We start from the raw sequence: 71,808 nt of genomic DNA on the forward strand, positions 1-71,808 counted from the left end.
ATAACTAAGGTGAAACGATAGTGCTTTTCGATAAAAAATGAGGAAAGTTAAATAATATCTACGTGTAAGAGTACTTTCAAGGTCCTTTAAAGATCCGCCCTATCACTGCATTTAGCAACGGGGTACATTTTGTGAAATGTGTTGGGCAAGCAATTGAGTGTTAATTTTTTCGTTATGTCAGACTCGCCTCGTTCAATGCATTGGCGTTGCTTTAGTCTGCTTGCCTACAACAAGTTGCGCAATTATTTTAATGTGGTTCTAGAGAGATGCGTTTTCGTATTTTCCGCGCATAACTCGTACAGAACACGCGGCGGGGCTAGTTGAGAAAAAAAGTAATTCATCGCTATACTTTGTTTGTTCTTAAGACGTGCACGCAGGAAGACAGGATGGGACAGACGCTGCCTCATCTGGAACGGAACTGCTTGTTCTTGTGAAATTACTGGTTCCAGAAAGAAAAAAAAAACTCGCAGGCCGTTTCCAATCTTTTTTCGTCAGTTTGTCATGATTACGATTTGCTGTTAACCTTTGGCGATTTTTTTTTCGTGCTGTATGCACACCCTCGGTAAATCACAGATTAGTTTTCAGCGTTACGTTTAGAAACTTGCCATCAAGTCAATCTATTTAAAGGAGAAAAAAAAAAGAAGCCCAAGCGCCCTACACAGCGAGCTACGCAGCCCCTGTACGTACGAGAAGTGGCTTTCCCGCACAGCTTGGAACATGATGGCGGACCTTCGCGCAACTCTGCTCCCTGCGGGAGCATATACAGGAACTCTATTTCGGGTCAGCGCCGAGCGACACAACCAATGAGCCACTGCTGCGGATGAAAGAGCTGCTCGGTCTCACAAGCCCCACCGGTGGCAGAACCTGACATCGCTTAACCTAAACCTGGCATCGTGGCGCATCGCTTAACCGTCGTACCTCTACGCTGGTATGAGGGCTCCCAGCGATCTACGAGTATAAATGTCAAGTAAATAATGACCAATTCCACATGTATGGGCATTAACCCACCAACGCTATGGCGTCATACCCTTAAGGTGAAGCTTAATTGTCCCCTCCTGTTTTATCACCAATTTCGACTGCTTGATCCTGAAAGTAGAGATTCTAACCGTAACCGAAACCGAAGTGAAAACCAAAGTGCTAGCTCACCTAATTCGCACTTGGCAAGCCCACGCTAAATCATACATCATTTTTTTCTTCATTCTTACATCTCGACGTGATTGAGCTGTCTACCAAGAGTGAAAAAATTGCTGAGCCTTTCCTCGTAGCCTCTTAGTCTCCCTTCTTCAGTTCTCTCCTCTTCTCAAGCCCATGATGTTGTGAAGCCGACCGCGGCAGACGCGTTTCCATGAAGGCGAAACGCAAAAGGCCATCCGACTGATCTGCGATGTCGGTGGACATTAAAGATCCCCAGGTGGGCGAAGTTATTCCGGAGACAGCCACTACGGCAGGCTTTTGAAGCGAAAAGCTTCACTAGGCTCGTCAACACCGCGCTTCGCGTTAGCCACACTACAGATCTGCCACAGCTGCGCATGCGCGAAACCGAATGAAGTCACGCGGAGCGCAGGTGGCTGCTGCTGCCGCAGCCGTAGTCGCCGCCACGCGCTGACTCCGTCGCCTGACCTTTCGCCGCCGCCGCGCGCTACTGTGCATGTGCGCCACCGCTTCTCCTCCTCGCCACCGTTTGATCTTTGGCCGCAGCCGTGCGCAGTGCGCATTTGAAAGGAGGGGTATATAAGGCGCGCTTGCCCATAGAACAGGCGCAGACACTCGCCATGGAAGGAGAAGCAGAAGCAACAGTTGGACGGCGCAGAAACACCGATCCAGAAGTGGTAGCTTCGGAGTTGGCTGAAAAGCATCGAGAGCTTTTCGTTTCGAGATATCCAGGCTTAACCTTAGCTAAGCCACAGCCAATTTTTTTTCTCCTCTTTTCCTCCCACCTTCCTTCCTTCACTTACTCGGTAGAGATGTCTACTGAGAAATGAGTTACTGCTCCCTTAATTTCCTCAAAACCAATTTTTTGCCCCCATTTTATCGCGCGAAAAAACATGCGTCGCATGAAGGCTATATCGCCCTAAAAAAAATGATAGCAAATAACCTGCACTAAGCAAGGGCTCACCGCACCTAATGCATATTCCTGCGTATCATGGTTCACCTGCAGATGTCGTTGGCTATGCTAAGCTCTGACAAAAGGTAAAACTTGCGAATGTCACAGGGTGGCTAACTTGACAAACTTTCGGCATTATTTCCTTTATTGAAATTCTACTTCGTAATTACAAAACTGCGTTAGTCTATGTCAGAGTACCGTTCTCTAAGTCTTTTTTTTATTTTTGCATGGCTGTCCACGCACATACACAGTGCCATTCGGCACCCTTGACATAGAGCGAGTAGAATGAGTTGGCAGGTTGTCTCCGCCACGATGGCTATGTTCGGCGGTTCAATAGGAAAGCAATAAAATTGATACACAAGAGGGTTCCAGAGGCTCTATTTGAAGAACAAAGAGCACCATTCTTAAGAACAAGACATGTGTTAGCCACATTTCAGTGTTTTTGTCCAACACTCGAATAATTGTTTTTTTTTTATTTTCTGTGATATTTGCTTTGTTTTCGCTTGGTTGTGCTTATCGCGGTTTTGTTTCGCCTGGGCTGTATTTTTATTCTGTAAGCGTGCCATTAAAACTTCTCGTATAAAACCCCGAAATGTATGTTTTTTGACGACGATGTCTAGGAGAAGTGCTTCGCTCTAGAAAGACGGCAGGGAAGATGAAATTCATGACAGCACAAAATAAACCACGGGTGACAGGGTGGCCTCAGATCGGTAACCACGTTTTGAATAAGCTTTCTTGTCGAAAAGTTGAACAGCTAGCGACCTGAGGCATCCCTGCCACCGCTTGTTTAATGTATGCTCTCAGTAGACACGTACCCGAATAATATCAAACTCGATGGAGACTGCGACACAGTTAAATATATTAACAATTCAATGCATAAGAAAAGCGAAAAATTGCGAGGACACTTTGGCAACTAAAGTCTTGAGAGGCGAAAGCTGAGAACACTATGCCGTGACGACTTCCGGTGGATGTGGCGTCGCGCCGTTCCCTTGGCTATATCGATACCCAAATTATGCATCTTTCGATAATCTTAAATGTTCATTACGCTTAACTACACATTTTCCACCTAATTTGACACAAATATGACGTTTTTCCGACCATTCTGTAACAATTTTCACTATGCCGTGACAACTTAAGGTGGATGGGACGTCACACCGCTGCCGTGGCTATATCGACGTCCACGCTATTTCAACGCAGTTTCGACATTTTTGCCTATAATTAACTAATTAACCTATAGTCATCAAACATGGCTTCTAGGTTCATTTTCTCTTCCTCTATCTGAGGGAATCATTTGTTTTCTTCTATCTTTTTTAGTACCCGAGTTAAACGCGTGTGACACGCTTTGTTAACGGACGACAGTATGAGCCAGTTAAAGGCTCTCGCCTTAATCGATAAGCTTATCTGCAACCTAGAGGCAAGAATGCATTGCACCGATCTTAGTGAGGCGCTTCTTTGAGCGACGTGCCGCCCGCCGGCTTACTGGCAGCACACCGCTCGCCAGATGTTGCTAAGCCTAGCCAGCTCCGCACTGAAGCTCCAGCGGACGTCTCTTAGTAACTGGGCAATACCTATCATAACATCTCTAAACCAGTTACGATACACTGTAAATACATTAATCGCTCATTAGAGCTAAGGCACATTTAGTTGCGGCAACGCCTTCGGCTGCGAAGCCAGCGACGCACGCCTCTAAGCTCCGGGTAGGTGGGCTTTACCGCAGAACATCAATGTTGCGTGGAAGAAGAATACGGGACATCGAAGGCTATTCTCAAGCACGCACACCGCGACCACCTCATCACGTGGCTTCACAGCGCAAGCGTTGCCAGGAAGTGTGCGCGAAAAGTTTCTGAAGCGCGATTTTCAAGGGCGCGGTGCGCAATACGGTACACAGGCGAAATTACACACATGACGGAAGCCAGCGGACACCGCAACCAAGGAGCATAGGAGCATAGACGAACGTACAGTTCGATATAATGTAAAACCTTCCTATAATAACACAGGATTTTCTAGGGAATAATCTTTGTATTTGATATAGCCATTTATTCGAAATTTTGGTATATACGGGCTCGGCTGTCTGCAGCTCCAACAATGCAAGCCTTAGTCAATGACGCCTTAGTTTTTGGGTTGGAGCATGAGGCCTGTTTCTCCGACCTTCGTGTGCAGCAGTTCTCTATACTTTCATTATCTATGCTGTAATCTGTCTATGCTGTCATTACCAGCCATTATCTATGCTGTAATCAACGGCCTTCCCAAGTGAGTCGGATAATTCAAGGTTCCCACCAGAATTCAGCTATAAAGACAGCTTTTCTTTTGACACGAAGCTAACTGTATACGACCGGGCGAAAAATTGAAAATAAACTAAACGAAAAAGACCCTGTGCTTTTCCGCAAAAAAGCTCTGGAAAAACCATGTTTTAATCATGTGAACAAGGAACTAAATTTCATACGTTCCACAGAACAACTCACGGATCACTACTACAAAACCGTCAATTTCAACACGCTCGTAAATGTGAGTTTTTGCGACATCAAGGGTCACAGGCGGCCTTTAAGCAAGCCGTACCGAGGCCGCCACGGTAAGCGGCACCAGAGGGTGGTGGAGAACAGACGTGGAGGATAGCTGCTATGTTTTTGTTTGTTTGTTTGTTTGTTTGTTTGTTTGTTTGTTTGTTTGTTTGTTTGTTTGTTTGTTTGTTTGTTTGTTTTGTTTTGTTTAACCCCCCAGCCGCATTAACATCGCCCCGAGCGAGGCCCTGCTCAGTCCCACCTGAAGAGGGCAGGGTCCCGCTTGCGGAGGTATCCGGGACATACGACTGCAGGGCCCACTTACACGGCTTGATGGGTGGCGTCTGTGGGCATACCGGGGGATGGTAACGTGTGGTTCGGGAGTTCCAGGGCGGACGGGGGCGGCAAATCGCACCTCCACCAAATATAACAGTGGTTTTTGTTTGTTTGTTTTTTGTGACGCTGAGGTCGCCAAAAGCTGCGGTGAAGCAGTGGTGGTCCGCCGTCCATCAGGCTGAGCGGGGTCTCGCTCAGAGCGATGGGAATACGGCTGGGCTAATGCCATTATTCTTCTTCACAGTTTGTTTGTTTGTTTGTTTGTTTGTTTCTTGGTTTGTTTGTTATTATATTGCAACAGCAGGCTATTGGCACGCTATTGGCAATGTTCTTCTTTCATGCGATGAAGCATTCCGTCAGGAAGCGAATACATTCGTGTAATTTAGAGATGATGAGATCGACGTCAGTAGCGAGCTCTCAGTGGCGTTCAGCAAGGCCCTGACCGAGGAGTGTTCCTTGTCTCTCGCCCAATCGGGAAATGATTGCAGGCCGAAAACGTAAACGCCCAGGGCATGAATCATGGCGGTTTCCACCAGGGAGCACAGCATGTTCATCATCAGTCCCGGCTTTGCCTGCACGATGGAAGAGAAAGAGAATCAATAAAAACGTCAGGGCCTCGAATCGCAGAAAGCGCGGCCTCATATTGCACGCGGCACTTTCTTTTAAATGCAGCGGATGAAACTAAAATGCTTACAGCAGAAACGTTGTAATGTATATGAATTGCAGCTTTTAGACTGAGCGCAGTAAGGACATCCGAACGTTATAGCGGGACTTTATGCGCAATTAATCGCAACTTTTAACTTATTATTTTTGAAAAGCCTGCGCACAAGAGTGTCACGACGTACGGCTTGGCGCTTCTGACGGCGCACTTCGTTAAGTATACCTTCGAGGTTTTTCTCGCACATCTAGCTTTGCATAGCCGTCTCCGTCCATGTCACGTTTCCCAACGGCTGACCAGCGTTCTAACCAGTACCGACTCTGCCGACCGGCTCAACATATCCGTGGTAAAGTTTTCTAGCGTTTTGAATGCTATGCTATACGTTTCTTCTAGTCCCTGACCGGTCGGTGGCTCAGAAGTGCATGAGACAGGCGCTGTCTTTCAACGGAAGTTTATTGTCTCGAAAAAGGAAATGCACACAAACAGGAATACAGGAAAATGAAACAAAGGCTCCTGCTTTGCCCTCTTCTCCATTGTCTTCGTTGTTTATCACTATAATGTATAGTTCAATCCAACTAGCCCAACTTTCCGCTATTCTGTTGTTTCCGGCAAAGGAAAACTCAAGGAAGCAAGAAGCTCGGGATGTTCGGGATACCTTCAAGAAACTCTTCAAATTTTGATACAATTGCCAGTGCATGTGTATTTTTATGTGCAGCAGCAACTAACAATTTAAGCCTGCAGCACATGCGCACAGAAAGAAAACACTACTTTAGGAAGGAGGAAGCACCATTAGCAGTTCTTCCGCCCTGGCTTGCCTCTCCACCTTTTCCTCATTAAAATTCCTTTCTCTCTCTTTCTCTGGCTTACTATGCTGTAGGCGTCACCGACTCACATAACAAATAAAAAAACTCAAGGCACATAAAGCAATGTTTTCATCACTCCGGCATGTGCTATTCTGAGGTGAGAGTCACGGTCCTTAAGTACGAATAATACGTACTTCAGGCAATCGTGCTCTCCAAAACAATATCAGCTACAGTGCTGTTTAGCATGATGCCTGTGGCAGCTTCTGCAACACGTACGTACTTACGTAAAAGACGCAGATGAACGGTCCTAAGGCCGGCGAAAAGCTAATCGCAAGCTAAGTGCGGTTGTCAGGACACGTGCATGTTTAATCGATTGGTCGGTCGGTCGGTCGGTCGGTCGATCGGTCGGTCGGCTGTTGAGTTAAGGAGTAGGTTGGGTTAGTCTTATATCCGCTAACGAAATTTGCAGTCTCCGAAATCGCACCGTGCTACTTGATCCATTGGCGCCGCTGGCGCGGCCGCGGGGCCTTACTATAATTCATCTCACAAGTTGTTTCCAGCCCATGGAAGACACCAAATATTTCTTCGAATATTTCAGAAGTGCTGTGTCTACTTTTCAAACATTCAGTGCAGTAATTGAAAAGGTAGCTCAGGATGGTGTTTTGAAAGCATAGCGAGCGTTTCATTATCTCATTCACTGATTGAATTAGCAGGGAAAGTCAGCGCAAACGCAGCACTGCGGAGACCTGCTGCGAGGTGATTCACCGCCATTCATAACATGGCGTCCGCCGAGTCGGCTGAATACCGTGCACGATGCAGCTGGACACCGGTGCTGTTTCCTTACCAGGGATGGAGCCACCAGGGGATGGAGCCAGGGGTGAACACGTTTTGCAGCACACGGCGTTTCAATTGGCTCACATCGCTGCAGCCTTCCCAGCGCTGCAAACTACTTATGAGATGGAGATGATGACGGGCGAGGGGTAGAGGGCACACGTTTGGCGTTCCTATTGACTAATCGTTTCGCGGCCGATCCTGCTTTGCACTGGGGTTTTCAGCGATATCTCGTCCGAGGTGGTGGATTTCTCTGTCTCGACACCAGTTGCTGAGGTGTGAGCGTGCCATTACGCCGATGATGTCGACCATTGCCACTCTCCAGCACTGCCTTGGCGCTGACTCCGACTTCACGATGACTTGGCTGGGCAAATTTCGTCGTGAGGCGTCACCTATGCGCTCGGGCTCGAGTGGTGCCCTTGTGGGGAACTTGCACGACTGGTCTGACAGGGAAACAGATGTTTTACATTCAGTTCTCATTCACCTACTCAAATACCCTTGATGAGGTAAACTGAACTCCTTCCCTTTTTGTGACAGTACCGTGATAACAACCGTAAAATTAGGCGAACCTTTTTTTGTTCCTTTGCCTCCAACAAGCCGGCAACGGCGTGCCAGTCCGACGGGGTAAGCAAATATATGGCGGCATCTTAACTTGCCGGAAATCGTCGATCAATTTGTGATTTCGCGCGACACGTTTTTCTTCCCATAAAAGCACTACGATCACCGCTATCTTCCGCGGCAACCAGTGCTCCTTGCTGGCCAACAACACCCGATCGCTTAACGAGACAACCTGGTGAAGGTAATTGGGTGCTGCTCGTGTTACGGGGAGAGAGCTCACCATGTCGGGTATGCGCAGCTTTCCGAGGTCGTACACGATGGCGTTGGGCGGCGTGGCCGCGGGAAGCATGAAGGAGAAGGAGCAGCCGATGGTCACCGGGATGGCGAAGTACAGTGGGTGCACACCCCTTGCGATTGCCTGCGCCCAAGGAAGCGCCGCGCTGTTTTTAGCAGCAGGACGCGTACGCTTGCACAAAGCACTGTGTCCGGGGCGAGTAGACATGCCGCTCGTTTCGCAATATTGGTCATGCGTAATTATCCAGTCTACAATAAGATTTTAATTTTCCTTCGTAACCAAAGCTTCTCCTCCTGAGTTGACAAGGAAGTTTTTTTTTTCTTTAATATTAGCGAAAGGAATATAAAGACAAAATAGATGACAGAGGCGGCAAGTATAGCCTTGAAATACTTGTTTGAGTAACCTTCTCGCGCAATTTCGGAAACTTCCCAGTCTTCCATCCCCAGGGCTGCTCGAAAACTGGCATAATGAGGTGCCCAGTACTGGGCTCGTGTTTCATTATTTGACAGCAGGAGGACGCTGGAAGCACCGCCGAAGAAATATTATATTAAAAAAGAGACGGAGACGCTATGACGGAGAGCCACGAATCCTGTCGAAGAGTAATAATGTCCGGCTTGTAATAATGTAAGTAATAATGTCCAAGCGCTCAATGCCATACATATACCTAAAAGCCTAGCAGGTGTTGAGCACATTTTGGCTTGAATTCGCCGTTTGAACCAGCTCCCAGGGTACTTTACTTGCCATCATCAACATGCGAACGTGCTAGATGTAAATTCTTCACACGCATCATGATTACCGTAGGCTGCGACTGCAACGGCATATCGTGAGCAAGTAACACGATCAATCACACCCTGCCACTCTGTGCCAAAACTCACGGTGGGATCATTTCATTTGTGTACAAGGCAAAATGGGTAAGACTACTATGGGAACCAAGCGTATTCTACCGGTATGCACGTTTGTTTCCAAATGACTGCCCACACTTAGTGTCCCGGAACTGAGCAGAGATTTTATAACACTGTAAAAACACTGTGTTTTGTAACACTGCAAAGAAACTGCAAAGTTACGCGCTGCACTCGCTCATTTTAACAACGCTAAAGACAGGTCCACCTCTATGCGCCCCGAGCACATGATCGCTATTGCGTGATTGGTTACCCTATACTCACCGTTCGGCAGACGACCGGCAGAAGAATGGAACTGACCGCAGCGTTGCTGGTCACTTCCGTCAGCATGGATGCGGCGAAACAAAGAAGCAGCACGGTGAGCACTTCTGGAAGAACCTCGAGGCCCTTGAGACGCTCGACCAGAAGCGCCGACAGGCCGGATTGCTAAAAGCATGAAAGTGCGTGACACCACTGGCCAATGCAATGACCTCATAAGCATGCATAGCGCTATAGTGTAACGTGTGCAAATGCTTCATGAATGAGGTCTAGGTTAGGTTTTTGAGGTTTAACTTCCCAGAGAGATTCAGGCTATGAGGGACGCAGTAATGAAGGGCTCCGGACAATTTCGGGCACTTGGGGTTCTTTAACGTGCACTGACACCGCACAGTACGTGGGCCTCTAGCATTTCGCCTCCATCGAAATTCGACCGCCGCGGCCGGGATGGCACCCGCGTCTTTCGGGTCAGCAGCCGAGCGCCGTAACCACTGAGCCACCGCGGCGGCTCTTCACGAATGAGAAAAGGTGATAATACGCGAATAGAGAATGCATCACTCTGACATGGCGGCGCTCCTGAAAAAAACTAAAAAAAATACATAGGTACCTAATCTTGCGTTTTTGACAGGTTGCAGTTCTTGAAAGTTTTCACATGAGTGCACATATTCGGATAAGACCTGAGCCTTTTAATATCGAAAGAACAGTCCTGTAAAATATTTGCCACTAGTCCCGCGTGCAACACCAGCAGCCCGGGAAGCCTATAAAATTTGCACGGGAATAACATTAGCTACAAAAGTAGCTCGCTTATTAGCGAATGACATCAACTCCTGCTTCACAAACCAGCAAAGATCACCCGATAACCCGACCTCTTCTACGGCGCAGATTGTTAAACGGGCACTGCGCAACTTTAAAACACGGCAAACTCACGCAGTCGCTACATCATGCTGTAAAAACCAAGGCTAAATATTGCACCCCCACGCTTATCAGGGAGCAGAATCACGCTTTAAAGCGTTGTCATTTCAGAGTCGTGCATCATCAAGCTAGTACGCAAGTCAGCTGCCGCCAGCATAGGAACAGCGACCACCCGGCTGTTGCAATTTCTTCCTTTGCCTAAATAAAAGTTTTTCTCTCTCTTTCTCTCTCTCTCTCTCTCTCTTTCTTCAGTCTTCTAAATAAAACGAAGGCCCATGCAATCTCCCCAATTAAAATTTCTCGCTGGCCGCCTCTTTCCTCCTTTCATTACCCCCCGGTGCTTTTGAACTAGATTCATAGTCTTAAGTTTAAACGGAGGCAATGCGATCACTTTTTTTCTGGAAATGTTACCCTAAAAAGCCGCAGGAGAAGTGTTCACTCTTCTAAGGGGACCAAATGCAGTAACTTTAAAGATTAATGCATCGGTATATTGGGTTTAGCGCCCCAAAAGCAACACATATGCAATGAGGGACGTCGTAGTAGAGGGACACGGATTAATTTCCACCACCTGGGGTTCTTTTACATGCACCGACATCGATTTCGGGCCATCAACGTCGTCGAGCTCAGCAGTCGAACGGAAAAGCCACCACGGCGGATTATTGGGGATGCTGAGGCTGCTGAGCGTTGATGTGCTGCACCAGAACATGGACGCGGTGACTAGAGCTTCATCAGAGCGGCTGTTCGGGCAAGTTGACATGTCATATGCTAAGGGCTAAAAGTTTTGAGCTTCGTTTGTCTCTTTATTGATTCTGCATGGCGTCACGCGTTCTTCCGCGTGATGAACACTTTCCCGGGCCTTCTTCACATGATGAAAAATTTAGCATCGCTGAAAAAGTAGTAATCGTTGATTAAATGTATAAACCAATAAAATATTGACAGTTGTGTCTTCCATGCTGCGAAAAAAGAACAAGAGATAATAGGGACTGCTGTTTTGGTACCGAGAATAAGGCGGCCTAACACGTACCGTGTGGTGGTGGTGGAAACATTTATTGCCAAGAAATGCATAAGGGGCAAACCCTGCCCACCCCCACCTTACGTTGCACGAGGCAACCCTTAGGGGGCTGCCCTTGCAGGGCTATCCGCTTCAAGGCGTCGGTAGTTATCCGGCGCTGGTCAGCAGCTGTGGAACTGGCCAGGAGAGTCTCCCAGTATGACTCCGCCGTGGTTGGGGATGGAGTGTGTGTGGGAAGGTATGTGAGGAGAATATGAATAAAGTCTCCTGGTTTCCCGCAGAGCTTACAGGAGGAGAGGAATTGATCGGGGTAGCGGGCATGAAGAAGAATAGGGCAGGGAGCAGTACGGGTCTGGAATCGACGCCAGTGGGAGGCCTGGGTTAGGGAGGGAGCCGGCGGAGCGTAAACGCGCCGGGTATTTCGGTAGTGAGTAAGGATATCTCTGAAGGTAAGCAGACGCTCCTGGGATGGCGGAGGGGGTCCAACCCCAGTCCGGAAAGTGAGACCCAGGGCGAGGGAGTGGAACTCCTCGTTACCCGGGGGGCCTGCGTGTGCGGGGGTCCAGATAAAGGGGCGGGTGGGGTGCGAGAAGCGTAGAAGCGGAGCCGCGGTGTGGGATATCAGGCCTTTAGAGAAATTGGATTGGGCGGATTTTGAATCGAAGAGAATTTTGGTGGCCGTGTTCCGACGCTGTCTTTCGGTATGTTCAGAACCCTCCATATCTGACAGGGCATAATTCACAAATCAAATACAATGTACCATGATTAAGGAACCTTGGAAGGTGCGCATTCACCCCGCCGTGTACGAACCATGCAAGCTTCTCCCGCAGCCATGCCTCCCCCGATGAGGATCATCACTCCCCACTGGGCCCGGTCGCTGGCCTCACGCCACGTGATGATGGGTCCGCTCTTCCAGGGGTGCTTCGGGTCCCGCGGTATGGCGAACAGCAGCAGCGTCACCATCATTGCAGGCGCGGAAGCTTTGATGGCGCTGCGAATTTAAAAGCGAGGTTCCAATTTTCGCGCCTCCAAGGTAGTTTTGTACCAACAAGCATTGCTCGCACGTTCTCTTCGTTATTTGTGTAATAGAACTTTACAGTAGCAAAAAGTAATACGAATACTGCAGGCGTCGCTACTATCGTGGTTAAATTCCCAGAAACTTTTTGAAATTTATTTTCGTTAGTGATATAATAATATTTCAAAAGCACTATTCCGAAGGGATAGACGGGCAAGACCTTGGGATGCTGTGGGTTTGCGATTTTCGTGGGTGGATGCCTAGCGAAATAAATAAATAAAAACAAATCAAATAAATAACCGCGACTCGGATTCAAACCCGCGGCGGCGCGAACATATCAGCTTCGCAGGTCATTGCGAGAGAGAACTAGGCTATTGCCGCAGCCGAACACGCCTCATGTTATACTGTAGCACACTTTCGCGCAGTGCATTGCACATCATCTTCTTTAACAACTAATGCCGCTGTGAAACTAATATTCGCGCTTCGAGCTGTGTGGCGATAGTTACAGAGAGATGCGCGCTGCATGAGTTTGCGTGGACGACGTTGCGGCAGAAACACGGCACTGGAGCAGTACGCGATGGCGTTGACATTATTGCTGCAGAAACACGGCAATGGAGCACAGGCCACCGGCGTTCATTTGGGGAACTTGGCATTGACGGTGAAAAAGTTGATGATGCGCATAAATGGCTCCCTGGGTCATCCTCTCCGTGCCCTTCTTGTGGTAGACTCCCCCGGTGTTCCTCTCCCGTGTGTTTTCCTTTTGCCTTTACTCCGTACAGGTGAATACCAACCTTTACCACCCGATTCTTGGCCGATCCCCCAGAGTGGGTATGTGCCATTCTGTCGTAGGCTACAACAACAACAACAACAACAACAACAACAATAGACAACTCATTCGCGCTTTCAGGTTCTTCGCGGTGGTGTCCACCTGAAGAAAATTGCACTTTCGGACAATATTTCTTGCTTCAAAATAATTAAACCGTCTGCCAGTTTTTTTTCTCAGCCACTTGGGATACTACCGCATCTCCATAGACTATTCTGCAATTTGATACCATCCACTCATGGCACCGTCATGTATAAAGTTTCAGGGAACATCTAGAGAGCCACAAGGCCTAAATAAAAGGTATGTGTTCATCTTGTGCCGTTCAGTTCTATTTGGAGGTGGGGGGCTGCTCAGCCAGCCGTATTTGTACTCTTACTTCTTGTATCGATCTCTCGCCTTGCATGCGGCACCGGACATCCCGATGAGCTTAGTCCAGATACGAGGTGCTTTCTCGATGTACTCACTCCTCTGTGCTCTCGTAGTCAGTGAGTTTTTTTTTTTTCATTTCTAGGCAGAAATTCGCTACGAGAAGAGACATGTGCTAGGCAAAGCATTTGTGCTATAAGCAGAAAGCACTTATTGCAAGAAAGCTCCAGAGGTACATAGCTGTCCGCTTGATTTACATCAAGAGTCCGACGAAATTCTGTATGAACGAAGATCTGCAGTCCCTGACCAAGCTACGAAATTGGGCTATGAAACGTTAGCCCTACCGTCCTCGAGTTGCTCACTGAGCGCGATTCTTCCTTTTCATTGTTCCTGTTATGCACTGCTGCCTCTAGAGCTTGGTTTACTTTCGTATGTTCATCCATTCGGAATGCTTGCACTTTATTGGTCGTTTTGCTCGTGTTTCCAAGCATAGATGCCGTTATGACATGTTATTTAGCATTCCATTTTATCCACAGCATACTTCAAAACGCTATCACATCATTTCGTTGCTCCATGCTTTGTCAACAGTCAAGGAAGCAATCACGTGTAATTGAATGCATGGCAGAAGTTAAGATTTACGTAGCATTTAATGTGTGGCCTATGACTGACAAATATTTCTTAAGCGAGTACCAGTGGCTCTTTTATCTTTGCGACCGTACGGAAGGTTTGCGTAAGACGTTCGCTGCAAAACTTTACATTTACCTTACAGTGTATTGTGTTTAGAACACGATTAGTACTACGGCTTTGAGAGGGCAAGTACTTCGTTGCAGATGTACTATTTTTGTATTGCTGCTCATACGCACCACTGAAACTCTACTGCTTCGAAGCAGAGAAAAGAAGCAATGCATAAAAATAAAATTAGGTGGGAAAAGTAGGCTTTACTTTCCGAAGGGAAGAAGATCGACCCATCCGGGAAGCAGCAGCGGCTCCATGGTGACCCAGAGCAAAATCATTAGCACCATCAGGAACATCACGCATACCTCTGGGAAGCTGACACCACAGGGTAGAAAAAGAAAGAGAAAGCCGAATTCAATTATTGTTCGGCACAGACCTACCATGGTGACATGTGATTAACTAGCACATACGTATGTGGCGTGGCCGTACAGTTGTCCATACGTACAGGTGCCCACAAGTTTCCAGAACATCAAAACTACAACGAAGCTTAATTTCTGAGCCTTTCAAACATGCTGCCACAAAATAAAGAGCGTGCTTTCCACTTTCTTGGGCCACCTACAGGATTCCCCCCTAAACGCTTGACTGCGCTTTTAGGTAGGTAGCCGTAAAAATTAGGTTTGTCATGATTCCTAAGTTGCGAAAACTTTTCTGGTCCCCTATGCCCATACATTACAGGCATTTAGGTCTAAACTATTGGTGAATTATTGGGACTTAAGGAAGAGCAAACCTGAGGAGATGCAGTCACAGATAGCGTTCCACGCACTGATTATGATTTATTCAAACATTTCCTCCAGCTGAAACGCGTTGTATTTCGCTCGCACCACTCTACATGTGCTGGTATGAAGGCTTCAGTACGGAGGGGCTACAGTACTGCGTCCTTTTACACATTTCTAGCGAAAGATTTTACGCCTGTAAGTGAAGTCGATAAACTTCGCTGTAAGTTTAGGGACACCAGTAAGTGTAGTAAGCGAGGATAGCCTACAAAATCAACATAATTTGTAGTACCACTACGCGAAGTGCTACAGATGTATTGAACTTCAGACTTGGAAGACTGAACTTGAGCCGGAAACTCCTCCGCTTTCGTACTCATCCCATTCGAGGCTTCAACGACGATAGCCACTGAAACCAAAGAAGGAGTCATAATAGCTGCGCTGTAAAACACCAGCGACTAATAAATTCTATCGGCAGTCCGGTTTGTGCAGTTTACGCGTCCGGGCCTCTTCTTTTTCTTTTCTACACGCTTCTGTAGTGTTGATCACTGATTTTGGCACAGCTTATTTAGAGATTGAAATATCAGTCATCAATAAGAAATGACTACAGAACACCAAAGTGTAGAGGCAACGTCGGTCGCGAGCTTTCTGTCCTTGTTCAGCGCGGTCACGCCGTATGTGTGCACTACGGAATGGTATATAACACTATCGCAGTAAGATTTTGTATATGTCCGGTCCGGATCCAATGAGTTTTCGCTGTCCAGTCGGAGCCCCACCCATCACTCCACCTATTTCTTCCGTTCACTGCCTATGGCAGATTCCAATCGGCAGACCGGAGTAAGCTTTCTTGCTCCGTGATGCTAAAAGGCATATATTTAAGCAGTGCGCAAAACCAGGACAAAGCGGGAGACTGGAGGCAACACTAAAGGGCGTGTTTCAATGGGCGGTTTGGATTCAGATGCTGAGTTCCGATTACGCCGTTACAGTGCAGTTCTTAGACTCCCCTATATACACCCTGCTCCTTTGCAGATTCGGAGAGCTGCTCCGGAATTTGCCATGTACCTCGTCTCCCGCTTTCCTCCTGGCACTCTTATGGTAACCACTGCTGCCAAAAGATGTGCTCTAATGGAAGCCGCTGCGCTCAGCCATGTGTAAGAGGACACCATGTGTCCTACTGGATGCCGGAACAGTACTGGAGGCATGGAAACGAACGGGGCGACGCGGAAACAAAGGTGTTCTTTTGGCGTATTTCTTTGGGTGATACGGAGTAGCTCTCCGAAATCACGAAGGAGCAAGGTGTCTTGGGAGTCTAGAAACCATACCGTGGCGGTCCAATCAAAACTCAAGACCTAAATCCAAATTGCCGAACTAAACGCGCTGTTCGGTTTCGCGGAGCAAGAAAATTTACTCCGGATCACCGACTGGGCGGCCCCATCTTGCGCCACATGGCAGGTCCTCGATAAAAAAAAAAGCGTACGCCATTAAGCAACCGACGGCACACAGTAGTTCCGCTTTCAAAACCGGATGCCGCCTGTCTTATTTCCAAGTTTACGTCCAGTTCGAAAGCGAAACACTGTGCCCAGCCATCCAAGCATGAATTTAGGACTTCCGCATGGCATTCCGCGTGGCGACCAAGGCCTTCCACACAGGCCGAGACTGGGAGGCCCATATACAAAGCATTGCCTCGATATAACAGGACGCACGGAGTCTCGTAACAGTGCCGCTGGTCACTTCCATGAAGCTCTAAGCCACGTAATCTCGGTTTGCGCCACGTATGAGCGAGAAAGACGAGCGTTGACCGATTCTTTGGCGGATTCCGGAAGCAGGCCCATTTTGGGACGCACAGCCTTGGGAACCTCCCCAAGCAGCCCAGACGATTTCCTGCCTCGTAAGCAGCGCAGAACACGACACATGACTGTGACGAGGCGCATTGTTTATGTGTTTGCTTTGCATACATTCGCGCCTCTCTTCTTTCATAATCAACTACAAAAACCTTTTTTCTTTCTCACTTTCTCTCCCCTGGGCAGAGCTGCAGGCCAGAGAATAAGAGAAGCTCTTTGCCTTAAATTGTCCGCCTTGTTCTGAACAGCTAAAGTTGGATTTAAAAAGAAAATGTTTATTTTAAAGGCAATGCTAGCTGGCTTTCTTTAAGCCTTCAATATTTTAAAACTTGGAGCACGAAACTAAATATACGTGGCCAGAAAAGTGCTGAGATGCTTGCGCCCGAGATCTAAACATGCCGTTGATGACAAATGCAGATCGATACGCGCTTGCATTATCACTGGGTGCCCGTAGGTCAGTGCGTATGATACCTAATCGGTCCAAGTTCACTGTAGCGCCTTGCGATCTCCTCCCGGACTTTCTCCTGGGCCGCTGTTCGGCTTGGGTTTCGCCTAGAATTTAAAACAAAAAAAAAACCTAAGAGGGAGTGCTCATCACGAGCACAGATAAACTAAGGTTGTAGCAGCAAACCGCTGCGGTTAAACAAAGAAACACAAAAGACTGGACAGTATTTTTTTCTCAACAAGTATGCAAAATGCACGCCAGTTCTTTATGGGACAAATGAGACATATGCAGCTTGTGGCATGAAAGAACGCTTTGAAGCAGACGGACATCTTGCATTGACCATGCTATCACGTAAGCTGGGCAATCATTTCTTTGTGAAACTCATTGAAACAGGAAGATTGTACGCTCTGCCTTGTGACATATCGGGTTTTCCTTTAAGGCGCCTCCACTATGCCTTTATGAATTGGAAAGTATCAAACTTGCATACCATTAATCAAAACCAGGTCCAGGACTCTTAGGCGCAAATTTTAACTGCGAGGAAACTGTGGAATTTTGTAAGGTACTGTTAGGGATACTGAGGGTTCCGACGCGTACCAATATCTTCCTTTCAAAATTTGTCAGTCGCTCGCATCGCACAGTTAAGGCTGCCATAGAAAATCCATGCGGAACGTTTTTGACGGCAGCAGGAACGTTAACAGCAAATAAATTTAATCCTGCCAAGGGAACATGTGCGGATATATGGGTTGTTATAGTGGGATCTTACGATATATGAAAAAGTTGCGTTCATAAAGAACTTTCGAAAATCCGATTGTCCAGAATTTCATGGTCTGTGAACTTTAAGGCGTGCAAGCTGTAAGGTAGTGAAATCGAAGCATCTACTTACAGAGCTCTGAGAGAGGACAGCAGAAGATAGGCCCATGCGACAAGGACGCACAGAATCATTGTTGGTATGTTATAGAGCATCCACGATGCGAAAGAAACTTCGGTGGAACTTGGGAACATCCTGCGAAAAATTTACGTCATTAGGCGAAGAAAATAACACTGCCGACAGAATGAAAGATGTCAAATCTCGCCTCAAATTTTATCACAGTACGTGCATTGCTAATACTCTACTGGCACGTGATTGCTTCTTTGTTTTCAATCAGTTCTCCATTATTAATTGAAATCGGCGCTGTCACCACTTCGAAAAACATGACAGTGGAGCATTCTCATGTCGCTTTCTCTCCTATAGAGTTGCGCCTTCATAATCAATAAAAATCGTGCTGAGTGCATACGCCAGCTTTCCTGGTTATTATGCTGTCGAACTTGGCATATGATTTCCCGTTTGATACAGAAATACGTACTCATCGATTAGGTCCTTGAGGACCAAGTTGGGACCAGTGCCGATAGGTGACCCCGTGCTGCCGATGTTGGCAGCATAGGCCACGGATAGCAGCATTGTAGTCAGCAGTGCTTTCTGGTGACTCAGCTGGGAGCTGTACGGCAAAGACGAACAAGTAGAAAACAAACAGGTCGAGATTTTCATGCTTGTAGTGATCTCCTCCGGGTAACTTGTAATTATTGATTATGATACTTCGTCCTTGAACATGCTTCTCAATTCTTTGTTTTGATTTGGTTTCGCAGAAATAGGATCGTTATGAAACAAAACGCATTAGGCAAGCGTTGCATTGGCGATATTATACGTGTGACTACTTTACAAACACGAAGTGGACAGAAAACAACTGTAAGTAGTGAATTTGCGCCTTCATGAATGGCCGAATAAAATGCCGAAACTCCAGTGGACCGGCGCGATATCGTTAAAGGGTCCCTCCAGCGGCCTGATGTTCTCTTGCGTATGCACTTCGCATGCACGGACATTTTAAGGCGAAAGCCTTTAATGTCTCATGCTGTCGTTAGCAATCCGTGTCCGCAGCCGTGTCTGCGTCCGTGTCGGCAGCCGTATCGACAGATGTGTCCGCGTTTTGACGGGTGTCTACCGAGATATGTGAGACAGTTACTGCGTAAATTTTCTTTCCTCAAATACAATTTTCAGTTTCTTCATTACGGCCCATCTTTCTTCTTTCACTGCCACTTCCTCCCTTCCTGTACGGTGCGGTTAAGGTGCCCGCCGAGATGACTGAGAATTACTGCGCCGTTTCCTTTCCTCAAAAAGCGTTGCGTTCAAAGGGCAAGGCATCGCGCCGAACGGATGGTGGCGTTCCGTGGACTCCCTGGCCGCGCTACAACACGCTGTCGCTTTCCACTCTTAAGGGCGAAGCTTAAGCGCCATTAATTAGCAGTCAATTAGTGATGAGTGATTAATGAGTATTTAGTCATTAATTAGTAGTTTGTCATTACCTCATCATCAATCATGTGTGACGTCATCCAGTGGTGACGTCACCAGTGTCACATAGGCAAAGTGGTGCGGAAAACGATTTCGCCTCTACGCACTTTAGACAGTCAAAGTGCCCCCTGAATTTTTTTCTTTCTTTAAACATCACATTACGCTTATCCTATCCAAAAGAGTACAATACTACATAATTAGAGATCCCTCACGCACAAGTAATTCGTCTCTGACGCCCGGGTTATACTTATTTGCCGATATACACGTAAATGGCCATTCTCTACTTTACATTCATAGATGGAAGCCCTCACACTACTCCTGGCGCAATGGTGCAGCGGTTAAGCGACGCGCCGCTACCCTGCAGATGGCTGTTTCAAATACAGCCACCGGGGAGGCTTAATTGTGAGATCCAAATTGCTCTTCACGAGCAACCTCTCACGGCCAATCATTAATTTATCTGCCACAGTCTATGGCGGGCAGGTTGCGATGATGTCACGAAGCCACGTGATCCGGGTGACAGGCGGGCCATTATCTTTTTCGCTCGCATTAATTGTAAAACATTTTATTCGCCGGGAAGAGCTTGGCAAGAAGTCGCGTTAAGTGGTCGAGAGTACATAGCCCTCCACGACTTTGTCAGCCCATTCCACCGCCAAAACTTGCGTTCTGGGGTCAGAGCTAGCCAGCAAGGTCTCCTACCGCTCGAGAGAAGGAGCTGTAACTAGATCACCCGGAGGTGGCTCTATTTTGCAGTCCCACAGGATGCGATCATAGGTGGCTCGTTGGCCACAGTGTTTGCAGTTTGGGTTGTAAAGATCTGGATAAATGTGCGCGAGGAGTGATGGGTGCGTATCGATCTCGTCTGTAGACGACGCCACGTAACCTCTTGTTCTTTACTAAGTCTTTTGTCTGGAGGGGGGAAAATTCTCCTCTCTAGTTTAAAATTATTGGTGAGATCATGATATGCGATCATGGAGTCCTTCGGGAAATTCAGGGAGCCAGACTCAACGCCACCGCCGCCGACGACGACGAAGATGGCGGATTTTCTGCAGGACGGGAGGGAGCCTTAATGACAACGCGTTAAAATGTGAAGATGTCAGAAATGGTTCCGTCTGCGGTAGTAAAAACTACGCCAACTGTCGTCCAGACAAGCAGCAATAAAAATGAGGTGTCAATGTCCAGCTAGATGTCTGCTCCACAAGTGCGCAATATAACGAACGCAATGGCTACATATCTCAAGTCTGAAACTAGGTTAGCACGAACAAATTACAGAGCACGCATGTGGCAACGACGCGGTTTGGTCGGTGCTATATTTTTTTTTAATTTTTGCAACTTAATCTTCTTGTGCAGTTTTGAAAATCGTTCTTCAAATTAGGGACGCTTCTCTTGTGTCGCAAGAACTTCTTTAGGCCTTCGTGGCAAAAATCTGCTTCAGCAGCTTGGGAAGAAGCAGATGCAGGTAGCAGTGATGTTCGTCGTGGATCGTCGTTTGTGGCAATGGAAATGATACACGAGATTTAATAAATCAGTGTACAAAATGCGACCTCTTCTACTTAGGGACGCATCTAGTTGTGGCTGCTACTGCAGAGTTCTGCAAAATAAGTGGCTCCCAGATTTTCTTTGGCTTTTATTACTAAACTTGCATAACATAAATACGCCCAATTTCTGTACAATCAGAGTCAAACTTCACACTTTGGAAGCGAGTCAATAAAGAACGTGAATTTCCTTTTGATCAGCAGTTGGCAGTACTAAGACGTAAATGGAAAACACTCAGATAAGTTTTCATTCACACTATCAACAGAGGTAGCGAAATAATGCTAGGTAAAATACGTACACAATTATTTTCGCAAGCTTTTAGCAAAAATGTTTCGTCTTATGTTGCAAGAGGAGCGCGAATATGCCACTGACCTTGACAGTTTAAGCCGTGGTCTAGTAATACCATCCTTGGCACTGTTGAGGCAAGCGGCAACGTTACCTAAAACGGGCACGCAATGCATGAATTCTCGATGACGCAGGGCACTGTAATCTCAAAAATCCTTAAAACTACATTGTTGCCATGGCTTCAGGTACCCCTACTATTGCTCATACGGCTAATTTAAAGGGCTTCGGCAACGCTGTAACGTTCGTAGTCAGTAAGCACCGATGAAGAACACAGACATTATGCTCGCGTCAGGCCAGGCGACATAAATTTCTAAAGCTTTAGGGCACATGAAAGCTATTCTGTGCCCACTTCACTGCCATGAATTCAGAATACAATTTTGCCACACAGAGATCTCTCAAAGGTATTTTCCGGTCTTGTAAAGCTTGAAATACAAACTGCCACAGTTAAAATAATTCCTTCCTTAAGTATTCTTCTGCTACTGGGAGCGTTTCTATGATTTGAGCTAATGAGTACTGAAAAGGAAAGACCGCATTCACTACCGAAAGCAGTCCTAATTAAACGAAACAGCACTGCTTTGTCAAATGAAAGTTTTACCGAAAACCTAGCAATACACAGCCACATACAAACCTAGCTATAAGAAAGAGTATTATGCGCAAAAATTATATATATTCATAGCACTGTACAGCAACTGTGTTACTTGCCTTAATTGCCCTGCTACCAGTGTCGTGGTCCAGTCTAATATGGCGCCCTTTCCAGAAGCCACAAAGAAAGTGTTCACTTTTTCAGAGGGTGCTCGTACCTTCCTCGTCGTCCTCATAGGAACACGAAGTCGTCTGCACAAGGTCGACGACTGCAATGACGATTGGAGCCATAATCGAAGTTGACGCCGTGTTTGGGATCCACACAGAGAGTGCCATTGTCACCAGCATGAATCCCAGTAGAAGTCTGAAAATATGACGCGGAAGCGAGAGGTATTTGCGGATATAGTCTGCCAGCAGTGATTTTTTTTTCATATTCCTACAAACTTACTGGCAGACAGAAATCTACAAACTGAACATGAATTAGCCTATATGGGAGTAAAAAAAAATGTAGGGTTTTAACGCAGCTGAACCGAGTAGGCGCACGAAAGCATGCGCTCAGCCTGGTTGTCGACGATGTACCGTCTTTGTCAAAAGAAACCAGGCTGCATGGTTTGCTTCTAGCTTGTATAGTGGAGCCCTTGTGGCTATCCTAAAGATCAAAAGGTGCTCGAAGGTCAGAAGACCCCCAGTCCTTACCTTTAACGACCATTTCAGCTTCAGGTAAGCTGTAAAGGCTCCACTGCACGAAGAAGAGCTAAACCATGCAGCCTGGTTAATTTTGACAAAGACTGTACAATGCACAGCGCGAGAGTATGTTGCAGTTTAACACGAGTCTCGATAGGCTGCGGCGATAGCTTAGTGCCCTCGTGCAGTGGCCAGCAAAGCTGAGCTCTTCGCGTCGCCTGCACAGCCATCAGAGTCCTCCATAAAGTCAAAAATAAAATTGCAATAAAGAAAAGTGACCGGCAAGGAGACACGATCTCGCCAATGTTATTCACTGCCTGTTTACAGGAGATAATTAGGGGCGTGAAATGGGAATAGTTGGGGTTTAAGAGTTAATGGAGAATACCTAACTAATGCGCTATCATGGATGGCAATTTGCCAATATCCCTCAAGAGAAAAGTATACAACAGCTGTATCTTACCGATACTCACTTAAGGGGCAGAAACGTGGAGGCTAACAAAGAGGGCTCAGCTTACGTTACGGACAATGCAGAGAGCTATGGAAAGAAAAATTATAGGTGTAACGTTAAGAGATCGGAAGCGGGCGGAGTGGGGGAGGGAACAAACGCGAGTTAATGACACCATAGTCGAAATCAAGAGGAAGAAATGGGCTTCGGCAGGGCATGTAATGCGAAGGCAGGATAACCACTGGTCCTTAAGGGTAACGGAGTGGATTCCAAGAGAAGGCAAACGTAGCAGGGGGCGGCAGAAAGTTAGATGGGCGGATGAGATTAAGAAATTTGCCGGGATACAATGGCTCCAGTTGGCAAAGGACAGGGTTATTTGGAGAGACATAGGAAAGGCCTTTGCGCTGCAGTGGGCGTAGTCGGGCTTATGGTGATGATGACAGTAGTGATGACCTTGCTCTTAAATCAGAGTGCGCTAGAGGACATCTTACTCCCATTTTGTTCTCATATAGGATCATCCCCGTTTGGAGTGTACTGCAGCCAACAGCGCTAATAGAATATTGTTTTACTGAAATGTTAGTGAAAGAATCTGATCCTTCAAATAGAATTTTTTCTTTCACTGAACAAACTGTTTGTGGTTGTGTTCTCGTACTAGAACATATAGACAGTGCGTTCCTCTCACACAGTGGATGCAACATCCTCCAGCGATCTAGTCATTCTACGAAAATTGCGTCCGTCCTTTTTCCACCATGGTGATACTGGAACGTCTGCGTGTGTGGGTGCATATTCTTCTTCATGGCGTAATATTTTATTTCTTTGTCACAGATCGATAAGCGCGTGCGGATTTCGTAATAAGAGCGTGTTCATAGTGAACAATACGCTATACTTGTACAAGAGAAGTACTAGCTTACTACTTCTGCCAGCCAGGGTAAGAACGCATTGTGTTACTGCAGTTACCAAAAACTGGTATCAGTCTCAGTCCAGTTCTATATTTTCGCCTGTAAAATGTTTTTTTTTTATATATATATCTATAGCGGTCATTACCCCTTGCAGTGTTCCCTGGGGCAACGTGTGGAATCGAATCTGAAAATCCAGCTACGTAAAAATTGCGATAAAGGCGAAGTTAGCTACAATAAGAGCAGTGACCGGCATGAAACGTCTGATGTGAGTGTAAAGCAAAGAAGGCAGCTGTTGCATTTACCTCAGGTTGCTTGTTCCTATTGCGAGCAGTGATTTCAACGCTATCCTTTTATGAAGATTGCTCGTCTCTACGGCTCCGGCCATGATGAGGGAACACAGCATGACCATGCCGATCTCCTGCGAAAATGCGACCCATTTTCACCGAAGTGCAATTTCATTATGCTGCTATCCAGTTGTCTCATTGCATGCTCTCAACTGTGCCCGGAACAAAAGAAACAAAAGGGTATTGTAAAAGAGAAAGCACAGCAGCGAAGACAGCCCACAAGAGACGGAAGGGCGCGGGCATGAAAGTGTGTGAACAGATCACCTTTGGTGGGTGCTGCAGGGAAGCATGCGCTAGAGTCCCACTCTTGCTAACAAGCAAGCTGCTTCGTTGGTGATACTATACAGGCACCTGTTAGAAACGGCTGTTAGATCGCTTTTATTTCCGAACCTTTGTTTGCTTTTCACAACAAAGCCAGAGGCAAAAACAGGGAAGTCACCAATCATTAAACTCTTTCATATGAGCAAAAACACATAATTTCGTAATAAGTTGTCCAGCGGCTGACGATACGTTTTTCTTAAAGGAAAGCGGCTGCCTTTTCTGCCGGTTCTGTTGCTGCAGATTTCATCCCGAAATGTGACTTTCGCCACGGCATGTGGCGAAAGTCACATTTCCGGGCAAACATGGCATGATAGAAACATGCAAAAGGACCGACATCATTGAATAATAATAATAACAAATTGTTTTATTTCATCTTTTCAGTACAGATGATAATTTGATAATATCCCAATAGAAACTAAGAAAGAGAAGTGGTCTATGGACAGGACACGTGATTTAACAAATCATCCGTGGTTTTTAGCGGCTATTTCTTACAAATACAAAGCGGAAACTACGGTAGGGAAGCGTAGTCGAAAGCGACAGAGAATATGACACAGTGCAAGTTTGGAAAATTCAGTCATGTTTCATACCGTAAACAAAAATTCTCTCAATTAGACCCTAAATATTTTATTTTAGGCCCTTTTTCCCGACAATATCTGCACAAGTGAGACAATTTCGATTATTAAAATTCCCTGGGACTCTAACAATTCCCTTTTCGCCAAATTTTTACCCTTCAAAGTGCCTGAAAAAAAGGAAACATCCCCGAATGGAACGTCATTGAGTAAATTTGCAGCGACAGATTTGATACAGTACATACGGGGCTGGAAAAAATTGCTACGTATCAAAAGACTTTTTTTTTCTGTAGTGCTTCAAAATTCGACGTGCAGTGCCGACGGTGATGAAGCCAGGCAAACACCCTCAGTGGTTTGTGCGGGCGGTGACAAAAAAAAAAAGTACACACTCACATACGTGGACAGCATTGGCAGTAAAGACGAGACTCACGTTGAGGTAGAAAGCGGCAACTTTCTGCGAGTTGAGGATGCCGAACAGGGGGAACAGGAAGACGGGCATGAGGGCCGTGGCCGCCAGCGGAATGGCCTCTGCCGACCAGTAGAAGGCCATCCAGAGGAGGATGTAGGCGCACCAGCCAGCCTGCGTTTCCGAATACCGCAGATGAGGAACAACGCTGGAAAAGTGTTCTCAGAACAGTCCGGCTGCCGCATCCAGTGTAATCTTTACATCAGACAATGTACGGCCTTTCTTACGGAATATCCGGCCCACTTAGCTACAGACGCGAATAAAGTACGGAACGTGCCCTGGGACCTCCGCAACGCTGTTTCTATCTACAAAACCCTCGAGACAAGAAAAAGGTTGCTTGTTTCTTCCTGCTACCTCGGCCCCGCAACATCGCCACAGGAGCCTGTTAGAGTGGAAACGTTTTTTGCATAACATTTTTTTACAAAAGCTGCTCAAAATCTGGGCCTCAGAGGATTATTACCACCTGTTAGCACGACTGGGAATCAACCTCATCTGCTTTCTTGATGAGCACGCATGCCGCACCTCCTTCAAGGAAGAAAATTTGTTGAAGGCACTACTATATCTCTTAAGTGTGTGAAGGCGAAAGCCATTGAGTGATTGTAAAACATTTTATTCGCCGGAAAAAGCTTGGAAAGAGGTCGCGTTAAGTGGTCGAGAGTTCGCAGCCCTCGACGACTTTGTCAGCCCACTCCACCGCCAAAACTTGCGGTCTGGGGTTAGAGCTAGCCAGCACGGTCTCCCACCGCTCGAGAGAAGGAGCGGTGACTAGACCATCCGGAGGTGGCTCTATTTTGCAGTCCCACAGGATGTGATCGTAGGTGGCTCGTTGGCCAGAGTGTTTACAGTTTCGGTTGTAAAGATATGGATAAATGTGCGCGAGGAGTATTGGGGTGCGTATCGATCTCGTCTGTAGACGACGCCACGTAACCTCTTGTTCTTTAGTCCGGCTTTTGTCTGGAGAGGGGAAAATTCTCCTCTCTAGTTTAAAATGAATTGTGAGATCATGATATGTGACCATGGAGTCCTTCTTGAAATTCAGGGAGCCAGACTCATCCACTGCCCGGTCGACGAAAACTCGGGCTTTATTCTGGGGCGCCTCGATCCCCGGATTCCCCGAATGGGCTGGGACCAATATCAATTCGGAATAATTTGATGAGAATTTGGTTGCGTTAAGGATTCTAAGGGAGGTGTTTGTAATTCGCCGTTTTGCGAAATTATTGATACCCATTTTGGAATCGCTGAGGATGATGCTCTCTTGGGTGTGTCCTAGAGCGAGGGCTATAGCCGCCTCTTCTGCCGTTTCAGAGGATTTCGTTTTGATTGTTGCCGAGACGACGTGGTCACCATTCTCGTTCACAGCCACAATTGCAAAGGCATTGGTATGTTTGTATTCTGCCACATCTACATGAAGTGTTCCAGCGCACTGTCCGTATTTATTATGTAAGGCTTTGGCTCGTGCTTGTCTTCTACCATTTGCGACTCATTGCACTGATCTGAATTTGCCGCGCTTGAATTCGTTTTACGACAGAGGAGAAGAGCGTGGCGAGAGGAAGCGGTGACGTCATGTTGCGCATGCGCAGCGCGTCTGCAGTTGTTGCTTGACGGCGGATCACACTGCTTCGACGTCCTTTCGTCTGATGTGACGTCATCATCCACTTTTCCTTGTTTTTGAGCAATTTTTACCCAAATTATAGCTCTTTCGGTGATCTTAAGTACTAATTACGCTTAATTATATATTTTTAAATGTAATTCGACACAGATCCGGCGTTTTTTCGCCCATTCTGTGATAATTCTCACTATGCTCTGACGACTTACGGTGGATGCGATGTCATACCGTTTCCGTCGCTATATCGACGTCGGCGCTATATTTTTATTTATTTATTTATTTATTTATTTATTTATTTATTTATTTATTTATTTATTTATTTATTTATTTATTTATTTATTTTTTACCTGCATCGCCCCGCAGGACATTACAGCAGGGGGGCACAGACTTCATTATAGGTATCAAACAATTATTGCAGTGCTTGGAAAAATGCATCATTAGATGTGATACATACAATGCTCGATGGCAAACTGTTCCAGTCCCGAACAGTTCTAACAAAAAAAAAGAAAAACGCAAGACGTCACCCTTGCAAGAAAATTCCCTGACCTTCAAGCAGTGGTCCAGTCGCTTTGAGATATAATGAGGTGCCTGGATATATTTTTCGCGGTTTATGCCAGTTTTCGAATAATAAATATCATGAAAAAATTTCAGTCTGATGTACCTTCTACGGTCCTTCAACTCTTGCCAGTTAAGTTTTCGTTTGCTTTCCGTCATACTAATTTGCCGATTATAATTACCAAGAACAAATCTAACAGCCCTATTCTGAATTTTCTCTAATTTGCCTACGACGCATTATCGACGCATTTCGTTGTTTTCCTTGTTTTTTTCGCTACAATTGGCTATAATTAATTAACTAATTACTGCAAAGTAATCAAACTTGACGTCAGGGTTACATTTTGTCCCATTTATCTGAGGCTGCCATTCGTTTTCTCCTTTCTCCTATCCTGATTAGTTGCCGCGTTATTCATGGAAGATGGCGCTACACCGGACGCGACCTTGGCCGCAAGAATGAGCCATAAAAGGCTTTCGCCTTAATAATGTATGGCTTCGACCATCGGGGACTACAGGTCCGACTTACCTGGGGACAGAAAATAGATTATTACTGGCAGCAGCGACACAACCTTAGACAACTGATTTTGTAGACTTTTTTTTTCTTCTTGAAGAAAGGTTACAGAAGCAAATTACGATTTGCGGTTGCTTATTGCGCGAAACACCAAACAGAAAACGCAAACATACCTTCCCCTGGACATACATTGCCACTGGGAGCAGCAACAAAGGCACACCGATGATGTACAGCAGTCGCCAGGATTTTCCTAGTACTCTGGTGCTTAGAGACATTTTGGCGCAGAGCTTCTCTGAAACGAATAAATGCGTATTCTTCACTTAGTAAAGCAAATAATGTTCATAGAAGACTCAGTGCCAAGGTCGTAAAGTATTACAATTTAGTCATAGCTAAAAATTACGAGGAACTTTAGCGGCTAAAGTGGCGAAAGGCGAAAGCCTGAGTGCTGCATTCTGCTACGCGATTGTTCACTGCACATTTTGTTGGTCCATTAATTAACTGCCAATTAATGACGCTTAAGCTTCGCCTTTAGGAGTGGAACGCGACAGCGTGTTGTAGCGCTGCCACGGAGTCCAAGGAACGCCGCCACCAGTTCGGCGCGATGCGTTGCCATTTGAACGCAACGCTTTTTGAGGAAAGGAAATGGGACTGTAATTCTCTGTCATCTCGGTGGACACCTGAGCCGCACCGTACAGGAAGGAAGGAAGTGTGAGTGAAAGAAGAAAGAGGGGCCGTAATGAAGAAAATGAAAATTGTATTTGAGGAAAGGAAATTACGCATTAACTGTCTCACGTATCTCAGTAGACACTAGTCGAAAATTGTATTTGAGGAAAGGAAGTTGCGCAGTACCTGTCTCACATGTTTCAGTAGACACCCGTCAAAATTAGCGCGCGGTGACGTCACGACAATTTGGACCAATCTGAAACGCGTACAAATTCGCTTTACTAGTTGGTAAATTGGTTTTTGAGGAAATGAAATGTATCTGTCTCTCATATCTCGATGGACACCTAAACCTCGCCGTAACGGGAAGGGAGGAAGATGGGAGTCAACGAAGACACCGTATTCACTAGACTCACCTTTGTTCATTCCAAACCATCGAGCTGGCATGGCGCAGTGGTAGCGTGCTCGACTCGCACTCCGGAGACCGGGGTTCGATTCCCAAGCTCGGCCAATTTCTTAATCGGTTTTATTTATTTATGTGGTTTGACTAGAAAGGTTAATTCGACTAATTGGTTGAGTAAGCAATTAACTAAACTCAGTCAAACTTTCTTGGAGCATCACTATACGCTCCCTTTAATTGGTTGCATGGTTAGTAGCCAAAGTACAATTGGCCCCGTTTGAAATTCGGGCACTGTGACGTCACGACCGTTTCGACCAACTGAAAAGCGTGACATTTCTGTCGACAGCTCCTGCTTACAACGATGAGGCATTAAAGGCTTTCGCCTGAAAATGTGCGTGATCGCTGTTTACGAGGGTAATGAAGGAGCACATTATAAGAGCCACTTCTGTTCCTGATGGTTCCAGCGCAGACAGCACAGCAGATGGTAAATAGGGTGCCTTCTTTTTCTCTGTTTTCATCGGCTCTGAGGTCATTTCATGTCTAAAAAGCGAACATAATTGAAAAACATTAGTGCTTATCACGAAATGGATATAGCACCTGATAAAGATCGTGGTCATAGAAAGGACACGAACTGTCGCAGTCGGGATGCTGCTGGAATCCAGCATTCGCTACTTGATTTCAATACATCACTTAAAGCAGAGTGGCCTGTAACTTGTTTTTTACACCTTCGCTGGTACGTTTTTTTTTTTTCCTTAAAGAGCCCTATCTGTCCTCTCATCGAGTTCATGGCTCGCGGCAGCCAATTAAGTGGGGACCAAGACCGAGTTAGATTTGTTTCATGTTCACCAGATGAGCGTCCTAAGTCATCAAGCGACACATATTCGTACGTTGTAGGACTATGACTTGCGACCAGTGCCGGGATGGATGCGATAAACGTACGTACGCAGAGTGCTCTCAGTTTCCACGACACTGAGTGAAGCCCGTTCTAACTGCCTTCGTCGTAGCTTGACTTGAACACGTGCGTCGGTCTTACACGCACGGTCTGAGGCCAAGGTGATGGAAAATTTCAGGTTACCGGAGCAACGTAAGAAGGAAGACAACCTCGTGTTATCATTTCTGTGCAAGTCGGCGCAATAATAGGGTTTTTATGGACGGCAGTAAAGCGCGGTAGCTTATTCTGCGGAGAAAAGTAAATATGAAGATAAAGCAAGCTCTCCTCTGGCAGGAAAATGTGTGGAGCAAGGCTTTGTTTGAGCAGTGGTTGATATTTCGCCGTTCCCTTAGCTCAGACTAGCGATATCGCTACCCACATACAAATGAAGCCTTGAATTGTTGCATCATTGTAATGGTTTTGGGGTTACGCACTGTTCTACAACATTTAGTAGCCTGTGTCGGCGTCCCGGAACTACTTGTGTTCTGTCTAATGACAGAACATCAAACACTATGAGAATACTCTCGCGAGCTTCATGCATGGTCGGCTCCCTTAGTTCCCATGACCGAGGTTTGGAATTATTCATTAACTTATTCATTCAGCGTTCAACAGCGGCGCCGACACTACTTCTCTAATTTGAAAAAAAAAGAAAGAAGCTCCGGACTGTTTTATAAAGCTAGCTATTGTGCGAGGTGTCAAACAGAAAAAATATAGAATTTCAGTTTTTCATTTTCGCCGTTAATTTTGCACTCAGATATATTTAACTGCCTGCCAGCACGGCAAGGGACTCTTAGACTAGTCTCCATAAAAACTCTATTTTCACAGCATGCCTTTCCACTCACTGGACAGAACGCAACATTAAACTGTTAGCTGCTGCATACATGTGCCTCAGCGCACCACAATTCGTTACCAAAAGCAAAAAAAAAGAAGAGGTGCTGCTCGGTCGCGAATGATGACTTTTGAATAATTTGAAATGTCGTTCATATATATTGTTACATTAGGCTGTGCACGCACTGATATGCGCATAAGGAAGGAAGAAGAAGAAGCTCGTGAGTTTTTGGAGAAGACGACGCCATTATTTAGAGGACAACAACAACAACAACGACGACGGTCGAGCAGCGTCGGCTGGTGCCTGCAGAAAACGCCTGTTGTTTGAAAGCCCTGTCTTCCGTGTCCGCGCTCTGCAATCCCAAGCGGAACTACCCCGTAACACCTTGGTGGAGGCGCTTTTCGATCCCCCTGGCCACAGCTCCTCGTATTTCCGCGCCAGAAACCTGGATTTGCGCAGTGGACGCCATCTCCCCGAGCTCACCCCACCGACTGCCTCAGTAAGCATGGTATCCCAGGACGCATCTTCCGCTACGGAAACTCCAGCTGCCACCATGGTCTTGACCAAAATCCGCCATCCGCCTATTTTTAACGACGAAGACAAGACGGATGTTGAAGATTGGCTCGATGAATCAGAAAGGTGCAGCAAGAATAACCGGTGGGTTATTCTTGGGTTATGGTGGGTTATGGTTTCTGAAATAAATTTCAAATCCCAAAACCTGTCAAGTTCACTGCCGCTTTGGATGATTTTCGCTTGCCATGTGAAGACAATCGGAGTTTATTTGCCATCTCTGGGATCCTCTCATCTAATGGCAGTATTAGCATTCCGTGAGCTTATATCTACAAAATCCGATCTCGGGTAGAGTTCAGAATGAACATGCTGCGAAACCTTCGGGAAAGGGTCGCTTATAGATCGGGGCTTATATGCTGGTGCCTTTGCTCCTTTTAGGCTTGACTACGCGAAGCTTGAAACTCTTCACTCATCTGAAAACCGCGATTCGTAGCTGCACGAAGTGCGCTAAGGGGAGAAATTGCAGTAAGCGCAGGAAAAGAAACACTAAAGTGCACTAGACACAAACTCAAAAAGTGAAAGATGACTTCCGATGGGACTGTTGCTCAAATAACGATGAACACAGCTAAGTTCATAAGCTTCAAGATGAACAAGCAGTAATTCTAATTCAGCAACGTGTACAACAGGTTTAAGCAAACCTGCAGAGTCTGGAGAAAACTCCATGACTGAGATTTTATCGCCTCCCTGACAGAACGACTAGTACGAAAACAATACGACCTAGAAAAAAAATGCGAGTGTAGTATAAACGTAATCGTGATGAACGAAACCTGTGAATATAGCTGATGAGTCTAGTTTTGACACACAACGCGCATCTTCAGATTTCTGCTCATATTTAAGGAAGCACGGCAGAAATTTGGCATGTATCCATAATACTAATCTACCAAATATACCGCGTAGAGAAACACGCAGAGCAGGACGCGTACTCAAGCGAAGGAACTCACACGAATGACGCTGGAGAACCAACTGATTTTTTTTTACTTGATCAAACAATCTGGCAGACCAGGGCTTAGATAGATCGGGGTTTAGATGCTGGTTTCTCTACCCGGTTCCATGCACTATGCCCAACAAGCTACGTTTCGACAATTCTACCAAACATATTAACGAAAATTGCATAACAAAAACCAAACCTTGATATGCTTATAACTTCTTACCTTTCCAGGACACTTCCGATGGTGCCGGAGACAGCTGGCCGGAGGAATTTTCTTTTTTCATTGTTACTGTGATGCTCGCTCAGGACCGCGCGGTTCAACGAACTATAAGGGTCATTAACCACGAGCTAATGAAAATTGTCGTCCGCGTACCTCGACCGCGACGTAGCTTTCTGTTGGCGCCTCTCCACTATACCTTGCCCTGATGTGTGAGACGATGCTCCGGATCGCGCCGGATCCTTCCGAATCTTATCTTTTAGCTCACTTTTGAATTTGCTTTCTTTGTTCGTGACTGCCGGCCTGGCAAGCGCTGCACAATCTCCGAGGGAGGCAAAAGTGACACAAGAAAACGTGTCGCCGCGGGGAGGGCGAGGCGTGCGTCACCTAGGACTGCAATAATCCCTGGGGTGCTGTTACACGAACGCGCCCCAGCGCATGTGGCAATACCCGACGGTAGGAGCCCCGACACGATAGGCCAAAAAGAGGCGGAGTGAGCTCGCGAGTTGCGAAAGATAACGGCGCTGCAAGTGAAGCACATGACCACGAGTGCCCAAGGGAAGTGGCCCCTTCGGACTCGTTAAGACCTAGAAGCCGCCGGGAACTCCGTCCTGCCAACCGTTCGTCGACGCAGCCCACGGGAAACGGTTCGATCGTACAGCGGATTGGAGAGCCCTGACGTCGGTACTCATGTTCCATCACTGGTAGCACAAGGGCAGCAGGTCCATGTGTCATTATTAATGCTAACGGGTGCCCGTGAACCCTCATTTCATGACACGGCAGAACGACGTCATTATTCTGTCAACGTTCTTCAATACTTACGCAAAAATGCGGGGCAATAGCAGCATATGAGAGTCAATACAAAAGTGGCACATACTACAGGGCCGGAACGGCACGACACTGGCTGATATGAAATAAACAACGTACATACTCCCGTTGCCGCATTTACGTGTGTAAGCACATGACTGCACAGATGTCAAATCTAGATAGAGGCCGCCGCAGTCGCTCAGTGATTATATCGTTCGGCTGCTGACCCGAAAGACGCGGGTTCGATCCCGACCACGGCGGTCGAATTTTGATGGAGGCGAAATTCTAGGTGCCCGTGTACTGTGCGATGTCAGTGCCCGTTAAAGAACCCCAGGTGGTCGAAATTTCAGGAGCCCTTCACTACGGCGTCCCTCATAGTATGAGTCGCTTTGTGACGTTTAACACCCATAAACCAACCATGTAAATTGTCGTGACACAGCACTTACCGTAGAGGCATCAGCGACCACGCTGCACCATCGTCATATGACTGCTGCCGTTAAGTTAATTGCAGACAGCGTTCCTGGCCACCTGTACTGCGTTGCAAGTCGCTGTGGTGGCTCATTGGTTATGATGTACAGCTACTGACCACGAGTCCACAGGTTCAACCCGGCCACAAAGCATGAATTTCCTTGGAGGTAGAAAGCGAAAGCGCCCATATGCTAAGTTTCCGGTGCACATTATAAATCCCCAAGCCTCATAGCTGCCCGCTGCCGTTGACAAGTAAAAAAAAATCGGCAGAGAAGACTACTTACGCGTGGGATAGTCTAGGATAGGAAAACTTTTAATGTCCAACAGAAAGAGGGTAGCCAGAGGGCTACCCGCCTAGACGACGGCCGAAAGGTCTTGACTCTCGGCGGCGGCTTCGGCCAGTCGGACGAGTTGTAACTGAGTCGCCGGGTCGGAGCTCAGTAGTAAGGTCTCCCATTGATATTTTGTGTTTATACCTCGTCCCTCCCGGGTAGCATGAGGACATTCCCATAGTATGTGGTCGAAGGTGGCCCTAAGTTCGCAGTTTGCGCATTTTTCTGAAAATTGCCCTGGGTACATAAGACTCCAGAGGGCCGGGTTTGGAAAGGTGTAAGTTTATAACCGGCGCCAGTTGATGGCTTGGTATCTGGACAAGGATCTATCCGCTGGAGGAAGTCTAGCTCGTTGCAAACGATAGTGTTGTGTAATATCTCTGTAGGTCACCATGCGATCCCTGTCTGTAAAGACCACCTCGCTCTGGTCCGCCCGGAAAGAAAAGCCTCGGGCGAACTCGTGGGCCGTCGTGGGAATGCGAAAGTCTTTCTCTCCCTGGGTGCACTGACACCCACCTATACACACACGTTATGACACCACCTGGAAGACTGTACGATAAACCGGCTAGAATTTCTTTGGAGGAGACGGTTCCCGAAGATTGGAAACACGCCGAAGTAATAATGATACCTAAACCTGGTAAAAAGCTACAAATTGAAAACCTCAGGCCCATATCACTCACGTCGTGCCTTGGCAAACTTTACGAACGGGTGGTAACTTTAAGACTGCAAAATTACATGGAAGACAACGACTGTGTACCACATACCATGTTCGGCTTCAGAGCGAAGCTCTCGACGCAGGACGTTCTCCTCCAAATACAAGAAGATGTCCTGCGAAACGTACCTCGGACGGGAGAAAATGTCATAATGGCCCTGGACATCAAAGGGGCATTCGATAACGTCAGCCACGAAGCGATCCTTACGGGCCTAGACAAGCTGGATTGCGGGCGCAGAATCCACGGCTTCGTCAAAGCCTTCCTGTCCGACAGAACTGCCACCATCGGCATAGGAGACCTTCGATCGGACAAAATTCGCACTCCAAATAAGGGAACACCCCAAGGGTCAGTTATCTCCCCCTTACTTTTCAACATAGCTATGATAGGCCTAGCTCGAAAACTAGAGAACATCGAAGGCATCAGGCATGCAATGTATGCTGACGATATAACAGTCTGGACAAACACGGGTTGTCTCGGAGAGAAGGAAGAAAGGCTACAGCAAGCGGCCTCTTGTGTAGAGCAATACCTCGCAGAAAGAGGACTCGCATGCTCGACCGAGAAATCGGAACTGCTGAGAGTCTGGAGAGGCAAGCAAAACCGGACCGTCCCAACCAACGAGGACCTAAAACTCAACGTCTACCTTGACGGGACACCCATACCCGAAAAGACAACAATAAGAATTTTAGGCATGTGGGTTCAATCCAACCAGCGCAGTACTCACACTTTTACCCTGCTCAAAGCAACAACACTACAAGTCTCACGCATGATCACCCGCATCACCAACAGGCGACATGGCATGCGTGAAGAGGACACACTCAAACTAGTCAGAAGCCTTGTAGTCAGTAGAATCACGTACAGCCTACCCTACCAGTGCCTCAACAAAAACGAAATACAACAAGCGGATGCCCTGCTACGCAAAGCGTATAAGACAGCGCTCCGACTTCCGCGCAACACGTCAACCGAAAAACTCATGGCCCTGGGATTACATAACACCTTTGAGGAGCTACGAGAGGCGCAGCTTGAGTCGCAAAAACTCAGGCTGTTGCAGACAACGACTGGAAGAGCGCTCCTGCAGAGGCTCGGATACCGCGAGCAGATGCGAGAAATGACGAGGACGGCAACGATCCCCGACGAGCTTCGCAAGACCCTCAAGGTAGCGCCAATACCAAAAAACATGGATCCCAACCTCCATCGAGGCAGAAGAGAAGCGAGGGCCGACTTCATCGAAAGAACATACGCTCCTCAAGCCACGACCGTGTATGCAGACGCGTCTTGGAGAGGAGGAGACACCAAAATCGCTGTGGCGGCGGTGGTCGATTCGTCTTTACGCGAAATGACCAGCGCGTCTCTCCGAGGCTGCACAGCTGCAGAGTCCGAGGAAGTAGCGTTGCTCTAGCGGTTGCGGAGGGCTATAGAACCGGGCGGTCGCTAACAATACTCACCGACTCTCAAACAGCCTGCCGAAATTACATGAATGGCAGGATAGGTCGTCACGCGCTCCGTATACTCCTCGCAGCGAGCGACAGAATTAAAAACCAGGAAGAACAAAGCGACAAGATCCCACACAAAATTGTGTGGGTACCGGGGCACACGGGGGTGGCAGGGAACCAAGAGGCCGACAGGATAGCTCGAGGATACATTACTTTCCGAGCATCCGATGAGCCCGCGGAACTCGCGCCAGCACCCAGGGATTACTCGGCCATACTACAAAACTACAGAGGCAGAAGATTGCGGTATCCCCCACCGCACAAATCTCTCAGCAGAGAGGAAGCTGTCACTTGGAGACAATTACAAACAGGCTCTTTCCCAAACCTACATATACTAAACAAAATGCACCCTACCATATACGCGGACAAATGTCCCTGGTGCGACGGAAAACCTACTCTCTATCACATCACATGGGCCTGCCAAAAGATAGACGTGGTCCCAAAAATACAAAACCCGAGTGCGGAGCAGTGGGAGACTCTGCTGTCCAGCGACCGCTGTGAAGACCAAGAAGGTCTGGTACAGCGAGCTCAACGGGCGGCAGTGGCCAGCGGAGCCCTGGACTGAGGGCAACCGACCACTGATTAGAGGCGGACGACTTCGACAGAGAAGACTCCTGGGGGTAAAATCAAGGAGAAAACGTCTCTGAAGATGCTCCCAAACCGCAGGAAAAAGGACTAGAGTAAAATAAAGTTTTTCCTTCCTTCCTTTGGAGGAGAAATTCTTGAGGCCCGTGAACTGTGCGATGTCGAAATTATGCTTGCAGCAATTTACCTCACAAGCCGGAAGTGACGTAAACACCCAGCTGCAAGGTATGTCACACCACGTATTGCCAAACTCTATTAATAAGAATTGCTCGACGGCACGGATGAGGTTCCTGTTCGCCCAAGAAGGAAATGAGTGCAGCGTAGGATGCTGCACCGCATTAGGCAACCAGCGATGGAGTTCGCCGTGCCTTGCGCAGCGCCGTAACGAAATGCCTAGTTAGAGGGGCAATCATTCGTTAGGCGGACCCGTAGGGCTTCTCTGTGTCACCTGCCTGCGGTTATGAGGATGACATTCTGCGCTCTGTCGAAGCCACATGTTGTGGGCGTCAGGTGGTCGAAATTTCCGGAGCCCTCCACTACGGCGTCTCTCATAGCCTTAGTCGCTTTGGGACGTTAAACCCCATAAACCAAACCACAAACCAAACCGAAATGTAAATGTAAATTTGGTTTTGAGGAAAGGAAATGGCGCAGTATCTGTCTCACTTATCTCGGTGGACACCTGAACCGCGCCGTAAGGGAAGGGAGGGAGGTAGGAGTGAAAAAAGAAAGAGAGAAAGAGGTGCCGTAGTGGAGGTCTCCGGAATACTTTCGACCACCCGGGGATCCTTAACGTGCCCTGACATCGCAGAGCACACCGGCGCATCTTGCGGTTCGCCTCCATCGAAACGCGGCCGATGCGGTCGGGTTCGAACCCGGATACTCCGGCTCGGTAGGCGAGCGCCTTACCATTGAGCCACCGCGGCGGGTACTACAAACTGCTGGATCGCAATTTTAATATGAAAATTGGTTTTTGAGGAAAGGAAACGGCCCAGCAACTGTCTCACATCTCTGTGGACACCTCAGCCGCGTCTTAAGGGAAAGGATAAAGAGTCTAGGAAGGCATGCAATTGAAGGTGCACATGTCATCGGTTCCAATCCCTGTGTAGCCTCCAACATACTAGTACGTGTAAGATATACAGGGTGAAACCTCCAACATACTAGCACGTGTAAGGTATACATATGCAGCGAGAAATGGTATGACACCAGCCGGAACGCTTTAGGGCAAAGGGTAGCGTCACAGTTTGTTACGAATGTAGCCGGGGATACTGGCGCCACATGGAGGTCGGTGAGTATTGTAGCGAAAGCTACATTGGCCACGAACTTGCGATTTCGCTGTGGCGGTGCTCCGAGGAGGCACAGAGACCGACCTTGAGCCGTTTCCTGGCAACAGCCGCAGCTGGCGGACGCCGCGCGCTCGCCGCGCCATCTGGCATGACGTCACATCGCATGCCTCGCCGCGGAGACGCCGCCGCCGTTTGGTATGACGTCACACCGCTTGCCTCGTCGTTGCGCTCGCCTCCGCTCGCTTCGTCAGCTGTGTCGCATGTCTGATAACACGTCGGAGGATTGAAAAGGAGAGCTCGCGTGTGCCGCAGCCACAGCTGAGGCGGCAGCATGGCAGAGTATCTCAAGCGGAAAAGGGCGGCGGATGCTGCCAACGAAACGCAAATTATTACGGAGACCTCCACTACGGCACCTCTTTCTCTCTTCCTTCTTTCACTCCTACTTTCCTCCCTTCCCTTACGGCGCAGTTCAGGTGTCCGCCCATATATGTGAGACAGATACTGCGCCATTTCCTTTCCTCAAAAACCAATTTACCAATTTGCTGCCAACGTCTCCACGTCGATATCGGCCACTGGTTCGGTTGCTTTTCGCTCTGTATAACTCGGCTCAGCCTAGCTGAGCCACAGCCATTTATATAGACGAACGACATGTATTGGATTATCTGAAGTAGCGGTGCTCAACTTGCTCTGTGCGTCATACGGCCGCTTGATGACGTCACCCTGTTTTTCTTGCCACCGCTGGGAATTTCTGTACGCAATTTCGCTAGCAGCCTCCGCTGTCAAACGGGGGGCTGACGAATGCCGGCGTGGCAAAAGGACGAGCAGGGAAGACGACTGTTTTAGGCGCTCCGAGAGCCAGTATTAAGTAACGGTTGTTTTCTGCCACTGTTTTCCATTTTTGTCATCCGCCTCATCTGAAGGCCGGTAGCAGCTGCGGCGGCGACAATCCTCTGAGCTCGTAAGGAGGGACGAAAAAATAAGTAGAGAACGAAACTTGAATGGAATCGCTACGTTCAAGGGCTACTCTGAGGTTTATTTGAAAATCACATATTCGAATGGAACTTTTACTGTGCATTTTTCATCACCGTTTTGACCATTCCACCAAAGTTTCCCAGCCGTGTGTCATTAAATTCATGCGCAAAAACATTTTAACGTGTGTTGTTTTGTGTCCAGGGTATAGTGTTGTTTCTACTCTTGCTACAGCACAAACATTACGCGCGCGTTAATGCCTGCTCCAAACTTAGTGAATAATTTCTGAGGCTTACATTGTTACGTGGCGGCCAGCCAAAGAATGAGACGTGATGAACGATGGACAAGAGATGATTTAATGGCCTCTGGCCTAGCGCGAGCGCTCCGTCCCACGCCACTGCCAGCTTCGTCGTCTTCGTAACATTACCCGTGGCCACAGAGCGATCGTCCCGATCGTAAACAGAAGACATCGACGAATGGATGCGCGATACGGTGATGGGCTTCCAGGGCAAAAAGAAGTGGCAAGATAGTGAAGTGCTGGCCGCCACGGTGGATGAGATGATAGGCGGATGAGTCCCGGTCCACGAAGCATCCGGGCCGTAGGGGGCCAGGAGCTGACGGCCGAGGTCCTTGGACGCACCGAACGGCAGGGGCAGGAGGCCGGTGTTCTGACGTGTAAGCAGGGTCTTGGGTCGGTCGGGTCCCCAGGCAGCACAACAACATTGGCCGAACGTCGCGCAAGTGTTGGCAAAACTTGGCACGAACATCGATCCTACACTGGCATTTGGGCCGAGCGCTACCACTACACACATTGGCCTTACTTTCATGCCAGTTTTGGGCCAACGCTCGGCCGATCAAGCGGCCAACGCAGTCCCGATGTTCGTTCTGCAGCATGGACCAGCAAAGGTCTCATACTGGCATCCAACTTTCAAACATTGGTAGCCAACTTTCAAACATTGGTAGCCAGCTTTCGAATAATGGTTTCCAGCTTTCGAATATTGGCATCCAGCTTTCGAATAATGGTTTCCAGCTTTCGAATAATGGCATCCAGGTTTCGAACGCTGGCACATGCAATTAACCCACTCGCCAATGACCGGCACTGTGGATAGATGTACATACATAACATTCTACCTAGCAAATATTCATAAATGAGGGTGCGAAAGAATTCCAGAAAAAAGACCCGTTTATTGCTTTGAGTTACAAGAATCACGCTTCTAGCGCACACAGGATGGTTTGCGCTACCACCAGCCACCCTGGGGAGTAAAGAAAAGGGGCCCAAGAGCATGGTGGCAGAGGCTGTGGGCAAACAATTTATTTTCAAGTTTGGTGAGTGCCGATCAGGTTGGACAAAGCATCTCCGCAAGCTGCTGCGGCACGGCTAAGGCATCCATAAAGCGCTCAACGGAGCTGTCCTCCAGTGAACTGATCAGTCATATCCGAAGTAATCGTTGCACTCCACTTGCAAGGGGGCTGCTGGACTGCATTCAAACAAATTCCTCGTCCAGTTCTTGCACGATGGCCTCACGAAGTGCCAAGCCTGCAAAGAGATGCATTATGTCATGGTAAGTTGAATTATGGCCATCACAGAACAAAAACAAACATAACATAACAAACATAACAAAAATAACACCGAATTTTGTGAAACACAGTCATCGTGAAGACACTAGCAACATATTTTACAGGATAATTTTTAATTTATTCTTAAGAACCAGCCCCACATTAGTTGCACGAAGTGGAATTTAATTTACTAAACTTCCCTTATACCAAATGGTTTAATTTAGTTTAATGCGTCGTGTCGCACTCCCAGTAAATATATTCAATGCGAGATAAGCAAATTAATGTGATATTGAAAACAGATTAATGTATTATTTTGTTTTAATATCATAACTCGTATCTCTAAATTGCGAGGTAATTTTTTATTCCAGTAAATATGCACAGGTTGTAGCGTCTCTTCCACATGGAGGTCAAAACAACATTTTTGATTAGTTTTATTTAATGGGGTCAAAAATGCGGCTTGCGACTTTTGACGAAATACGCTGAACGCAAGGAACTCAGGGCACCTTTGTTTTACCTTAGTTGCTTCGCATGCATGCTATAGTTGGATTCGAAACTGCAACTTGAAAACCACACAAAAATACTAGTCTGATAGTCCAGAGTAATGCCCTTTTTCATTGCGAGAGAACTTGGGCAAAAGCTTTAACCAGTAATTGCGGATTTTCTATTGAGTCTGCATGAGTAGAAGGCAAAAAGAAACACTACGGAAGTATTACACATATCCTTACCAACTAGTCTGCAGTGGAAAATAATTAAGCGGTTCTGATTTCCGTCGTGCATAAGCGGTAAAGGACATATTCCCGAATGCATCCTATCTCAATTCATATGAGTTCAAACCCGCTGTTAGCCAAAGTAGTGAATCTTTAGTGAGTTCATCTCACGGTGCAAAGACGAAAAATTAAATTCTCACCATTCGGCCACAATTCCACTGCGCACGACGTCAAGCAAGCCATTTCTCAATGTGAGTGGGTACACAGTAGTCGTCCTCGTGCTTTTTGGCCCGCTCTCTTCTCCTGCCAAAAAAATTATGGCGCATGTAGTCAAAGCAACATTTACTACAAAAACCACTTGAACTTCCAGACGTATATCAAGATAAAAGAGTTTTAGTACTTACAAAAGATCTTGCAGGCGGTACGAACAGCGTCGGAGCTCTCCTAATATATGAGTGTGGCTTTTCGCGTGCGCAGACTATGAACGGTGCTAGCTCGAGTGTGCATGCATTTTCGTCGCGTTGGTTTGCACGTGGTTGAGCTCCGCCGTGCAGTCAAGAATGTCTTTTTGTGATGAGTCGCGCGGTTCCAATACGAGCAGTGGAGACGATGGTGTGGGGGGGGGGGGGGGGGGGGGTTGGCTGGAGGGGAGAGAGTAATTTTCCTTTACACAGGTTTTGTGGTTCCGAGAAAAGTCCTCGAGCTGAAAGGTGGAGACAGGGAGGTGGACGAACAGCGAAGCGCGTATCTGCGCGCGAGGGAAAACAGGTTTGAGAAAGAGACAACCAAAAAGAAAAAATAGCGCTTCGCGGGGTGGGGGGTTAGCCCGCTACCTGGAAAAGGGCACGGCCGGGAGAACAGGTGGGGAGATATTGGACTTGAAGACTTGAAAGAGAGAGGGAAAGAGGCCAAAACACGTGAAAAGGTTTAGAATTTTTGGAGAATGAGTCACATGGCCACAGGCAGTACAGAAAGCAATATCTACAAGAGAGAAGTGGATGGGAAACACGGAAGCGTCAAAGTATTGCTACAAAGTTGCAGCAAAAGCCTGAAAATTTTGAAGTGAAAAACTTGGAGCTTCAAGATGCATTTCGCCAAAACGACTTGAGACACTCGCGTATTTTGTGGGGCCGTATGATGTGGCTTCTGTTAGTTCAAGATTGCTTAAAATGTTACCACATAATAACAAAAATATAAAGCAAAAAAAATATCCAAGCAGAATGCGCGCTCTTTCATAGTTTCATGTACCGTACATGCGCCAAACAAGCTAGGTTAACATGCGTCTAACGCCAGTTGTCAGTCCATTTATTCAGTGGTCATCGAAGAATCCTCAAATTGTTTGTTGGTGTAGAAGTTTCGCGCAAAAAAAAGCAAAAACAAACAAAGGCATGTTGAATTGTGGTTCGCAACTACTTTCGACGGTTTTCATCAATAAAGGTCATGTTCGAAAGAAAAAAAAAACTTGCGAGTAAATATGCAAGGACGTGAGCAAGAGCTATATTGCCCCCAATGCAAATTACGCAACAGAAGTATAAAATGGTCAAAAACAACAATTTCCAACACAACGATTTGCAGAAATGGAAGGAAATAGCAAATCAGATAACACGGGAAAGGCGCGATCACAGGGCACGACGTAGGGAAGCGTAGGAATCGCTTAGCACGTGTCCGCGTGCGTTTATGAAGCACCCGGCCGCCTAATATTTCACGAGCGCAACGCATAATTCGAAATTACGAGGCGACTGCTTCGTTTCTGGGCGTTGCCAAAACTGAGCACAATTTCGGTTTAGCGAATGCACTTGCGCTAATCTATTACGTTTGTATCGCGATCTCCCTGAAGCAGACACCAGCTGCGCACTGCGGCAGTGAATTCCTAGAGCGAATAAAAAAAAGTGATTTTTTTATTCCAAAAATTTAATCAAATGAAACTTATTTGATTTTTGTTGAAGGCACCTGTTCACAATTTTTGTTGAAGGCGCCTCGGGTGTAATCAGAACGTTAATTCTGGTCAACAGGACTTCGATCGCAATTCTAAACGTATTATTGCTGCTCACTGCGCAACCAGAGTGCAGCTTTTCCAACGGAATCATGGGTAGCTTTGCTCACAAACTGCAAAAGTGTTCGGTTAAAAGATAATACTAAATAAAACCAAATCTTTGAACTCGCATGTTTTAGCGCGTTCGAAAATTATGAACTGCCGATATGGTACTCGACAATAAAATTAATTTTGAACCCATTTTAATGGATGACACAATGTTTACCAACGTTTGCCAGTATACTTTGAACACTGGATAAGCGGTGGTTATCCTAGGCCAATATAGCCAGCTCCCGGAAATGGCATAGCCAATTCTGGCAAAGAGTGGAACAACACTGGCTAACATGGCCCATGATAGCCATGATTCGATGATGGCACAGCCAGCAATGGCAAACAGTGGGGCAATCCTGGCTAACCTGGCCCATGATAGCCAGGATCTAATGAGGGCTCAGCCAATACTGGTAAAGCGACGGACAACCAGGGCCATTGTTGGATGTGCTAAGGAGTGGCACAACCAATATCGGATGCTCACTGGCAACTCTGGGCCTAGTTAGGGCCACGCTTTGCCAGTGGATTTCCAATATTGGCCCGCCGTCGTGTGCTACCTGGGTCATTCTGGTCGCGGCAACGTCATCAGTCCGTCCTGTCTTGTGGTCCGGGCGGGGACGGGCTGGGGTGAGCGGCAAGGTCGGTTCAGGTAGGGCGGGCTGGGGCACGGCCTGGCGGTGTGGATTAGGTACTCACGGCCGACGTCCACGGCAGGCGCAGGACGCCAAAGCTCCGGGACCAGGATGGCGATGAAGGGACCTCCACCCCCACCAAATGTTACGTGGCGGCCAGCCGAAGAATGAGGCGTGATGAACGATGGACAAGAGATGATTTAATGGCCGCTGGCCTAGCGCGTGCGCTCCGTACCGCGCCACTGCCAGCTTCTACTTCGTAACAATATTAGGTCACCTCATGCATTTCATTGAATGGAGTCACCACTTCCAGTGGCAATTTCAGCCATTCAACGACCGGTCGGGCTTTTCCGATAATGTTTGTGACGTCATTGTTGAAGCAAACGGAGTTACGTACCTGGCCATCGTTTGCGTTCTGGTTTTCTATTATAACATTGTTTCACTCGGGATTCCGAAAAATGGTTCGTTGTCTCGGAGGGAGGATGCTTTAAAGAATGCGATCTGATCATTAACTCAAAACATCCAGAAAACCTCCGGAGATGCCTCTTCCCCTCGGATCCGAAAGCATCCGTTCTTCCAAGCCTACTCGGATAAGGCTGTATACTGTAGAGACTACGCAAGATCACAAGCGTCCGTAAAGTTGATTCTGTGAACGCTACACATTTAATAAAAAAATTCAAGTCGAAACTCTCGTGTATTCTTTGGCTTCCTTCTTTTATTAGGACGATGCGGGGCTTAAGGACCCCCGATATACAACAACCACGTCTGTAAATGTACACGAGTATACAAGTCTCATATAAACGCAGCAAAGCGAAGAGCGCGAGTCAGTGGTAGCATGAAGAGATTCGGTATATGTACATGTTGCAACAGAGCCGCCACTGCAAATTCCACATCCTGCACGCTGTATACACGTCTAGCGCTGCAAGACAGGCGAGTTATGACATAGCAGTGGACACGGTCTACGCTGCATAAAACACCTTGCCTGCACACGCACAAACACAAAATAAAAAAATGGCGTCTTTGCTCCGACACCATCGTCGTCAGCATATCAGCAAAACGAGTTTCAATAGCACAACCAACGCGCGACCCATGCACACAACAACCTTTCACCCTACCTGACATCACTTTCGGTGACGTCACGCGGGAAAGGATTATTGTATGCAGAAACACATTTTCCTTCTTAAAGGGCGCGGATGCTTCCGCGGTCTAAAAACGAATTATAGACAGCGTGGACCTGATTCCAAACTACAGCACAGCAGATGAGACGTGCACAGAGACTGCAGTGAAACACAATGCTTCCACCTTACGTGACTGCTTGAGTAAACTTTCGCATTTGACACGATGGGACGGTCCAGATACATAAAATGAGTTATATCTGAGAAAGTTCCGAAATCGTTAATGCCGAAGAAAGTGTCATTAGAGACTCCGCATGAGAAATATTAATCGAAAAAAGAAAAAGCTCTTTAAACGATACCCTGTACTCAATAAGTCTGCAGGTCAACGTCGTGTGCATAGGCCACTAAAAAAGAAAACCAACAAAATTGTCAAGCCCACAATATCGGCGAACTTCGAAGCATCAAGGAACAAAACGAAGCTGATTCTTGTACGAAACAAGAACCGGTCAGTATAGTAATCATGATATTGTTCACAGCGCAACAAGAACGGGAAAAAACGAAAGATGGAAGAGTAACACAAACAAGCGCTGACTATCAACTAGTTTTTATTGAAGAACACAAGGGGTATATACAGAAACACTTATCAAGCACACAAACGTTTTCTGGAAGGCACGTGGGAGTTCAGATACCTCAACTCCCTCTCGGATCAGGTATCTGAACTCCCACGTGCCTTCCAGAAAACGTTTGTGTGCTTGATAAGTGTTTCTATATATACCCCTTGTGTTCTTCAATAAAAACTAGTTGATAGTCAGCGCTTGTTTGTGTTATCTTTCGTTTTTTTTCCCGTTCTTGTTGCGCTGTGAACAATATCATGAATACGTACCAACTCGCCCAAATTTCTGCCTTGCTGATCAGTATAGTAAGCCTGTTCAATTTGAGGGATGTGAAAGGGCTCACAGAACGAGTTTAAGAAAACGGAGGAGCCAGTAGTTTTCTAATAAACATAGTCTTGAGCCAGTTCAAAAACATAAGTAAAATTTTACGCAAAACATTGAACTCCAAAAGAAAAAAAAACGCGATATTTCCATTTGCTTGCTTTACGACTGTGGAACTCTAATACAATTTGTTTGACACACGGTGTTAGAAATAAAAGTGAAAAAATACAGCCACTTTAGATAGAATTCACAATGTGTGACATCCAACCCGGGCCGCTCCCCACAGTGCCATTCATGGGACAAACAAAAAGTTCGAGCAGGTTTGACGCAGGGAAACTAGAAATGCACAAAACATAGCTTTGTCGCGGTGACCGCGCGATCCGCTGCATCTGGCGCTGTCACCGAAGGAATATAAAATACAGGTTCATTTCCCCTGGCCTCCTTGGCACGAGATTGAGCAAGGTATGTAAAGGTCTCTCCAATAGGAAAGAGGCAGAGCTTGAGGATTCAGTATTTGATTACTTCATAATTACGATTGACAATACCCATTTTCCTGTTTTCTAATTTTCCTCTTGGCGTATAAATTGATCTTGAACTTCACTACAGAAACAACAAAAAATTCGGCCTTTTGTGCAAGCTAGTTGTTTTCTTTCATGTTGGAGTTACCTATACGTGCCACAACTTGCAAGGGCAAGAAAAACTTTGGTACAGATATCGCTTCTGTCCACCGTAATCAAGTCGCCAGCGTATAGAGTTTCGTACCTTACACACAGTGGAATTGCCTTTTTGTTTTTTCAGGGGTTTCAAAGTAACAGTAGTGGTGGCTGTTGGTACAAGAAAACTGCTCTTAATGACAAGCAAAGCCTGCTGAAAAATAAAACGGTAACGACATCATTTCTTCCCCCGCAAAGCAAGAGGCACATCAATTCGTGTGGGCAGTTAAAAAAGAAACAAAAGTAATATTGCCCAGAAAGAACTACTCCCCAACGCCTTCGCTTCTCAGTAAGGCACTCCTTTCATTGACGTCACTCTTCCAGATGGTGGTCCGAGCTGCGCCGCTATGAAGCGGAGTACTTGACTGTGTCGCAGCGCTAATGCGTCTACGAATTTATAACCATCACTGCGATTTACAGAAAGGCTTGCCGGAGATAACACCACCCGAACCTACTTGACTCAAAACAACCAAGTATGTTTCCATAAGCGCCGACCCTGGCGACGTTTGCTCGAGCAAAAGGCGGAATGGAATGAGCGAACTTTGTGAACACGCACATTGCTTCCTTCTTGCGTGCAGTAGATTAAAACTCTTCAAGACCAGTTCGCTTGCTTTTTGGCTACACATCAGTCTCAATACCAGGTAAACACTCTTGTATGAGCAGCTGCTCTATGGTAGGCCTTGCTCAGCAGTGGAGAGATTTTGTAAGAATGGCACGAGCCTTTCAGATCGCCGTGCTGCGTATGCACACAGGACCATTCTAATCCCAAATAATGTGAAAAGTTTATGCTTGCGAGCTAGGACGCTGGCTTCGAAACCATACAAATGAGCTACTTCGCTTCTTCAGGTACTGAGGAAAGAGCTGTTTTGAACAACCAACCATAGTAACCGCGCACTTAAGACAGGGAAAGGATTACAGTCAAGGTCCAGAAAAGCAAGAGAGATTCTACCCTCGAGGAATTACACGTGAAATCCGAGCGTTAGTAAGTGCCTATAGACCTTGCCACGAGGAGAAGATATTGTTGAAACTCCTCCTGCCTGGACTAGTGCAAGGTAGCAATATGCCAACCCCCACGTAATCCTCCCTGGAGAGGTATATAACTTGCAGCTTATTATATACAGGGTGTTTCACCTAAGACTTTCTGCAATTTTTAAAAAAAAGCTATTTGAATTAGATGTGCGCTTTTTCTGGCATAGCATTGTCAGTGGTGTAGTACATCATAATTCAACTAAGACGTGCTAACTAGCAGGCTTGTTAACCAATATTGAATAGTTAACTTTTAAACTATTACCGTTGGGCTCCTTAATTATTGAGAGGCATGCAGCACACCGTAAGTAATGTTCATATCCATTTTTAGAATTTCGAGAAGGCGATTATCCTCGGCGCTGTGGCCCAACAAATTTCGCCTACATCGGGCCAAAATACATGCGGTTTGAGAAGCTTGCAGCCAAAGCAACCTCTCCAGTGAACCTAACTCGTCGAAATATCCAAAATTTGTTGGGCCACAGCGCCGAGGATAATTGCGTTCTCGAAATTCTAAAAACGGATATGGACATTACTTACGGTGGGCTACATGCCTCTCAATAATTAAGGAGCCAAACGGTAATAGTTTAAAAGTTAACTATTAAATATTGGTTAACAAGCCTGCTAGTTAGCACGTCTTAGCTGCATTACGATGTACTACACCACTGACAATGCTATGCCAGAAAAAGCGCGCATCTAATTCAAATAGCTTATTTTTAAAAATTGCAGAAAGTCTTAGGTGAAACACCCTGTATATTCCAACGTTTCTTTCGTGAAGTTTCTTTCTTCAAATTAAGATAGTTTTTACATGATTTGTTTGCATGCGCGCTACAACGAAGTCACTGTGCCGCCCCAATAAGCTCTGTTTATATTTGCAGTCGACTATGACTCGCAGGCCGCTGAAGCGAAGCCTTTTAAAGAGGTACGCACACCGGTCGACTGAGCACAAACCGCAAAATCTCACTGCCCACAGGTGTTTTCTTCTCAAAATGCCCGGTAGAAAAGCTGTTTCTTCAACGTTAATTTGATAGTACGTCCACTTCTATGTAAACTTGAAACCCACGTAAATTATCAAAAGGAATGACATGTTTGTCACTGAACAAGGGTGACTATTAATTGGTGAAAAGCCCCCTAAAAAAATATCTCCCTGTCTTGTTCCATTCATTGTTTCAACCGCGCTGCGGGATAATCAGAGAGCACTCAGTACAAGCGCAATAAAAGGTAACTGAACTCCTCAGTTTTCTAACACCGCCATCCTTCATGAACATGAAGATCAGCTCACACATGAACTTTCAAAAGTTTCCGTATCCACAGTAACAAAAGACCCTATTTCATTCCATGCTGCTTTTTGAACTCTGATAAGCACGGCATCGTCTAAGCTTATTCACCACGCAGTGACAATTTACCAACGCGAATCACGTGTACAGGCACAAAGGAAACTAATCACCTGCTGTTTCCTGGACGCTAAACACAGACACGTGGCGCCATCTCATGGCGTGCGTCGTTCGACAGGCAGCAACGCGACGCGGCACGTGCAACAATGACAGGCATACGCCGACACCTCTCCCCTCGCCTGGACGATACAGGGGCGAGTACAGGCGCCGCAGTTAGGAACTGTTCGCCCTCATGGTCACGTGATGTCACGTCGTCGTCATCGTTGCCGTCATGACCTCTTCCGATAGAGTGGCGTTGAGCAGTGAGGCTGTCGTGACCTCGGTAAAATTGCTCATGCCGAAGTCCTTGGTGGCCCAAGAGGGAAACCGGTAGAGATCGAAGACGAGCGGTCCCACCGTGTGGATGGTCGCCAGTTGCACCAGTACGCACGCGACGTTCATGACGAAGCCAATCTTCATCTGCACGAGAAAACACGGGCCAGTGAGACGAATTAGACAATCATGAAATGGCTGCGTGAAAAGCAACCTGCGTTGCGGTCGCTATCGCAGCTGTATACTTGTACAGGTTCGTATCATGTACTACGCTTGCCCGAGGCTACGATCTGCTGGAGGCGGATGTCGACGCCTCGCATTTTCACACCATCATTCCCATTTGCGGGGAATCAAACCTTTTTCAGAATTATCGATAGCCTCAGCAGGTCACGCGAAATTCTTCGTTTACGGTCCTCACATCCGGTGCCACATATATAGCTGCAGTTTCCACCACTTCAAGCCTACATGGGCTAACTGAAAAGTTCTAAACCCAACATAGAAATATTTGAAATCTTGGGCTGAAACTTCACACACATCTTTAGTACCTCTTTATTAAACTGTACTGAAAATCATATGTCTAATAGTTGGTTAATTTATTTTTACAGGGGACATAAATTTCAAGCATGGAAAAAAGTGCAGACAGAGCTATGATTATCTACTAAGGCTGTTAATAAAAAGTGTCACACCACCACCACCACTTATCAAAAATAAAGAATGACTCCCAAGCAGGTCCATGAGGGCACAATGGTAACGTTGGCAACGCAACCTGCTTCATTTACAACAGTTAAAAAATTGGCTGAAAGCTTCAAACGTGATAATGAGGTGCTTCAGTATATGTCAATCTAGTGACCAAACATGAAAGCGCCCTGTAGTAAATGTTGTCAAATGTAGCAGGCAGTCGATCTGCAGCTCGGACGCCAGCATCAGAAATGGTTTTGGTTTTGTGGGGTTTAACGTCCCAAAGCGACTAAGGCTATGAGAGACGCCGTAGTGGAGGGCTCCGGAAATTTCGACCACCTGGGGTTCTTTAACGTGCACTGACATCGCACAGTACACGGGCCTCTAGAATTTCTCCTCCAAAGAAATTCTAGCCGCCGCGGCCGGGATCGAACCCGCATCTTTTGGGTCAGCAGCCGAGCACCATAGCCACTGAGCCACCGCGGCGGCGCCAGCATCAGAAATGTAGAGCGCGTAAAGGACACAATCAATGTCATCATCATCAACCTAACTACGTCCACTGCACGGCGAAAACCCCTCCCATATCCCTCCAATAACCCCTGTCCTGTGCTAGCATGGCTTATCCCCTCAAGCTTCATTCTCATCCGCCCACCTGACTTTCTTCCGTCCGTTGCTACGCTTGCCGTTCTCTTGGAATCCAACTCGTTACCCTTAACGAGCACCGCTTATCTTGCCTTCGCATCACATGCCACGCCCATGCCCTTTTGTTTTTATTTATTTCCGCTAGGGTGTCACTAACTCGCGTTCGTCCTCTGATCCGCACTACTCTATTCCGGTCTCTTAACGTTACACCTGCCATTTTCCTTTCTGTACTTCGTTTCATTGTCCTCAGTTTAAATTAAACCCTTTTCGTTAGCCTGCACGTTCCTGCCCCATAAGTTAGCTTCGGTATGATACAGCTGTTATATACTTTCCTCTTTAGAGATACCGGTAAACTGCTTAAACTCCTAGTCATCGCCTTAGAGCGCCTAACAAATGCACTCCACCCCATCTTATTCTCCTAGTTATTTCACTTTTGTAGCCGGCCTCTGTACCTGTCCTAAGTAGGTGTATTCCTTTGCCACTTCAAGCGCTTCGCTGCCTGTCATAAACTGCTGTTCTTTTCCGAGACTGTTGAGAGGTACTCTTCTGCATGTTAATTTTTAGACCCACCACTCTGCCTTGCCTGCCCATGTCCTCGATCATGTTTTGCAGTTCGTCCCTTGAGCCGCAGGTTTAGGGTAAAATGTGCGCAAGTAATTCTTGGCAGCGGCCAGTGCTAGGGTATAACCACGACACTCATTGGTTCAACTCATGCTGAAAGCTCATTACGCGTCAGGTTCACAAGGAAGCCCAAATGAAGCGCACCATGTCTATGGTCCTGAGCCTTCCCATTTCGCAGAGGATGGCGTTGGCTCCGGTGGCGATGGGCAGCATGAAGGCGAACAGGCAACACGCCTTGACGGGCATCAGGAAGTACAGGGGGTGAACGCGAGTCGCCACTGCCTGTGGGAAAACAAGGTCAAGCCAAAGGTTAGACAAGCTCCCATCTGCGATCATCATGCGGACAGTGCGCAGTGAGGTACCGTCTGAGTCTTCCGGGTGCATGTCCGCCCGTTATGCGAGAAGTAGACCATAGCCTACGAGTGTGGTTGCCGTGCACAAATAAACCCAGGAATTTAGGGATTTTGCTACATGTTCTCAACACCACCTTACGCTCTGTCTCTCTCCCTTGCTGGCAACTCAGTGATGAACTATTAAGGCGAAAGCCTTTAATGGCTCATACTGTCGTCCATTAACAAAGCGTGTCACACGCTTTCAACTCGGGAACTAAAAAAGATAGAAGAAAACCATTAGTTGCTTCAGATAGAGGGGGAAAAAATTAACCAAGAAGCCAAATTTGATGACTGTAGAAAATTCACAGAAAATTTAGTTTGCTGAAAACTGAGTTTGGCCAAACTAAGTTTTCTGTGACCATTAAAAAACTACTTGAAAGAGCGTCTTCAAAACTCTCGAAGTCGTGCAAGAACTGTCTCGTTAAGCAACGAACCTGACCCTACCGCCACTTAGCTTAAAGCACGGTTGAGGTGTCCGCTCTTCCAATAGGGCAGTTATGCGCCTTCCCTCAGGTTCGGGTGTCCACCGAGATGTGGATATCTCGCCCTCATCTCACGCTATACGTATATACTGGCATAGCAGCGCTAAGCCACTGCCAATTTTTTTCGCTCCCAACGCCAACGACGACGACATTGACGAACAGCTTAATCATAGCGCGGGAAACAACTCAGGACAAAGAGGAGACGGGACAAGCGCTATATATACACTACTGATACAGCAGAAAGAAAAAAATAAATAAAGCAGAAACATGAAGGAACATAACAAAATGTCACATGTCGTCATGCCAAGAACTCGAGCTCTTTCTTCGATAACGCCACAGACGGTCTGCTGACGCATTGGTCTCCTGCCCGTGCTATCTCACACGCATCCTTGATTTCTCTAGTTAGATCGTTTCGGTGTCGATAAAAAATGCCTGTCTTGTCGAACAGAGGGTGGCAAGGTGGTACTGCGTCACATTTTTTGCAATGTGCCGCCAACTGGCCGTCTGTGGCGATATTGCCGACTTTATTGTTGTGCTCTAATAGGCGCACATTCAAACACCTACCCGTTTGCCCTATGTACAGCCGACCACATGAAAGGGGAATTTTGTACACCACCCCCTTCCTGCAAGGCACGTAGGCCTTTCTGTGCTTAATTCTGCACTCAGGTTTCCGCGTTCTGGTAGGACAGCTATTTTTACTCGCCTTTTATTTTACTCGCCTTTTATTTTTACTGTCCTGTGTTGTTTCCCGCGCTATGATTACGCTGTTGCAATGAATTACCAACCTGCCCAAGCCTATTCTGTTCTGAAGACATTGACGAGCCCGGACTTTCTGCAGAACGGGAGCCTTCACGCTGTCGCGTTAATCCGACCAGCACTCCAACTCAGCCCCGCTGAATCTGTCTGCTGCTGAAAGCATTTCGTTCAGACGACCCAACAGCGAAGACGGCAATTAATGGATGAGTCATTGTCTAATGTGGCTAAAAACAGGCATCCTCGACAATACCACCTCGTGTAATGGCGTATTCCAATCGGTGATTCGCAGCAAATTTTCTTCCTGCGCAAAACTGAAGAGTGTGCTTCAATGGGCGATTCGGATTCAGATTTAGAGTTCTCATTAGATCGCGACCAGGAGCGTAGCCAGGGGGGTGCTTATGGGGCTTCAGCCCGCCCCCCCCCCCCCCCCCTTACCCCCCAAAATTTTTTCGAACTATCACGCACCGCTGACCAAAACAACCACCGGCGCCGGTAGTCATTCTGGATTTTGTCACCTACAATGTCTTATTCAGACTAGAAACGACATTTTGGCGCGAACATTGCTAACTCGGGTCGGATTTCGTGGCAACGCCCATGCACCTGGAGTCACGTAACGCAAGCATCAGCTATAGCATCATTATTAAAATTACCATGCGAATACGAAAATTTTGAGTACATCAATAACCGATATTGATTGACCTTGCTTACTGAAAGCCCTGCCCACGCGGCGTTTCGCAACATACACACTCGGATATTGGTTATTTCAACTTTCGGCATCATTCGTGGCTTTCGTTTGTCCTTCTCTTTCCTTTTTATCTAACTGCTTTTATTTTATTTTTTTTTTGTGAACCAAAGGAATACCCTGCTGTAGTTATGGGTGCAGAATAATGTCGCCGTGCAGGCAGTTAAAAAATACGTACTTTCGTATCGATTTCTACATTGTTCCTCTATTATTATAACCATATGGTGCGGTCGAGACCGCAGCATGGCCCAAGTACATATCGAGACTTCTGCTATCATATTTTTGTTCTTGCCTAGATCGTCTGTCTTTCCGTGTGTAAAGTTTACTATCTGTGATTGCGTAAGATATTTAAATACACGTATGTCTCCATTAAAGTTACGTGCCTAAGCAAAAGTCACTCTATATGATGCGTCAAACAGGGCAAATAAACATCTTGTTGCGAGGTTTTGTGTATACATACAGTGACTTTGTTTTCATTGACACATTTTTTGCCCTTTATCAAGTTGTATCTTCGCATCTCTAATACTCCACTTTATCTTCGAACTTCTAACGCATATTTTGCAGAACTCCTCGTTTATACATGTGCTCGTTGTGGCGACTAAAATTTCGGTGCAATTACTCGCAATACATGACCGTTGACAGCTGCTGCTGCGCAGTACACTGGAATGAAGGACAGCGTCGTTGAGATTTTTGCCTGGCCGTTACATATGTACAAAAATGTAAAGGTTCTTGAACGACAAAGATTCACTAAAATATTTGTCCTCTATACTTGTTAATTTCATGACCTTTACGTTTTTCATATCAGCGGCATGCAGTGCTTTGCTGGTTTCGGATGAGTAGAGTTCTAGACCTCGAGTGATATTTTCTTTACGCAAAAGCATGGAAGTATTGGCATCAGTTATGTCTGCCATGGTTTTTACGACATACGAATACATTCTTCTATTTAAAAAAATACATATTTCACTCGTCTAGACAGTGCGTAGCGTTATCTAATACACAATGGCATTGCCAATATGGCAATGCAGTTATTATTCTTGCGTTTGATCCCTCCAAAATTCTATGAGGAGGCCGGGCTGTAACATAAGCCCCCCCCCCCCCCCCCCCCCCCCCCCCCGAACAAAATTTCTGGCTACGCCACTGATCGCGACAGATATCTTGCTCCTTCGCTCATTCGGAGAGCTGCTCCAGAACGCTGATTGGAATACGCCTTCAGTCCATAAATTTAATGAAAGTCCAATTTGTGACATAGGTATTATCTTACCGCGAAGCTTTGCAATGTGTTTGATTTTTCATGCTCAAAACCGCCAGCACGCGGATTTTTTCACTTTGTGGCGCGCCATGCATCCAGATTTATCTGGAATGACTGCAGCAGCACGCGTTGTTCAAGATTGTCGCAGGTGCTCTCCGTACTTTATCTCGAAAGTTCTCCGTCAGCCTTAAACTGATCGCTGCCGAGAGCGGCGGAGGTTCTGTTCTTCGTCGTCCGCCCAGCCCACTCGCTAATACCGCTGTCGCCGAGTTGTTTCTGCTTTAGGGGAAAAGATCGCCCCGTAAACAGTTTCCAAATTTGAGGCAAGTCTGCCAGTCCTCTTTCTCGGCTGCCTGCCACTATGTGACAGCATCGTTTTGCAGTCATTTTCCGCTTCACAGAGATGGCGATCAAGGCAAAGTACATTTCTTTTAGTATTACTAAGGAGCAAAGGGCGGATATTTTTTGCGACACTTAGTGAGTACTACTGCCACTGCGTCCCAATCTGCCCGTTAGTCAGTCACTCAAGTGCACACAGACATTAATTACGACATAGCAGAACTTTTTGCTGGGCTAGTTGGTCCATTCTGACATTGGTGAAAACAGCGCGAAAGAAGAAGCCCGAAGGCGAAACGAGGAAGTAACAGGAAAGAGCGCTGACTATATTGCGCGAGTTTCGCTCAATAAATTCAGTTGTCAGTCAGCGCTCTTTCCTGTCTCTTCCTCGTTTCGCCTTCGGGCTTCTTCTTTCGCGCTGTTTTCACCAATGTCATTAATTACGACCCCTTACGTGCAGTTCTTGCATTTTTTATGGGGGATGAGAGTGGAGACGCCGGAAAATTTTTTCTCCCCAAAACCTGTAGTAGCCTCGGACAACAGCCCTTATCTGTATTTAAAGAAAAGACGAAGAAGTTTGCATCCCGATACGTGCCATGTTTACTGAAGAGAAGAAGAAGAAGATGCGCGGGCCCGTTTTCCGCTATGCGCCCTGGCCAATCCCCCGCCGTGGTTATGTGCCATTAAGCCTGAGGACATCATCATCATCATCATCTTCTGCGCCACTCACCAGTTCGCTGATGATGGGCGTGAGGATGCCAGTGACCACGTAGGTGCTGACCACTTCGGTGAGGAAGCAACCGCTGAAGCACAGCAGGACCAACACCAGTCCCGAGGGAAGGTCGCGAAGCCCGTTCAGCGTGTTTATCACGATGGCCGACAGGCCGGAACTCTGCGAGGCAAGCGGAACAACGGGCTCTGAGCGGAGAAGCTAGCCAACGTCGTCGTTGAGTTATGAAAATGTTCCCGCCTCAACCGCTGGCTCGATCGCTTGCGGCGAAACTGCGCACAAAGCCCATGGGTATTGCGGTAACTTTTTCTCGTATTGAGTTTCACAATAGCAGTTACCTGATTTAGCCGCGCACGATCATCATCATCTTCATCAGTCTGACTACGCCCACTGCAGGACAAAGGCCTTTCCCATGTCTCTCCAATTAACCCTGCCTTTCGCCAGTTGCGGCCAACGTATTCTCGCAAATTTCTTGATCTCATCCGCCCACCTAACTTTCTGCCGCCCCCTGCTACGTTTGACTTCTCTTGAAACCCACTCCGTTACCCTTAAAGGGTCAGTCTACTGAATTTTATCGACCATATTTTCTTTGCGGCAACCGATAGCTCTTTACTCAAACTACCGTTTAGCCAGCTGTGGTTCCAAGGAGTGCGGTAGAACATTTTAAAATAGAATTTATTAATGTGGGAACACATCTGTGTGAGATGGTAGTCTCATCTGGCAACCATCTGGATTTCCGCCGCGCGGCGACAAACATGGCGGCGCCCGTCGAAGCCGGACCTCTCGCTTCGGACTGAATTCTCGTTGTTGTTGCCTTTTTCAGTGCGTTCACTGGCCATAAATGGGGCGCCTGTCTTTCGCTTCGTCTCATCTCGCCTGTAAGAAAACATATAAGAGATAAATTTGCTCTATTTTAATAATTAGAGTGACGATTCTGCCGCTCCTAGGCTTAAGTGGAGAGTCGGTTTGTTTACAGCAATGGTTCCCGTCCTGACGACCAGATGGCGCCACTATAGGCTGAGTTTATTTTTGCATCTCTGCTAGCATACGCTGAACTAAAAGTGGGAATGTGCCTGCGTTTTGCGTACGTGTAACTATAAATATTCATGTGATTTACAGAAAAAGCGAGCGGTACGCCTTCTACAGTTTACTAGAACAAAACGTGCATTTCTCTGACATTGGGGCATACAAATCGTACGTAGTATATTCACTTATGCTTCTATAAAAAAAGACTACCACTTTCTTGAACAAAATGAACGTTTGGGGTCGCCACCATGCATTTTTACGCGACTTTTAACGCCGAAATAAAATATAAATTCCCGCCTAAACCGGGCGCAGATCCCTCGTTATTGATGTTATAGGGTGCCCCTACCAGAATATACCATTATTTTTATAGTCATCTCGGTGAGTAGACTGACCCTTTAAGGACCAGCGGTTATCTTGCCTTCGCATTACATGCCCTGCCCAAGCCCACTTCTTCCTCTTGATTTCAACTAGAATATCATTAACCCCATCAACCAAACCAAACCATTAACGCGCGTTTGTTCTCTTACCCACTCCGCCCGCTTCCGATCTCTTAAAGTTACACCTATCATTTTTCTTTCCATCGCTCGCTGCGTTGTCCTTAACTTAAGCTGAACCCTTTTTGTTAGCCTCCACGTTTCTGCCCCATAGGTGAGTACCAGTAAGATACAGCTGTTGTATACTTTTCTCTTGAGGGATATTGGTAAACTGCCATTCATGATCTGAGAGAACCTGCCATATGCCACCACATTTATTCTTCTAGTTATTTCCCTCTCTTGATCCGGATCAGCTGTCTCTACCTGCCCTTAATAGACATATTCTCTTACTACTTCCAGCACCTGGCTACCAATTGCGAACTGCTGTTCCCTTGCTGGCTGTTGAACATTACTTTGTTTTCTGCATGTTAGTCGCGCAAGATGCAAACCCGTAATTGTCTACGCCGAGATCGACGAAATGAAAGCCGCCATAGTCGTGTTGGCGGCGAGGGGCGGCTCTGACGCGATCAAAGGACCCGCGCACATTTCAGCGCTCGCCTGGGCGCCTTTCGCGTCGTGGCGCTTTCTTATGCAAACAACAGATGGCGCCACCACCTCCCTACCGACACCAGTACCGACATCTGGGCAGAGACGATCACGGGCTTGGATCATGCGCGTCTGAACCAATTAAGTACCGTTGTCGAATTCACTATGGGACAAAAGTTACCGCAACACCCAAGCTCTGTGCGCAGTTTCGCCGCAAACGAGCCAGCGGCTGAGGCGGGAAAATTATTAACAGACTTCACGATAAAGACGCATAGTACTTCTGCATTGTTGCTACATGACGGTATACCGGCGAAAGTGTCTGCTACAATAGATTAAGTTGCGGGCAGTGTCACTGGAAAGCGGTAGTGACCCTTGCAGTTTTGCGAATTAACATAGGAAGGCGCTAGGTACCTGACGGCATGAAGCGGTGCTGGTATCGACAGAGAGTTTCTTAATATAAGTAGAAGGAAAGCTGGCGGAGCTACACTTCATCCACCATGGTGAGGCACAGGAATGCCGGAAAGACAAGGTTTCTTACTTGACTTGGCTATTGTTAGACCAAAATCGTGGATTCGGCCGTAAAAATGCAACTCCTCTCAAGGTAAGTCTCAAAAAAATGCTGCGAAAGATTCAGTACCGGGCTAGTAACAAACTTTCACTAGCGATAAATCTGCTGAAGAACTAAAAAACGCTGTATTGAAATAACCTAATCTGTGCACAGAGGAGAGCGTCGCGGTGCAACTACCAATTTCGAGGTACAATCCGCGTTTTCAGCCGAATGCTTGTCGAGGCAAACACGAGACCTCGCCTTTATTACCATGGTGGATGAAGTGCTCTAAGCAGCTCCCGAAGACGATGACGCCTGCTTTCCCTCTACGCAATGTTAAACTGCTAATCTTTCCAACAGTTCACCACCTGTGTCTTGGTCACTCCACCGTAGTGGGTATGTGCCATTTTACTTGAGGCCAACCAACCAACCAATGTTTAGAAACTCTATGGACATCAAAACACCCTAGACAAAGTCAATTTACATAGGTCTCAAAGGTGAAGCTCGAATATGGTCTAGAACCAAGAGAAAGCGGCCTTATTAAGGCTGCCGAACTGAAGCACTAAAATGAAGTGTTCGGACAAACAGAAGAGAAAATATACTGGTAACATATTGGTTATTTATAACCACTTAAAAAAATAAGATCGCTGGTTTTAAAAGTGTTTTAGTTGTGTACGTTTAGTTGAGAAGTACAACGCTTTTTTAAGAAAAAAATAAATATTTCTTTTTGTACTCCTTCACAGCACCGGGCAGCGGCTCTTATGCCATCCACCGTGACTATTCTGCGTATAGCTTGCCACTACCTGCCGGTACCACCGCGCAGTAAGCACATTACCCCATTGTATAGTAAGATACAACTTAAAGAAAGAAAATAGCTGTTGGTAACACTGGGCTATGGTCTACGGCGTTTTGTATTACTCCCCTAGCCAATCCCAACAGTGTAACGAAATCAGCGCTACAATGTTTGGCAACAAGCCAGGTATGAAAATTCTAGAACTTATAACTTTTTGTGTGTGATTAGCTTCTTGTTTAGATAACAACAAGAGTTCTAACTAGGGAGTACTTTTTTTGTTGAGGAGGATTCCGTGCGGCGGTCCTGTCTGTGGGCGGAGCTTCACTGCAGACTTAAGTTGTATCCGACTATGGTTCACTTTACTGCCGGCCTTGGCCAGCGTATCTCGTCATCTTATAACCTCGTTACGTGTAGCTGCTCACCTATTATCAGCGTTAATTTCAAGCACTTTATGCCCTGAGGCAATCAACATCGCTTAAAAAAAAATTACTTCTTGTCCTTGTGCAACGTTCCCATAGGCTAGTTGTGTGTGCTTGTTTTTTACCAGACCATGCCATAATTCCAGTCGTGTGGTTTTGATGCTGCTGCCTTGAGAAAGACAGTGTGGTTCAAGACGAAGAGCGCACAGCACGTGAAGAACTAGTGCTCCGTAAGAAGGTGTCAAAGTGAGAACTACTCCGCTAGCATCGCACTGCAACAGTAAGGTGTTAGAGTGGCTTTGGTACTGGAGTATATGCCATTGCCACTGAGCGCATGTACCAGCACGAAAGGTTTCGGAGGTGCTTAAGACGTGACTTTCAGATGATCACTTGGTAGTTATGAAACCTATGTTCCATAGTGAATTCTGTTAATTTCCTGGCACCTGTACTGAGAAAAAATTGAAAATTGGTTCACAGGAAAAGAAATGACACAGTAGCTGTCTCCCATATCTTGGTGTACACCTGGATCGCGCCATTAGGGTCGTCATAATTGATGGTCGTCGTAATTGATGGTTGTCAAACAACGTGGTTGTAAAAAATATACATTTGAAAGCTTGTTAAGTTGGGTTTCTCGCATTGCATACAAAATGGCGCCTGTAGCACTTCTTATGCATAAAATACAGGCGCACTTGGTGTATTCAACAATGCTGAAAAAGTTAACTTGATTTGGGCAACAGCACCACGTGCAGTGACGCCATTTTATAATTAGGCAATGCAGGAAAGCCAACTGAACAAGCTTTCATAAGCGTATTCTCGATGTTTGACATTTCGAACCATGTTGCCGATTTTATAAAATTTTAAAAACAGGGCTCATCTTCGTTGCTGATGTACACCAATTTTAATATAAATAATCAAAGATAAAGTTCATTTGTTAATTTCAATGGATCATCTAATTGTTCACCGTTATGAGGTATGTCCATCTTGCTATAGAATCTATCTGAACAGACCAAACTGACGTATCTCTCATAGTTTTTGAAGCAAAAATTTGTAAATGTTGAATGAAATCACCCTGCACACTGGACCAGCCCGACACTTGCTGCGCACGGGCCATATGAGGACGCTGCATGCGCAGCAGGCACAATGCAGGTCAGGTGTGCGTCTTAAATCCCTCTTTAAGTCTAAATTTGCCTGCACTCCAGCCTTCCTTCAGTTCACTGAGCCTTGCCATTAAATTAGCAACTACCGAAGCGTTCCTGACACCGGCTTTGTACTACGGCTGTTTCTACACTGTTCGTTGCCGGCCTGTTATGCTAGATTTCTGAATCAAGCAGATATCGTTATCAGTGGACAATGTGTTTGCACCACACTTCCTGCGTGCCTTATGCATTAAGCTTCTTTATGGTGCGTATAAATTCACCGGGTTTCTTCACAGTGCAGTACTTAGGAGAATGTTTTTTTTTTATTTCAAAGAACTGATAAGGGGTCGTCTTGTCAGCAGCTATGAACTCGCCATTGCCGCTAACCACCAGAGAGTGTTATTTAAAAATGGATTAGTAAGGCTTAGTTCAGCAGCTATCTAATTAGTATAGTTTGACTATTTGACGTACGACCACCGCGGCTGACAGTGTGTTCCTGAAAAGAATCTCTGTATATTTCGAACACCCTACTTTTAGGAAATTGTTAATGCGCTCACTGAAACAACCGGTATGTCAGCTTTAGCAAAGTGATCCATAGCATGATGTGTTTGAACCTCTGCAAATGCAACCTAAAAAAAATGCATGCCGGTAGCTATGCAAGCTTAAAAGTAACTTGTGCAAACAGGATGTCCACACACCAAAGAGCAGACAACACAAGCGCTTTGTCTTCCTGTTGGCTTCTCTGTGCACGTCCCATTTGTGGCAGATAATCTTTAAGCGGTTATAAAATCGATTAGCGCAAAAACGAGTCCGTTTAGGCAGTGAAAAAAAAAACGACGAAACAGTGTTAAAAATACGACAAAATATTTTGTAGTCTTGTCGTAAAGGAATATTCTTCTGTTGTTTTACAGTATTTTTCTGTAGTACTGTAGTTTTTTCTGTAGTACCCTAGAGTGTACAACTCTGTTGTAACTGCGCAAATTCTGCTGTTATATACAGCAAAAAAATTACGTTAAAAACATCACAGAACATGTGTTGTGACGACAGAAACTTTTCTGTTGTACTCTTCCGTGAAATATGTCTGTACCTGAGAAGCTTCGGCGATGGAGAGACATCCGCCGAAGAGAATGACGATGCCCCAGGGCATCTTGGTAGAGAAGTCCTTGAAGGAGACCAGCGGCTCACTACAGTGCATGTTGCGTGGGTCCTTGGGCAGCACAAACAGCAGGAAGCAGACGGCCAGAGCCGGACTGGAAGACTTAATTTTGCTGCAAGGAAAGGCGGAAATGCAAGTAAACAAACTATGCATGACTTTAAGATATGCACATGAGCTTTCGGTTAAGCACTGTTGTTAATAATGAAGGCGCGCAAGCTGGATCAAGCTGAGGCACGAAACTACAGATCTAAGACACTACAAAACAGATGAACGTAGGACATATCACCGAGTTTTTCCCATGATACGATGATAGCGACTATTTCTCTCAATATACGTGAGGATACTGTGGCTCAATTATGAATGAAGTGCCAACTAACCCCGTTGCCAATGGCGAATAATAGCCATTCCAATGTCGGTGGGTGCGGCAATGCTGACACCTATATAATTCGTAACACTGCCGTTTGCAGGCCACCACAGATTTCACACTAACGTACTGGTCATGCTTCATGCCAAGGTTATCGTAGCCTTGTTGACTCAGCCGCACCGAACAATGAGTGACTAGAGACATCGCTTTAAAGCAACCCAGTGCCATGGATTCTGTTCCAGCTGAAAAACCGGGGACGCTAACGCTTACGATAATCCACTATTCCGCTCAACAGCCTTAGCTACGAGACCTTGTTTAAGATTATGAACGCGTTGAACGGAAGGCAAGGGCGTTGTTAATATCTCTATCTTGAGGTATAAAGGCGCATGGACACACAGGCAGATACACACTGAGGCAGTCAGTGAAAAAATGGCTGTGATAGCTGTTAAACCATTAAGAAAATAACGGCGAAGGGCGAGGGTCTCCTGTCAAACGTACTGCTACGCGTCCAGCAAATAGGCACTCAAAAGAAGCCCGACGCCTGATGAAAACGTTGACATAAACACTGCTTTATTCTGTATTAGAATCAGCTTTATAGAAGCTCTGCGGCAGCCAGCACAAGCCCACTAAGCAATCAGCAACAGCCTTGAATAGTGTAGGTGGCTAACTTGAAACAAAACACGATGTTCCAAAGCAGCAAAATTAAAATAAACAGCAATCAAAGGGACACTGAGGACAGATTGAAGTTGGCCCGTATCAATGGGTTACTGCGCTGTAGTGCAAAAGAGGCTAACTTCACTGGAAGCATAGCTCTCATGAGCTAAAAAAGGTCAAGAAACGGAATATAAGCGTCGCCACCACCGGCCGTTTTCGGAAGCAACGTGCAGTGACGTCAAAACCATTTTGTTTGCCGCACATCCCAAAGGCCAGGCAACACCGGCATTCACTTCTGAATGGTGAGCACCAAGTTCTCGATCCTGAACTCAACAGTTTGAACTGAGCGCTGGATAAATATTTAAATTCAATTTCTCAGCAAGAAATACTAATACTAAATGCGCTTTTTACTGCCAGACAAACATCAACATAGTAAAAACGACACATAGAATAGACTTTTACCAACAAAAAATTTAGATGGAGTTACTGTCAGTACCCCTTTAGCGCAATACTAGACACCTTTAGTGTCGTGTTACCATTTTCGTTACCGGAGTACCGGGAGCCCGCGCGTCGCCAGTGCGCATGCACAGTTCATCTTGACGGCACCTGATACCTGGCAGCTGCGCGTACCCTGCCGCGGGCATCGGGCCAATCAGCGCGAACGCACTGGCGGTGGGCGGGCTTTCGATACTCCGATAATGGCACCACGGTACGCATTCTACAGCATTTGTCTACTAACGTATAAACATTGTGATTGTGCAAAACAGTCAGGACGCACCCACCTGCCGTACGGTAGGAGATCACTCCAGCCGGTCATGAAGTGCGGCTTGTAAAAGAACAGGACGAGTATCACAGCAGCCAGTATGATGAGCACGGTGTACTCGGCGAAGCTGACGGAGCCCAGCCGCTGGTACTGCTGCTGGATTTCCCGCCGGATGTCGTGCTTGCCCTCGATACAGTGCTGATTCTTCCTGCGAAAAGGGAAATGAAAGAAGATCAAAAGCCAGGCCGCCAGACGCAGTTCTTTTCCTCATGCATTTATTCGCCGCCCGCGTGCTTTCTGATTTCCAAATGGGGGCCTCTGGCCCACAGGTTCATTTTGGATCCGTTCCACTAACTCGTCGCTCCGAGGAGTTTTTTTTTTTTTTTTTTTTACGAAATCCCTTTTATCGAAATTAAACTGTGCTTGAGAATGCACTTTAATGACTGAGCTCATACACCGCAGAAATTGCGAAAACAGGGCTCATCCGAGCCCGGCCTGCGCGATTTTACCAGTGTTCTTGTTTCAAGGCACCCATCTCTTCATTCTGCAGTTGCTGATTTCGCTGTAGTGCATTCGTTACAGTCAGCAACATAAACCGCAAAAAGTACAGTCAAAAAGTCCAAGCATTTCTGGCGATTAAAAGCTGGTAAATTTAGCCTTAACTTTGGTACAACCTGCTCTACGCGCTTCAAGAGTGACCTTTATTTCCTTTCGTTTACTCTTCCTGACACTTTAATAAAAACAGAAAGGAATGAAACTGAATGATTCGCGGCCCGTTATAAAACAAAACATGGCACAATACCAAGAAATCCGCATTGTGTTTTTTTTCCTTACATCTGCATAGATTTTTTGTGCGTTCTTGAGGACGTGGGTTCAGTCCCGCCCACGTCGGCCGGATTTCGATCAAGGCGAAACGGTGTCTTAGTGGAGTGCTCCGGATGGTTTGGTTTGGTTTATGGGGTTTAACGTCCCAGAGCGACTCAGGCTATGAGAGACGCCGTAGTGAAGGGCTCCGGAAATTTCGACCACCAGGGGTTCTTTACCGTGCAGGAGTAATTTCGACCACATGGGGATCTATAACATGCACTGACATCGCACACCACACATGCACCTTTCGCGTTTAAAATAATTTGGTAAATTGGTTTTTGATGAAAAGAAATGGCGCAGTATATCTCTCACATATCTCGGCGGACACCTGGCGCGGTTCAGGTGTCCGCTAAGATATGTGAGACAGATACTGCGCCATTTGCTTTCCTCAAAAACCAATTTACCAATTTTTTTTAAACGCGAAAGGTGCATGTGTGGTGTGCGATGTCAGTGCATGTTACAGATCCCCATGTGGTCGAAATTATTCCGGAGCCCTCTACTACGACACCTCTTTCTCTGTTGCGTCTTTCACTCCCTCCGCCATACCTTCCTCACGGCGTGGTGCGAGTGGTGGTGGTGGTGGAAACTTTTATTGCCAATGATGTAAATCGTGGGGGCGAAGCCCCCCACATGGCACTTGTATGCCTCCTCAATGTGAGGAGGAGGCACCCTTACAACGCGAAGGATAGCCCCTGGAGCGCAATCCTTCTGTGAGCGCTGGAGATGATCCGGCGCTGGTCTAGAGCGGACGAGCTGGTCAGAAGAGACTCCCAGTAAGATTCCGCCGCGGTTGGTGATGGGGGATGAGGGAAGGTGGGGCATGTGAGGTGGGTATGTAAGAAGTCTCCTGGTTTGCCGCAAAGTTTGCATGATGACGGGAATTTGTCTGGGTGTCGGGCATGCAGCAGTATTGGGTATGAAGCAGTTCGGTTTTGTAGTTGTCGCCAATGTGCAGCCTGCGCTATGGTGAGGGATGGAGCTGGGGGTGCGTATTCCCTTCGTTTGTGTCGGTAGTACGAAAGAATATCACGGAAGGAGAGCAGGCGCTCCGAGGCTCGTAGAAGGGGCTCGACTCCTGCCCGAAATGTGAGACCTCGGGCTAGGGAATGAGCCTCCTCGTTGCCAGGGAGGCCAGCATGTGCTGGCGTCCAGATGAGGGTTTTGAGGCGCCGGGGCTGCCAGAAGCGTAGTAAACTAGCAGCGGTGCTGGATATGTAGCCCTTGGCATAATTTAAAATGGCAGATTTGGAATCTGAGATAATTTTTGTGGCAGATGTAGAAATGAGAGCAAGTACGATGGCTGCCTCTTCTGCCTCTGTGGTCGAATTGGTAATGATTGAGCTGGAGGTTAGAAGCTTCGCAATATTGTCGGCTACCGCCAGGGCCATACGGGAGCCAGTCGTATATTCCGCTGCGTCCACACAGACCACCTCATAGTCCTCGCTGTACTGTTTGTGGAGGGCCCGAGCCCTTGCTACTCTGCGTTCCCTGTCTCGCTCAGGGTGCATGTTCTTGGGGATGGGGGTTACGTTGAGGTTAGAGCGGAGGGTAGCAGAAAGGGGGACCCCCTCGGTAGGCTCTATAATTGGGGTCAGGCTCAACTGGGACAATAAAGTGCGACCAGCCTCCGAGTTGGATAGACGGGATAGTTGTGCTATAAAGGTAGCTTCTTTGAGCTCCTCAAAGGTGTTGTGTACACCGAGTTTGAGGAGTCGGTCGTTGGATGTGCTGGGGGGAAGACGTAGAGCCGTTCTCGTGCAACTACGTAGGAGCGCATTAACCCGGTCTCTCTCCTTCTGTTTGAGGGGTAGGTATGGAAGGGCATATGTTGTGCAGCTTATGATGTAAGCCTGGGCGAGGCGAGTCGGGTTTCGCTCGGGAAAGCCAGCCCTGCGGTTCGCTATGCGGCGAATCAGTCGAGTGGTGTGTTGAGCGTGTGTTTGCAGTGTCTTTACGACTTCTCCGTGCGCACCGTGGGAGTGGAGAACTAGGCCTAGCACGCGGATTTTGTGTACTAGTGGGATGGGATGGGCACCTAGGGTGAGGGAGACGGGTGCATTGACTGAATCGTGTTGCTTGGGTCCGTAGAGAAAGAGCTCCGAGTGGCCCGAAAGATAAAAGAGTTAGTGCGCTATTTCCTTTCCTAAAAAAAAATAACAATTGTCCTGAAACGCCACAGCACGTTTCACGACCAATACAAGTGGGCTGTCGCCGCGCTCTAGTTGTATGATTACGTGAAGTTTTGAAACTATAATATCTACGGCGCCCAGCGTAAACTCTACTAAAGGGGCTCTGAAACACCTTGCGAGGTGAGCAGATCAACTCGCTCAATCACTGCATGGTATGTTCATGAACACCTGGGCCAAATGATACACTTCTACACGCAGCAACAAGCCCACAATCACGCGTGAAAGTTGCCGAGCCATTTCAGGGGACTTTTTCAAGCCCGCACCCTCCTCCGTCGCACGCTCCTGCGTATACCAGTTCTGAGAGAGTCATTGGTTAAATATTTTCAGACGTCAGGCAGCTACCATGGCCGCGACCAGTCAGCCGCGCAGCTGCGGTGGGTCAGGAAGCTCTGCTCCCGGCGGTGGGGCCGCCGGAGGAGCGCCGACCATTCAGCGTGCAAAAGGTGACGAGGGAAGAGGGAAAGGCGCGAAGACGTTGAAATTTAAATTTTGACTACGAATAATTCAACTTCTTCAAAGCGCACTAAAAGATTGTTTGCTGGACGATATTCGTGAAGCGGCATCCTTTACATCCGAGGCATACCGCACCTTTATTGGAGCTCCTTTTAGAGCCCCTTTAAATAAAAGCAGCAGCTTTCCAAGGCAGTTTCTGAAATAATGAGCAGGTTGGTGATGTACTTGAGTTGTCAGCTGTGTGAAACAGAGATACACCTCCAGCATAATAGCTGAAGAGCTATCACAACATTTCAGCAGCAAATTCGAATTGCTCCTAAATCAATGTAAAGAAACAATGGTGTACATAGATACAAAGGTCAGAAAGACATTGAGGATTCCCAAACGCACACTTTAGGCAAGTTGGAATGCACAGTTCCACGGCAGCAATAAAGCCGTTAATAAAGGGAACGTTAAACCAAGCGAAAAAATTTGTGCGATTTATTTCTTTCTATGTAGCCAGCTATAGACCACAACCTCGGGCTGCGCAAGTTTTTTTTTTTTTTTTTTCAGGCTGCTATGCAATTTCGATGGACATACGTTGAATAGAGGACAATCCCAAGATACCTAGCCACAGACCATCAAATGCGGTTACGTTTCTGATAGATATTTCGATTATCTGATGACAGATTTTCCCAGAAATTCTACGCTGTTGAGTACACAAAACGACAACTATACCTATGACCACACTGATCATTTTGTACCCTCGCGTAGCATTTATCTCTGTTACGTGCGTCCATCGTCGCTGCTTTTTTAGTGTGCGTCATGTCCGTCCATAAACGCTCTCGGGTCTTCTCCCTGCACCCAAACATTCACGCGACTGAAGAAGAAACGTACAACTCGCTGCGAGTGGTTGAAAGCCGTTTCAGCGACAAGTTTGTGCACGTGTACTCCTGACAGCAGCATGCATGAAAGAAGAGTACCGCCTACCTGCTAAATCGAATGACGAGCCACAGGTAGAGCCAGCCGATGGCAGTGCAAACAATCATAGGAGGAACATTGTAGAGCATCCACGTTGCCGACGTAAGCTCAGTGGAATGCGGGAACAACCTGCAAAGTAAGAGAACATACGGCGGTGTACAACACTGTTTTACTCCTCGTTCATCATCATCATCATCAGCCTGAATACACCCACTGCAGGGCAGAGGCCTCTCCCATGTCTCTCCATGTCTCTCCCTGTCCTTCGCCAGTTGCGGCCACCGTACTCCCGCAAATTTCTCAATCTCATCCGCCCACCTAACTTTCTGCCGCCCCCTGCTACGCTTGCCTTTTCTTGGTATCCACTCAGTTACCCTTAAGTACCAGCGGTTATCTTTCCTTCGCATTACATACACTCGTTAGAACTCTGCAACGCCACAACAATAAGTAACAGCCTTGTAGCTTTCTGCATAGGTATACGTCAGCATACATGCATTGGAGACACACAGCAGACTACCAGCAATCGTGCTGAACACTGTACGAAGTGTAGCACGCAATCCGAAACAAGGTTGTAAAAGGATTTATTTATTTATTGATTGATTGATTGATTGATTGATTGATTGATTGATTGATTGATTGATTGATTGATTGATTGATTGATTGATTGATTGATTGATTGATTGATTGATTGATTCGTCAAATGCCCCTGTTGGCGTATTACATGAGGGGTGGGTCGTTACAGCATGTCGATGTTTTTTCAATGAACGCCTTGAAGTGAGCTGCATTAGTGTTGCGTCGGCAGGAAGGCGATTCCAGTCCTTTGATTGCAACCAAAGCTCAATCGATTGATGAGAACAGCGTGGTACCAACTTTTTTCTTTTACTTCTCAGTTAACCTGCTTCATTAGCTAATGGTGAGTGACTACTATTTAACCACTGCAGATTCGTCAAAACAGTATTTCTCGACAAAACTTTGGTTGGGCCTAGTTGGTACATGATGTTGTGAAGGTATAGGATGCGCAATCAAAGGACGAACCACGAAGAAAGACACAGGGACACACACAAGCGCACTAACAACTGTTTATTTCTTCCTTGCAACGCTTACTTATACACCTGGCCACGCATGCTCAAAAGCAATCTTTAACCACAATAGTCAAGCCAAGGTCTGTTAGCGCAGACGCGAACGCAAAAAGTTGATTTCGGCAACGTACAGAGCCACGGACGTGTCACTGATACAATCTACAACGTTTTCCTTTATGTGGAAAGCTTCCAAAGCCAGCCGCGCTTGTTCATTTTTACTTTTTCCCAGTATCACGGTCTCGTCAAGTCGCGGTGCGCAATTGCGGCAAGAACTAAGATGGGACACAAGGTGTGCCCCTTTGTCTGTGTTGTTCCTAACTTTATTCGCATGCTCCCTGAGTCGCTCGTTTATGCACCGCCCTGTCTGCCCGATGTAGGTCTTACCACATGAAAGAGGGAAGGAGTATACCACCCTGGTGGCGCAAGGGATGTAGGTAGACCCGTGCCTGATTAGGCATCCACTCCTTCTATCACCGCACGTGCGGGCGCACAGCTTCGCCAGTTTATTCGGCGCAGAAAACGCCAGAGGGACACCATGCCTGCCTGCAACTCTCTTGAGGTGATGAGACACCTTATGCAGATATGGCACCACCACAGGCCTGAACGCTTCGCGTTCACTCGTCCCTCTCATACTTGGCGTACCGGTCTTCATCTTTCGTATCAGGGCCTCGGCAACCGCCGTCAAGAGCGACATAGGGAAACCTGCTGCCGAAAGCCGGCGGATCTGATTGTCAAAACTTGCCTGCAATTGATGCACACACGACTTTTTGAGAGCCGATTCCATGCAATGGGTAGCAATGCCTCTTTTCACAATTTTGGAATGCTCTGATTTGTACGGCAAAAGTTCCTTTTTTGCACGAGGTTGGTAAGACCAACATACATGCCGCACGCAGAACTCTAGTTGGAGGAAAAACTTTGTCCCAGTCCGAAAAAGTGCAGTAAAAGTAAAAACTAAGTTTATAGAATTCTGCAAAAAACTTGAACTAACGACGCTCGCTCGGGATATAGATAAAAGTAGAGGTCAGTGCTTATCGGTTTTCTTCACAGCAAAGACGCACAAGCCGGAAATACCTTTCAGAACCATAGTCCGTGAGTCTGGTTGTTGGCAGCACAACGTTAGCTTATTCTTGCAGAAGAGACTAAAATTGCTAAAGGTTAACGATCCGTTCAGGACTAAGAGTTCGGAAGATGTAGTGCGGTTTTTAGAAAGTAATACAAATGTCGGGTATGCTTTTTCAGTAGATGTAGAAGATTTATTCTATTCAGTGCCACAGCGCGAGCTTTTGTATGCGGTGAAATCATGCATTGAGGAAAATGGTGAGCTCAGTTTCCAAAACGCTACGGGACTTTCTGTGGGGAACTTTTTAAATCTTTTAGAATATTATCTTAAGGTCACTTTTATTGTTTTTAATGACCAGCCATTTTTGCAGCGCAACGGCATTTGTATTGGGTCCTGTGTTGCTCCAGTTCTCTGTGAAATTTTTTTATCAAGTATTGACAAGTCTTTAGACGATGTTTTTAGCAAGGGAAAGGTTTTAAAAGTGTTTAGGTACGTTGACGATTTTTTACTGTTTTTAGCGCGTGACTATTCCAGCCAGGATGCGATTGATGAAGTTTTTGAAGTTTTTAAGCAACACGGACAAGGTCTTGGTTTTACACATGAGTTACCCCACAGGAGTGCTCTGCAGTTCCTGGACCTCCAACTAGAGTTCTGCGTGCGGCATGTATGTTGGTCTTACCAACCTCGTGCAAAAAAGGAACTTTTGCCGTACAAATCAGAGCATTCCAAAATTGTGAAAAGAGGCATTGCTACCCATTGCATGGAATCGGCTCTC

At 46.7% G+C, this 71,808-nt stretch overlaps 2 protein-coding genes across 8 annotated transcripts in view; both read right to left on the minus strand.

Moving 5' to 3' along the window:
* Positions 1 to 4,496: 4,496 nt before the first annotated feature.
* Positions 4,497 to 33,269, minus strand: LOC149365124 (Na(+)/citrate cotransporter-like). 3 transcript variants are annotated; one of them, XM_089575204.1, is made up of 14 exons: positions 32,818 to 33,269; positions 28,450 to 28,568; positions 25,572 to 25,721; positions 24,210 to 24,325; positions 22,098 to 22,243; positions 21,325 to 21,391; positions 18,440 to 18,571; positions 17,980 to 18,099; positions 17,123 to 17,203; positions 14,308 to 14,415; positions 11,972 to 12,152; positions 9,247 to 9,408; positions 8,069 to 8,206; positions 4,497 to 5,510 (listed from the first exon to the last, which is right to left on the minus strand). In XM_089575204.1, exons 1-14 carry the CDS (start codon positions 32,876 to 32,878, stop codon positions 5,295 to 5,297), a joined length of 1,797 nt encoding a protein of 598 aa, XP_089431330.1. In that variant the 5' UTR covers positions 32,879 to 33,269; the 3' UTR covers positions 4,497 to 5,294. The 3 variants fall into 3 exon arrangements, with proteins under 3 accessions (XP_089431330.1, XP_089431331.1, XP_089431332.1); XM_089575205.1 differs by lacking the exon at positions 32,818 to 33,269 and adding an exon at positions 29,353 to 31,694; XM_089575206.1 differs by lacking the exons at positions 28,450 to 28,568; positions 32,818 to 33,269 and adding an exon at positions 24,516 to 24,602 and having other exon boundaries at positions 25,572 to 25,609.
* Positions 33,270 to 48,849: 15,580 nt separating this feature from the next.
* Positions 48,850 to 71,808, minus strand: part of LOC149365125 (solute carrier family 13 member 2-like) — a 125,842-nt gene continuing 102,883 nt past the window's right edge. For all 5 annotated transcript variants that reach the window (XM_089575210.1, XM_089575207.1, XM_089575209.1 and 2 more), the window contains exons 8-13: positions 68,907 to 69,026; positions 64,448 to 64,636; positions 62,579 to 62,759; positions 56,552 to 56,713; positions 52,009 to 52,146; positions 48,850 to 50,070 (exon numbers count right to left, since the gene is read on the minus strand). In XM_089575210.1, the coding sequence (XP_089431336.1) occupies positions 49,858 to 50,070; positions 52,009 to 52,146; positions 56,552 to 56,713; positions 62,579 to 62,759; positions 64,448 to 64,636; positions 68,907 to 69,026 (1,003 nt within the window). In that variant the 3' untranslated portion in view covers positions 48,850 to 49,857. The remainder of the gene's footprint in view (positions 50,071 to 52,008; positions 52,147 to 56,551; positions 56,714 to 62,578; positions 62,760 to 64,447; positions 64,637 to 68,906; positions 69,027 to 71,808) is intronic.

Source organism: Amblyomma mixtum, chromosome 2, assembly GCF_055824585.1.
Source record: "Amblyomma mixtum isolate Tamu chromosome 2, ASM5582458v1, whole genome shotgun sequence".
Lineage (NCBI taxonomy): Eukaryota > Metazoa > Arthropoda > Arachnida > Ixodida > Ixodidae > Amblyomma > Amblyomma mixtum.

Bases quoted from the DNA above. Each gene is read 5' to 3' on its own strand.
- LOC149365124 (XM_089575204.1), bottom strand. From the start codon at position 32,878: ATGAAAAAAGAAAATTCCTCCGGCCAGCTGTCTCCGGCACCATCGGAA. The intron at 22,244-24,209 runs GTAAATGCAACA...TCATATTTTCAG, and splicing joins ATAGGAACAAGCAACCTGAG to ACTTCTACTGGGATTCATGC. The intron at 14,416-17,122 runs GTATCATACGCA...CTGTGGTGTCAG, and splicing joins AGTGAACTTGGACCGATTAG to CTTCCCAGAGGTATGCGTGA.